General features: G+C 50.1%; 3 protein-coding genes and 1 pseudogene across 7 annotated transcripts in view; 1 reads left to right on the forward strand and 3 right to left on the reverse strand.

Annotated features, from left to right (window-relative positions):
- Window positions 1-15,426: 15,426 nt before the first annotated feature.
- LOC142360472 (lysophosphatidic acid receptor 5-like) lies at window positions 15,427-23,435 on the reverse strand. The gene is made up of 2 exons (XM_075412944.1): window positions 23,066-23,435; window positions 15,427-17,010 (listed from the first exon to the last, which is right to left on the reverse strand). The coding sequence occupies exon 2, from the start codon at window positions 16,679-16,681 to the stop codon at window positions 15,569-15,571; it is 1,113 nt and encodes a 370-aa protein (XP_075269059.1). The 5' UTR covers window positions 16,682-17,010; window positions 23,066-23,435; the 3' UTR covers window positions 15,427-15,568.
- A 2,687-nt stretch (window positions 23,436-26,122) lies between these two features.
- Window positions 26,123-29,643, forward strand: LOC142360473 (protein Wnt-4-like; annotated as a pseudogene).
- A 568-nt stretch (window positions 29,644-30,211) lies between these two features.
- On the reverse strand, window positions 30,212-43,517 carry LOC104339120 (acrosin-binding protein). The gene is given in 11 exon segments (XM_075415505.1): window positions 30,212-30,325; window positions 30,886-30,972; window positions 31,045-31,212; window positions 31,308-31,496; window positions 31,719-31,851; window positions 39,463-39,880; window positions 40,015-40,123; window positions 40,227-40,321; window positions 41,937-42,333; window positions 42,720-42,909; window positions 43,354-43,517. Coding segments are annotated over 11 exon segments (2,064 nt in total).
- Window positions 43,518-60,124: 16,607 nt separating this feature from the next.
- The window catches only part of ING4 (inhibitor of growth family member 4), a 15,851-nt gene continuing 5,614 nt past the window's right edge, over window positions 60,125-70,361 (reverse strand). For 4 of the 5 annotated variants that reach the window (XM_075438155.1, XM_075438146.1, XM_075438180.1 and 1 more), the window contains 7 exons: window positions 63,232-63,303; window positions 62,864-63,030; window positions 62,555-62,669; window positions 62,131-62,239; window positions 61,681-61,828; window positions 61,216-61,277; window positions 60,125-60,995 (listed from right to left, as the gene is read on the reverse strand). In XM_075438155.1, coding sequence (XP_075294270.1) covers window positions 60,956-60,995; window positions 61,216-61,277; window positions 61,681-61,828; window positions 62,131-62,239; window positions 62,555-62,669; window positions 62,864-63,030; window positions 63,232-63,303 — 713 coding nt within the window. In that variant the 3' untranslated portion in view covers window positions 60,125-60,955. Of the gene's footprint in view, window positions 60,996-61,215; window positions 61,278-61,680; window positions 61,829-62,130; window positions 62,240-62,554; window positions 62,670-62,863; window positions 63,031-63,231; window positions 63,304-64,014 lie in introns of all 5 variants that reach the window. The other variant, XM_075438163.1, reaches the window with a different exon arrangement.

Raw genomic sequence — 70,361 nt, forward strand, 5'->3', positions numbered from 1 at the left:
CTCTCTAAGAGAGGAATAGACGCAATGGCAAACCAACTCATGAAGTTGATTAAACTGGGGCAATGATGGGGTCACTTTGCAGATACCCCGCTACTGTTTTCCATCTCGGAATGGCAAGAGTTAGGAGAGACGATGTGGGAAAGGACAATAACGGGGGAGGACAAGGAGGAAAAGGACATAAAAGCCGTCCGTGAGCTCTGGCGAACAGTATTACACACCTTAAAAGCCATGAAAGCTGAACGAGAGGTGGCGTGTGCTGCAGCTCAGATGCTAGCTCCGGAGCCCGGGAAAGATCACGCACCTAAGCCTGGGACATTATCACAGGTTTTCGGGCTACCTGCTGTTAGAGGGATGACTGGGATCACTTGTAACACAATTGCCGAGATTTGAGCCAGTGCAGTGTGCGGTTCCAGTCTGGGCGCAGAGTGGGGTGGCCCACCGGAAGTTGCTGCCAGAGACATCAACTCAAAATGCGAGCCGGACGCGGTAGTACGACCGCCCCCGGGGAACGGGGAGGAGTCGGGCGCGGAAGTGCGACTGTCTTTCGGAAGAGGGGAGGAGCGGCTGCCTTTCGGAAGAGGGGAGGAGCGGCTAGTACCACCCCCAGAGGGGGAGGGAGAAGGGGTGCGGCTTACGACATCGGCCCCTCCTGGGGCGCGGCCTGCAACATCGGCCCCTCCTCTCTGTCCACCCCTACCACATTCCAGCGAGGCGTCTCCACTCCCGAGGCCCTCTGATGGCGGCCAGAACGAATTGCCAAAAAAAAAAAAAAAACAAAAAACACCACAAGTGTGCGATCTTTTGCAGGCAGTTTTGCAGAGTCTTCAAGACATGAGCTTGCAGTTCCAGCATATTCCAGCATATGTCAATCGTTACCAACCCCCCCACCGGGAAAATGAGGCTTCCTCTCCAAGATATTTAGCTGGGCCTCTGGCACGGATCACACCTACCCGCTGGAGCGGTGTTATAAGAGATGCCATCCTAGATGGACAGTGGAACGTTGCCACCATTATTAGAGGTACACTAGCCTTAGCCTGTCCTGTGGAACAGGTTAATGGATGACAATCGTAAGTACAGGTGTTTGGCCGGAGGAGTGGCCACTAAGTTACCACCTCAAGAAAGCCGTGAGCAGGGGCTGGGTCCAACAGACCCTGAGCAGGAATCAGGTCTGTTTTTCTGCCCCCCCCCGGCTCGCTGGAGAATAGGACAGTCACTGAGAAAAGGAGCGATGGCTCCATTAAAGAATTTTTTACAGTGAAGTTTGAAAGAACAAAGTCTTCCAGTTTAAAATCCCTGAGGAAATCATTACTTGGAAATCAGTGCATACAGCTTTAAATGCTCTAAAACTTACAGAGACTATCTCAGAAGCAGCTGCTACTCCTCCACTGTTATCTCAAAAGCAAGGACAGAGTAGCAGTCTGTTGAAATTTAACCCTACATACGACGAAATTCCTACCGAACATGAGAAATGCAGGAAGTAAATCTGCCAAAACCTGACGATCCTTTGAATCCAGAGAAATGCGAAGTGGGGTGTAAAAATCCGGCATCCTGAAAGTGCACGACAGGGTCTCTTGACAGCAATTGGCATACCCGACCTGAGATCAAAACGAGGTGAATTCCAACATAAAACTGCACAGTCCCTCAGACGCTGTACAGCCGCCGCACCAGCAGTCACCGCATCGAACGGGTCAGCAAAGCTTACACCTGGTGGGGCACATGGCTCCCCCCGGGCAACCAGGGGCACAGTTCCCCACCCACCCACCCCCCTTTCCCCCCCCCCCCCCCTTCCCTCGATCCCAGTGCGCCGGCCCGTTCCGGCCAGCCCAGAAGCGGCGCGGCAAAGAACCATCTTTCTGACATTCAAGGACTTGGTTACAAAAAAAATGTATACAATTCAATTACTGCAGTAGAATTCCTTGTGAACAAACAGCTGGACTTTATTATCTTTCCAAGGTTCAGATGGTCTATCTAGATTATGTTATTCACTCTGTTGAAAGGTGAAAATATTGACATTATGACTGAAGATTTGTCCTGTCTATTTACTTTGTCAAAAAGGACTCAGATTTATTATTTTCCTGAAGATCAATGACAAAAGCAAAAACTGTTTTATAAAAGATTTCAGATAGAATTGCAATTGCCTTTACCTTCAGAATTAATGTCAAATTGCCAACAAATTTGTATATCATTTATGAAGGTTTTGTTTTACAGCCTTACCCTCTTTTCGATCAGTGGTGTGTTAACACGCAGAAGTTGAAGACTCTGGAATGAATCTTTTTGTCTCATACGCCCATGAAAACATTGACTTCAAAGGTACACATCATAGTGTCCTTAATAGCACAAGGTTGGAATCACTGTCAGCAAGTTGATACTATTTGCCTGCTGCTGGCTAAAGATGACTTTGTGGCATTAAACAGTGAATCCTTATCACTGCAAGCCGCTCTAGCTGATTATTTAAATAACATACGTTATACCCTTCCACAACATAAGCTGTTACATTCCCTCTCTCAAATTTCATTGCAGCCAAAAAACCGATGTGTTTCTGTTCCTATTAAAGGAGCACGAACAGCGTTTTGGAAACAAACAAATTCATCAGATTAGCAATCATCTATTTTAGTCATTGAAGGATCCACACAAATTTTTAAGCTATCAGCGGCCTTGCACGTCTTTGAATTGTTTTCGACTGAACCACTCAATATTATCACAGATTCTGCATATGTTGTGAATATTGTTCAACGCATTGCAGATGCAATGATAAGAGAAGTCAATAACAAACAATTTTTTTTCTTGCTATTGAAATTAGAAAATCATGTACGTGTATATTTTATAATGCATATATAGTTACATACTACTCTACTAAAACCAATAACTGAAGAAAAAGTTGTAGCAGATCAATTGACAATGGCAGCAGTACTGCCACACAGTTTCAAGCAAGCCCGATTATCTCCTGACTTCTTTCATCAAAATGCCTCTTCCTTGCATAAACAATTTGCTTTGCCCCAGGGGCAAGCCACAAAAAATGTTCATGCATGCCCTGACTGTCAATGTATTACAGCCGTACCATCGTGTGCAGGAGTGAACCCTCGTGGTTTACGAGCTGATGAGTTGTGGCAAAGTGATGTTACACATATATCAACATTTGGTCGACTGCATTGTGTACATGTTAATGTGGATACTTTCTCAGGATTTCTGGTAGCCACGGCACATACGGGAGAAAAGGAACGTTTCACGGACAATTTCTGTTTTCCTACAGGACTGGAGTATACAACATGTTACAGGTATACAACATTCTTCTACTGCACAAGCCATTGTCGAAAGTGTCCACGGGACCCTCAAAGCTATGCTAAATAAACAAAAAAGGGGGAATCCTATGGGCAGTGTTACCCCACAGGAACAGTTAATGTACTTAATTTTTAAAATCGTTCTGATGATCAATTATTTACAACAGCAGCTGACCGTCAATTCGGGATGGTCCCTCCATTTGTGGTTCGACCAAAAGTATGGTATAAAGAATTTGGGGAATCACAATGGACACGTCCTGTAGAACTAATAATGTGGGGAAGAGGGTATGTGTGTGTTCTTCTTTCAACAGGCCCTCGATGGTTACCGGCAAAATATGTGAAGCTATATCATGAGCTGAAAGAACGTAACGCAGAATCCGATGCCAGAGGTGACCACGCTCACTCTCAGGGAGCAACCTCTGACGTGGAAGCAGAAGAGATCCACTCTGGATGATCCTATTACACAGGGAACACTGAAAAAATTACAGCAAACGCAAGTACTCTGATGACTGCAGTGGGTGCATCACCCACACCAATTAATACATTCCTTGCATATTTGGCAATTATCTTCCACAACAGCTTTTGTATAACAAAGCAATCTTGGAGAACACGGTATACATGATTTTAGAACTGCGTCTGCACAAGAGCAAAGGTCAACTAGCAGACACCGTGAGGAAAAGTATAAACCTTCACCTGAGGGCTCCCGACGACTGCCCAGAGGTGCCAATATGCATGTACAAAAGACATTAATATATATATATATATATAAAAAAAAAAGGGGGGGGAGAAATGGAGAATGAGAAGTACTTTGCAGAAATGTAATGATTATGTATGTTAACATGGCATAAATATCTAGTAAGAGTGTCTTTTCGGTACACACATTTGAGTAGAACTGTTCCCTGTGCGTTCAGTACTGCAGTAAAGAATGCCTGCTTTCTAGAACTCCAACATTAAGTTTTAGGAAGTTAATTATTTTGCTGCTTTCTAGTAATAGATTTTGGGTACCCAGGTAGGATGCTGCTCTTGAACTTCAATGGTCCGAGGGACTGCAGGACCTCCAGCCGGCACCGAGGGATTCTCGGGGAGAACCTCTGATCACTGGACCAAAAAATTCTGAGCATGAATCATTAATAAGGCAAAGGCATTCTTCCAGTATTGTTCCTGTTGCCTATTTGTTAGTCATAGTAAAAGCTTCACAGCATTGAGCTATGTCCCTGACGAGAAGGGAAAGCGTCCTTTCTAATCCAGAATTGGAAAGAGAGTACTCTTCCTGAAACTGAAGCTTGGGAATTTGTCTGTTAAATGTTGCATATTATTGTAAGTCCTGTCTTTGCAATATTTGGATTTATGCTAGAAACTTGGTGTGCCTGTGTGTGTGTGTGTGTGGTAGCGACCATGAATGTGTGGTTTTATGTTACAGTGTTTGTATTTCTGTGGTCTGATGGATTTATTTGGTTTCTGTGATGTAACGGATTTGTCTGGACTAAGTAACTGTTTTGTTTCTCTGGTTTGGTAAGTTCTGCAGGTATTGACTATTTCTGGTTTTTGACTTTAGATTGTTGTATTTGGACTCTGATTTTTCAAAACTTCGGAAGTATTTGATACAGCAGGGAATAGATGTGGTGATGTTTGCAGCTTTATGCTTTTATGTACATTAATTTTAGCCCATATAGTTAATGAGTCATAGTTCTAGATACATTGATTTTAACCTAGGTGATTAATATGGATAGCCAATACTAAATGTTATGGATGTTTGTATATGTGATAAGTATACCTATAACTCAAGTGCAAATTTACTGAGCTCATATTATTGATACACTGCTATTTCGACGCCTAACATGGTGAGATGCATCCCCTCCCATTGACAATAATGATATGTTGTGGTCAAGCGGTACTTTAGTCCCACCATCCACATAGGAAGAAAATTGGATACAAGTAAATCCAGCAAGAAAATAGAATACAAGTAAATCAATCTACACCCATATGCTAGGTAACAGATTTACCATCAGTATGTATCATTCTCAAGTTAATTTAATCTTTCTTTATATCTAGCAGGTTATGGTATGCACTTCGCATCTCTATGTCTTCAATTAGCATTTGTGTTCTTATATCTGCTGGTATTGTAGTTTGTGTGGGCCTCTGAAAAAGTGGTAGCAAGCTGAAGACCAAAATTATGTCAGCTCTCATCATCATCAACAACCTCATCAACTATATCTGGCTTGCTCAAAAAACAAAAAGGGGGAATTGTGGAGTCCTGGCTGGACGAGAGGGGACATAGTTTGGTGCTGTTGAGCAACCCAGGCTTGGTAATGGAGATAGACCTTGAAAGTAGCAAACACGGAACACTGCTACAGAAGTAGAGTGGCGAACACGGAATGCTGGGCAGAGAAGCAAGCCAGCATTACCACAAAAGTCTTGCAATCCCTGCTAGAAGATCAGAGTAGTCTACGACATGCAGTATTGCAAAATAGAGCCGCAATTGATTTTTTACTGCTGGCCCAGGGACATGGTTGTGAAGATTTTGAAGGCATGTGCTGTATGAACTTGTCCGATCATAGTAAGTCCATCCACAAGCAATTACAATGGCTGGAACAGCATGCCAATCAAATACAACAAATCCAGGGATTTTTTGATGGATTGCTCACCTCACTCTTTGGTAATGTGCCCGCTTGGCTTAATAGTTTAATTGTAGAAATTTTGCGCATATGTATCGTGTTACTTGCTGTTGGAATTATAATATGTATTTGCTTTAGCTGTCTTAAAAGGGCTCTCTCCAAGACGACGAAGCAAACCTGGCTTGCTCAAAAACAAGAAGGGGGAATTGTGGAGTCCTGGCTGGACGAGAGGGGACATAGTTTGGTGCGTTGAGCAACCCAGGTTCTGATCCGGAGGTGAGCCTTGGGAGCGGCTAACATGGAACCCTGCTGGGAAGGCAGAGCGACAAGCTCGGGACACTGGAGCAGGGGGAACGTCACCGTTTCCTGCCACACTGTCACTTCCTTCCTGCCACGTTGTTGTTTCCTGCCACAGTACTGTTTTCACTTCGAGATGCAGCTCTGCACCAATCACAACGAGCTGCAGTAGTTTTGCCTATATATGGGTTGGGGTTTTAACCATTCAGATGCTGTAATAGTTTTGCTATATAAATCTTGTTTTGCTGACTAATAAACGTTGAACGATCATACTCATATTGGGGTCACATCGTTGCAACGGATCCGTAACCCACGCCAACAGTGAACTCTGCCCCCTGTAGAGGGCTATGGAAGTCAACCCAAGGACAGAAGCAGCAGCAGTGAAAAAGGCAGGCGTAATCAGCTTCATCCCATGTTTTGGCATCCCTGGGAAATTGCTCTCCAGCTGAATTATGGTTTTGGTGCAAAGTGCCTCAGGTTTCTGGAAGAGAAGAGATTCTCTCAGTACTTTCAGACTGCACGTCTAGAAAATGACACGAGGAAGGACAGCACGGAGGGAACAGAGCAGCAGAGGGTCAGGTCTGAAGACAGCAAAATGGAGAATTGTATGTATGACAGGGTCCTCCCAGGCTTCAAAAATAGCTCGAGTGATAAGCCCGACCGTTGCCCTTTGAAGCATAGATGTCACCCTGCCTGTGGCAATGATCTGCTTATCAGATCGGCGATATATTGCTGCTGGCAGTTACTCTGAAACAGCTAAAGTCAATAAATACCATTTCCAAATGAAGTAGCCAGAGAATTTTCCTATTGCTTCTCCTAGATTTAATTCTTCCTTCTCCAGTAAGCCACGGCGTCTTGTCGGGCAGCTTTCCTCTCCCTCACCATTAGGAGGTACAAAGTGCAGAATGACAGAGTGTCTCATGTCACCTTTTTGGCTGCCTTACCCTTTTACTTTCTAAATTTCCCATCCGTGTTACCCCTGAACTAAGACGGCATTTTCCCACTGACTGTACCTGTGGGCTCTTTGGCTACGTGATGAACTTCGTGCAAGCAGCCACGAAGTTTCCCTGTATTTTTTTCTGTATTTTTCTGTCACTGTGTTTCTCCCTGACTGATTCCCCACATCGCTTCCCCCCTCCGGAGGCAGGTCCTTTTGGAGCACCACACGTGCCGCGTGGTGGTTCAGCTCACACTCCAGACGCGCAGATGAGGCAACCACATCACGAAGACGACGTTGGATTCCCGGGCCAACACGCAAAGCCTCGCCACCCATCGCAACACACCCCAAAACCAAGCCAGCTTTTGGCAGTGCCGACCCTTTCCCTGCTTGTCTCCATTAATTTCAGCAAGAGCTAACAAGGTATCCTTACTATGGCTGCGGGCATTTCCCGCACGTCTCCCAGATTCGGGTCTCCCATGGCACCCAGATTCATGCTCCCCCCGCCCCTACTGCCCCCCAGCTCCGCAGCCTGCCGGGCTCAGGCGGCAGCGGCTGCTGTCCCTAAGCCGCAGCGGCATGTTTCCCCAACATTTTTTTTTGCTTTTTGGCCTCCCTGTCCCCTCTGAACAGGCCATCACCTGGGACTCCAGCACCGCAATCATGCAAATCATCCCACCAGGTTTTTTGTAATGTTAATTATATCAAACACATGCTCATCAATGAGAAGGTCTAATTCCCCTTGCTTGTTATCTAGATGTCACACACTGATGCAGAAGCATCTGAAAAAATTAATCTCCTTGAAACACTGCGTTTGCGGACCCCTCGCCGCCACCTTTGCAGCCCCTGCCTCTGCCCCAGAGCCCCCGGGCGACGCTGGGCATCAGCATGTACACCGCACTGTCCCCAGAAGCCACCAAGTCCTTTGCCCCCTCTCGCAAAGGCTGTCGGCGTGAGACTTCTGTGTTTGATTCGCAGAATTGCTTAGGCCTTGTGTTTGCAGCTAAAATCAGTAGGCGCAGGACAGGGGAGTTTCGCAGGCACGGTGGTGTTGGGTTGACAGTAGGACTTGATGATCTTAGAGGTCTTCTCCAACCTTAACAATTCTATGATTCTATGAATGTATACGTGCTGTATAGCACTCTGAAAAGTGACGTCCGAAGTAACTCAGAACATACATTTTAGCTAATAAGTTTCCTGCCTATAAAATAGTGATAATACCGTGTCGGCTTACAGGCTGCTGGTGAAAGAAGTTAATTCAGATTTACGAAGCTGTTAGATGCGGTAATGATAAACACGGAAAACGGAAAAGCAGGAGAAGGTCAGCAGCCCTGTTTGCAGGACGGAGTTTGGATATGCGCCGTAAATAGCCGATGGATTTGTATAGTGCCTGTGGAAGGGGGGAAAAAAAGAAAAATAGCAAATAGCTACTTTTTTTCCCTCTTTCTGTGAGCAGTGTTCTTCCTATGCAGGGAACAAAGAACGGACTTCATGGAGAAAACAATGTGTCATTGCGTAACCAGGCACAGCCGTGACACCTCTGCGTGAGGAGCCCACAGGGACAAAACCAAACCTGGCATTTCTGGACCCAAAGCACAGGGCTTCGAGTCTGGTGGTTTTTTTTTTTTTTTTTTGGGGGGGGGGGTGCGTTTTCACTTCTTGCTGCGTTCCCTCAACATGCGAGCTCGACGATCACCGGGCTCCCGTTGGGCGAAACCCTCGCAGAAGGCGCAGCCCTGCGTGACACACCGGGTTGCTTTCTGAAGCTTCCCTGTTCTTCACCTCGTACTGGGGCGTCGCAGTCCCCACAACACAACTAACCCCCCTTCACCCCCGGGGAGGGGCACTCGCACCTCCGCTTCCTGCTGTTTCACAGCTGCCTTCCTTTATTAGCTTTTTATTTCTTTTTTTTTTTTTTTAATTGCTTTCTCCCAAGGGCCGAGAGGAGCAAGGACAAGAAACAGCCGTGCCCCGCTGCATGGTAACAGCAGGGCCACAGGCCTTGGCGGCTGCGGTCCCAGGAACAGCGCAGGCGGCGGCCACCCCGGCACAGTCCCGCCCCGGGAGGCCCGGTGCCCGCTGCCCCGCCCCACACAGCCGGGTCCCGGCCGGTGGGTGAGCTCGGCCCGGCCCCGGCGCTGCGGGGAGCCGAGCCCCCTCCCCCGGGGGCGCGCCGCTGCGGCCCCGCGCGGCAGCAGAGCCGCCGCCGCCGCCAGGGGCCGCTGTTGGCCGCGGAGAGCGCGAGGCAGGCGGGGCGGGGCAGAGGGCGGGGCGAGGCCCCCCCGCCGGGCTGAGCCCTGCCCTCCCGCCGGCGGCCGCTCCGGGGCGGGGGCAGCGGCCTGCTACCCGCCGGCGCGCCCTGACTGCGGGTGGCCCTGGGTGCGGCCGGGGCGGTGGGTGCCGGGCAGGGCGGAGGACGAGGGGCAGAGCCCGCCGGTGTCCCTCCGAAACTGGGACGGTCTCCCGAGCCCGTTCCTGCTGCAGCGACAGGCTGCTTGGGGCCTCGGTGCTGCCGGCACTGCCTGCCTGGTGCCTCGGTGATGCCAGTGCGGGCCGTCACCTTTCTTTTTTTCCTTCTCTCTCCTTGCTTTTTTGTTTTCTTTCTTCTCTTTTTACCCCCAAAGTCAGAAAAAGGTGTTTCATCACCCCTCGGTGGTGAAAGGTTTGATCCTTTCCCCTCCACTCCTTCACAGAATCACAGAATGTTCGGGGTTGGAAGGGACCTCTGTGGGTCATCTGGTCCAACCCCCCTGCCAAAGCAGGGTCACCCAGAGCAGGCTGCACAGGACTTTGTCCAGGCGGGTCTTGAATATCTCCAGAGAAGAAGACTCCACAACCTCCCTGGGCACCCTGTTCCAGTGTTCCATCACCCTCAGAGTGAAGTTCTTCCTCATCTTCAGCTGGAATTTCCTCTGCTTCAGTTTGTGCCCGTTGCCCCTTGTCCTGTCACTGGGCACCACTGAAAAGAGTCTGGCTCTGTCCTCCTGACATCCACCCTAAAGATATTTATAAGGTCCCCTCTCAGCCTTCTCTTCTCCAGGCTGAATAAGCCCAGCTCCCTCAGCCTTTCCTCGTAGGAGAGATGCTCCAGCCCTCCCAGAGAACTAAGCGCTTGCTTGTTCCCATGTGCTTCAGGGACTGCAGGGGAGCACGGCTGTCTGCGCCTCAGGGGTGGCGTTTGCAGGGCAGCGAGGTTTTACAACTACGTCTCCCTTGCCGCTGCTGCTACCTGAGGGAAGCAGGTTAAAGTGGGGATAGCCGTGTCTGGCTTTAGCACATCTGGACTCTCAAACATCCTCAAAGAAAATTAGCAGCCTAGCAAGTTCTTTGGCGATATTGTGCTGTTTCTTCTCTTTTTGCCTGGGAGCCCTTAGAGATCATCACCCCACTGTGCAGGGCACTATCCAAGCCACACAGAAAGCCATCCGCACCCAAAGATCTCTTCCAGTGTAAGAGCAGAGGCAGCGGATGACACGGAAACGTAGGAAACTGCAAGGATACCCCAAGACGAGTTTGGTCAGCAGGACGTATAGTGCAGCAGCAGCCGAGCCTCTGCCGAGATGCTGTTCGCACTGCAGAACCCAGGAGTTCGACAGAAAGGCTGCGGAAGGAGCTTATGGCACGCGAAGCTCAGGCTGACTGCTCGCAGTCGTGGGATCAAGGACTCCGGCTGCAGGGTACGAAGTCCAGGTGATGACAGCTCCGAGAAGGAATGATAATGAAGAAGCTGAAAAGTGCTTGAGGCACCAGATCAGCGTCTAAACCACAAGATCAGAGAATCACACGATTATTTAGGTTGGAAGGACCTCTGGAGGACGTCGGTTTCAACTCCCAGCGACGGGGGAGGGGAGAGCGGAGGCGGGGGAGAGGAGAGCGGAGGCGGGGGAGAGACCCTCCCAAGCTCAAAGCAGGTGCAGCTTAAGTGGCTCAGGGCATTTGTAATACAAACTACATGTTTCACTGGGGGGATACAGCACGCAGTTGGGGGGCGCACAGCCAGTACGTGGTGGGTGGAAGGAATGCAAGCAGTAGTAAAAACTTTTCGGAGATGAAGGCTGGCTTGCTCTGGGACTTCTGAAACATCTTTTCAAGCTGACTTACAGAACCCAGAGCGTTGGCGGGTTTCTAGAAAGTACAAGATACATTTAAGATCACGTTTAATAGTCATAACAATATGTTTCTGTATCATCCAAATAAGGAACCGTTTCCAGAAGTGACTGGCATGTCTCTTCTGGAAATCAAAAGATGTGAAATGCTAATGTATTTATATGATTTTGAAGATATCCTCTCTGATCCGTACAGAATAAGTGGTCTGTGCTCCTTTGCCATCTCTCTGACCTTTCACTTGTTTAGTCTTACTTGATAAGATGACATTTGTTTTATGTTCACGCCTGCAAATGACACAAAGGGCAGGGGAGCAATGAAAGGCATTTTTTAGCCCTGGCGTACTTAGCAAGAATACTAATTCAAGAATTATCACAGTAGGACTTAGAGGGTCATTTATACAGGTTGGAAAGGCTCTGGTGAGCTTATGTTCCCAGCTAACCTTCCTTTCTTGAATACCATTGCTTCATGTAGTTTGTTCCTGTTGTTTTAAACACATACATTGAAGTGATTCCATTCTGTAGCAATCAGTATTGTGCCACAACCTCTTTTTAAATAGGTGACATGCACACCATCATACCCTAGGAATTTCAGATTTGTTTGTTTGTCTGTTTTGTACGGACTCATTAAATAGAAGTTATAAAGCAAGATAGCGTGAGTGACTCATTTCAGTGAGAGACAGTACAGGCCTGTTCACTGCTTTATCACCACGTGACGGAATAAAAAGATCAGGCCAACAAAGGCAAAAACGCGGAAGGAGAAGACCTGGCTAATACTGATTCTCCCTCCCAGACATGAAAAATATTTCAAATCATCCGCAGAATCCAAAGTGATTAAATTTGACTAGAATCCTCAAAAATGAAACAAATGCAAGGCAAGCTGAAAATTATTTAAAACCTAAAGGACAAAACCCAACAGCCCACTGGACACAACATTGCCTCTGTATAACAGTTAAGGAAAGCCTTCAGAAACCCGAAGTCAGAACTTTTCTGCTGTGTGTCACGTGACCAGCAGCCCCCTTTATTGTTAAACCTGTTGATGAGATCCATTAAGAGATCAGCTTTTCAGTTATTTATAATTTTGTCGAAGTGTTTGAGCTAAAGTTTCCTCTGCTGGAGGTGGAATATTTATAAAATGTTCCAGGTAAAAATAGTTCTGCTATTTTCAGGAATGAAACTATAAGAAAAGATGATGTTTTCTGATGTTCTTTTCGAGAAGTTCTGTGTTGTGTTAACTTTGGCAGAGGAGCAGCCTGTTCCAAAGGAGTGGTGTCTGCCACCTGACATTTCATTCATACTTGGCATGCTTGCAGGCCTTTGAAAAATCTCTATTCACCCCAACTTGGAGGAGTCCGACACCTCTGTGAGGACACGAACTGCAGAACGTGGAGCTGGACCATGTGGCCTTTGAGGATAATCTGAGGAAGCCAAGTCTGTTGGGCTTGGGGAAGAAGAAGTCGAGGGGCACCTAGCTGCTGTCTGCTACTACCTAAAGGGAGGGTATACAGAAGATGGAGCCAGAGTCTGCTTGCAGTGGCCTGGACTTGCAAGAAGGGAGCTTCCTGCTGAGCATTAGGAAAAGCCTCTCCCCAGGACGAGTTTCAGCGCTGTCATGGGTGCCTCGAGAGGCTGAGGAACCTCCATCCTTGGAGGTGCTCAGAAGACGCTTGGACAGGGCCCCGAGCAACCTGAACTAGCTCAGAGTCCTGAGTGCATCCTCCTCCCTGCTCCTGGGGCTTTGGCTTGCTGAGCCTGGGGCCAGGTCAGAGGCTGTGTGGCTGAGGGCTGCCCCTTCCCTTTGGTGACTTTGGGGAGAGTTCCAGAAAGCTCTGCGGGAGCCTCAGCCAGGGCTGACCCTTTGCCCCAGGAGCTGTTTTTAAGCTGGTGCTCTCACCTTTGGCTTCTGAGCAGGCTTGCCTGTGCCTGCCCATGCACTGTGTAGATCTAGACCTCTGGATAGGCTTCTTGGCTTGACTCAAGATCTGCCTTGTTAAAATGGACTTGTCTGGCAATTGATGGGCTGTGGCTCACCCTGATTACTGCCTCCAGACCTGATCCTGATGCTGGCTTGGCTTCTTAGTTTGACCTTGGACCTGCTTCATCACCACAGGCTTGTCTGACAACTGGAATTCTCAGCTGCACCCCACTGTCCTCACTGTACCTGCCTCGCTCATCTTGCTCAGGTGCTGTGGGATGGGGCCCTTGCTGGAGAAGCCCTTCCTTTACCTGCCTTGCTGCCATGCCTGGCTCTCAGCTGCCCTTCCTCTGGGGACCAGCCCCCACTGCCCTCAACAACCTGCTGCAAGCAGGGAGCTGGGGTAGAGACCTCCGGAGGTCCCTTCCCACCCAAATCTTTCTGTGACTCTATGTCAGTGCTCTAGTCAAGTTAAAGGAAAGAAAAAATCAACTTCTCTGGGCAGGGAAGAAAACATAGCAGTGAAGACACTGTGTTGATGCTCAGGTGCATGGTGTGTTAGATCTGGAGAAGGCAGAAAGAACCATAGGAAGAGGAACAAGGAAAGGGGTCTAGGACGGAGAAAGGTGGAGGAAGGCGTGGAAATGGACAGCAGTGCAGCTGCTGTGATATCACTCCACTACCCCGTAAATCCCAGAACGAAAGAGTAACATCAGACCCTAGCAGAAGGTGTGCGAGCAGCTTTGCTCCCTCTCCAGCTGCACTGTGTCACAAACGATTCACGTTCACATGGCAGACCTGGATTTTCAGAGCAGAAATACCTACTGCCCTGCAAGACCTCCTCCACCACCTCACCTCATCTCTCAGGCACTGTTAAATGTTCTTCATCTGCAGTCATATTTCAAGGCTGGTCTGCTGGTGGTGCACGGGCTGAGAAAGGGGACGGAGCTGGCCGACGTAGGGCATACGTCTCTTAAGGCAGCCTGTGACACAGGCATCTCTCTGTGAAGAGGCTCAGCATCTAAACCTGCTTCTACTGTCACCTGTAATAAAAGGGCAGGTCTTCAAGGGAGACTGGAAAGATGGATTTAAACCCTGTGTCTCCTAAACTCTATTGTAAAACAAAGCCACGATGGATTCCATTTATTCCTTCAGCAGTCATGAGGTAGGGGCTTGAAATAAGATTCGTTGCTAATTTGGAAGTCTAAGAACCAGGACTTTACTCTGCACAGCATTGCCTGACATTTTCCTTTACCATTCCTTTAACATTTTCCAAAAAAATTCAAATATACCGTAACGTACCTGTGCCTGGGTCCTGCTGGATGCCACAGAGAGGCTGTTTCGCAATGCAAGAGGAAAGGCGAGCCTTGGTCACTAGCAGGGCTGAATCACTGGGGTTCCTGGCACTGCCTGTGTACAGCTGGATCTCTCGCTTCTCGGGAGATTTACAGGGCTTTCGCATAGAGTGCAAGCTGAAAAAGCACGTACAAACAGTGCAAGCAAATGTATTTCACCGCAGCCTCATTCTGCGACATCATTCCCTTTCAACAGTGAAAGTGACTCAGACCTGAAATCAACCACCCTATGGCCGAGCGACAAGAAAGTGCAAAGCACCACTGTCAATGTGATCTGCAGAAACGATGACAATAACATTGGTACCCTCTCTGTTTCTTGGGGCCATTATGAATGCTGGGTGTACTTTTAAGTACGCTAGTGTTTCCCAGGCCATTTCGCTTTAGGTAAATTTATAGCCATTGTGCTGCGTGTGTGTGTCTACACAGCTGCACAAGCACATTTGTCGTACCTCCCAAAGACTGTTTTGCTAAGGCCTGTGACTTACTATGCAATTAGGAACCTATTTTCTGCAAGAGTACTAAACACTCAGCTATTCTCCTCAACGCCAACAAGCGTTGTGAAATGCTTCAACTCATTTGGAAAATTAAGGCACTTATTTAGGTGCCCCAAGCTGGACCTGAGACCCAGATTGAAGCATCTAGTTAAAAAAACAATGAAGTTTCCCTCAGTCGTTGCTACTAAATTCACTCTGTCAGCAGTGAGTACCACATCTGTGCTCTGATCATCCGCAGAATGGCTTCACCTTACAGTGCAGCCAGGAGGTGCTCAGGCAGGATGGGCTTGCAACAGGAATCTGTGCTGACCAGACCTAGCCACACTAGGTTGGTTTGAAGCCCTTGTTCCCCACTGTGTTTCCTGCACCAAAAGAGTCAGGTGGGACCATGTCATGGAGACAACTCTGTTTATTTGAAACAACCTTTCACTCTTCAGCTTTGTATCATCACGTTCACCCACATACAGTCTGCTGCGCTCCCTCAAACAGCTTGCTACGTTACCCTGAGCCGTTTCCCACAGTGTTGCTGTAACTATTGAATGGGTGACTCTGCCACGGTATGACCTTCTTGTGGTTATATTTCTGAGTCCTCAATAGGGCTGTTCAAAAATACTGCCATAGGAAGTGATGGCAAAGATCCATTGGGACAGATGAAGTTTTCAGCTGGGAGCTGTTTTAGTTTTGAGAAGGCATGGTCTCGGGTTGACTTGTTCTCCACAACCTGATTCTTGAGTATCCCTGTATCTGAGTCCCAGGCTTTTCCCTGCCGCAGTTTCTTAAAGGTGTTACGGAAACCCTCAGTACTGAAGTAGTAGATCAAGGGGTCCAGCGTGCAGTTCATGCTGGCCAACAGCATTGTCATAATTAAGACTTGGCGCACGGAGGCCTGTGTTTCTTGCTCAACCTTAATGACTCGGGCCTTTATCATCCCATAAACTGCAAGGGTAGTGTTGTAGGGTACAAAGCAGATGATGAAGATGACCAGATTGACCAAGAGGAGACGGATAGTCTTCTGCTGTCGCAGGGTCTTCGTCTGGCTGCTCTGGCAGAGCTCCTGAAAGATCCGGATTGAGCAGTATGTCACAGAGCTGAGAGGCAGGAGAAACCCCAAGATTTCAGCCAGGATGACTAACGGGAAGAGGTTTTTCTGCCACATGTTGTCACTAAAGCTTTCAAAGCACAGGTACATAGTCTGGTTCTGTACCTCACAGTGGTTTTGCTTGTGGACTATGGCTGTGGGGATGGAGCCCGTGAAGATCACAACCCAGACCATCAGGCAAAGGAGCTTGGCCACCTTGGGGCGTCGCAGATGCCGCCAGCGAAGTGGATGGACAATGGCAACATAGCGATCCAGGTTGATGCACATGAGGAAGAGGCAGCTGCCATACATATTGATCTGGAAGACAGAGCCAGAGACCTGGCACAGGGTGTTACCAAAGGGCCAGTGGTGGTTGGAATAGTAGTAGAGTCGGAGCGGCAGAGAGAGCGTGAAGGTGAGGTCACTCACGGCCAGATTGAACATGTAGATCATCACCACAGACTTCAGGCGCAGGTAGCGGATGAATATCCATAGGGCCATGACATTCAGCAACAGACTTGTGACGAATATCAGGGTGTAGATAGGCAGGAGGGGGTGGTGGTTGAAGCTGTAATCCTTGCATGTCTGAGACGCATTGGAAGCTGACATGCCCAGCGGGGATCAGGGCAGAGTCTCGCTGAGGTGGCTGAGCCTGCTGGTGCACTAAGGAGGCACAAATAAAAGCGCTGAGAGAAGTCATTCCCCCCTAGCAAGCCACAGGCAGGTCAGTCCCCTCATCTGCAGCTAAGAGGTAGACAGGCACACCTCTCTCTTGGCTGGTGCTGCTTTGGATTGCTGGGCAGTGGTCATCTGACAGGGGTGGTAATGTAGTCACCGAGAGTCAGCTTCTGCCTCTAGTTCAGCAATTATTTCCAGTGGTTATGTGAATGCTGACACGATGGAGGGTCATTGCCATGTGTTGAATGTCAGCGCAATTCCTGGTCAGAGTGGAAGACCAAGACAGGAGAATTTAAGTTAGAGGGGGAAATCTCTTGAAAGGTCAAAATACAAACATGATGGCTTCTGCTGCAAGAGCACACAAAGAAACCACAAGACTAAGAAAAATGGACGGTAGAAAAATGAGTAATTGCATGAAGTCAGAGCACAGAGAAGGTAATTGTTGTACAGAATCATTTATCGCTCAACCCCAGAAAATGCGTGTTGCTTTGATCACTGTGGAGAGCACACATATACAAGAAAGGGACAGCACAAAAGCACCCAGGGGAAGTAGTCAAGGCAGTTCCAGAAACAGAGAGAGAGAGAGAGAAAGAGAAAGAAAAAGAGGAGAGCAAGCATTTTGAGAGAAAAATGCTGACTGGAAGAAACTTAAAATAAAAACTGCATAGTATTGGTTTATATCAGAGAAAGAGGACTTTGAACATCCGTTACAGATAAAAAGAATTATACTACAGTTAAATTTGACTCCATCCTATCTCCTTTTCCTAGGTGAAACACCCCACAAAAACGTGGGTCCCAGCTGGTTGGAGCTCCTTGCGTTGCTTACATTCATACAGTTCCTTTGGATTGGATGTCCTCAGATCATTTTCCTGATTACAACACTGTAAAGCACGAAGTAGCCCATGTCCCACAAACACAGAGCAGCACAGCCAGGTAAGGGAGAACACAGTAAAGCAGGAAGGGCCGTTGGATTCATGTGGACAAACGTACCCGTGACTCCCAAATGGTGTGAGACTAGTAAGCACTCTAGATTCTAACGGTAGCACTGCCTTGCCAAACATTGATCAACCAGAGTGGGTCCAGTGGAAGGCCACCAGAAAGGTCTGGGGGCTGGAGGACTTGCCCCATGATGAGATGCTGAGGGAACTGGGCTTGTTCAGCTGGAGAACAGAAGGCTTCAGGAGACATAATAGCAGCCTTCCAATACCTACAATGTGGTTACTGGAAGAGGGCAGAGTTACAGTGGGGCATGGCAGGGGGCTAAGAGACGTAAATTGAAGCAATAGATATTCGGACTGGATATAGTGAAAAATGTTTTCACTGTGAGGACAGTCAGGCATTGCAACAGGTATCCCAGAGAAGTTGTGGAGTTTCCATGCCTGCAGGTTTTCAAGACCAGACTCTAGAAAGTCCAGGGTGACCTCATCTGATCTGATAGCTGACCCTGCTTTGAGCAGGAAGTTGGGCTAGAGACAGTCTTAATTATTCTATGAACCTAAAACTAGACATCCACTCTCAGAGCTGTCACGGTGGAGCAAGGTTTGGTAGGCATGACAGAATTCCCCGTAGCTGTTTGCAAGTGTTAGATAGGGACTCCCTCACAGAGCCCACGTAGAGTGGGATTTACCTCAAAAGGAAGGTAGAATTTTCCATCTAGAGGAGGAAATCCTTACATAAGGTTGATATTACTGTAAGATGAAGCTACTCAGCAACTTGACAGGCATGACTAACATGTCAGACCTTCTGGATGGAACTGTGGGGCAATGCACAGATCTAGAGGGAGAATCAATTAAAGATGGAAGAAGCGTGTGCTGACCGCATAGGTAGGAAGAGATTGATTCTGGCAACAATATGTTAAATGATGAAAGTGGAAGTCTAGTACAAGAGAGCAGAGAGCTATCAATTTGCCCATCCTTTGGTGTTGTTGGGCAGGCCCACCACCAAGGCAGGCTTCTTAGAGGAAATTCTACTGGTTTGTCAAGCTGTATCTGAGTGGCTTTCACCCTTCTTGGTGGATGAAAACTTTGTGTGAAGACTTGCATAAATTTAAAGCATAAAATAATCCAGCAAGATGAGGCAAATGTGCAAGAATGTTCTTGGTTTCAAGTGAAATTATTAAATGCCTCAAAAAGTCTCAAGGAGGAAGGATATGCCAGCTTTTGCTAAAGCCAAAACCTGCGATGACTGCAGACTGAACAGACTGCTGAGACCTTCGTCTTGAGTGAGACAAAGTTTCTGAGACTGAGACTCTGTGAGGGACCATGACCTGCTCTAACACGTGTACCCAGACCAGTCAGGTGTCAGGTGAAGTTAACTAGTCTCCACAGACAAGCTATTCTTATCAAGACGCATTCAATAAATGGCTCTAGAGAATGTAATAGGTAAGCACAATCCATCCTGTGTGAGATCAGTGGTCTATCTACAACTAGCATTCTATCTCAGATTGTGGATGGTAACGGGATAATGTAAGAACCGTGCAATCACGTAGTTATGCTCCCTCAAGTTTGTTTCCTGCTTCCAGCATATCGTATCCCAGGGATTTCCTGAGCCAGAGGTGACCTACTGGTATTCAGTAGTCCTCAGGGAAGTTTCTTTCATGGTTTTTTCTAGTTGGTTTTTGAGTTGATGCAAAATTTGCCACCTGCAACATCCAGTGCCAGGAGTGCAAATTTGTTCCACAACTTAATCGCATCTCAGGTGAAGAACCACTTCCTTATACTAATTTTTTAATTACCACCTGCTAGATTCAGTTCCCAGTTTTAATGCTGCAAGAGACAGTGGAAAAACCATCCCTACTCACCTTCACCTTATCACTAATGATTTTATAAATGTCTACCATATTCCCCCTCAGAACTCACTTTTTTTTTGAGGCTAAAGGATTCTTGTCTTCATAGCTGTTCCTCACAAAGGAGCTATTCTGTACTTTTAAACGTCCTTGTTGCCCTTCTCAGCACCTTTCCAATTCTGCTGCAGCCTTTGTGAGCCCCGTGGTGGGGTGCTTGAAACGTACACAGCGCTGATGAAGTGGATGCACATCATCATGTGCATGATGAGAGCTGAGTAGGCATAGATCTCATTTGCAAGGGGTAATGGTCAATTCAAATTGTTTTTTCTCATCACTTGGCAAGATGAAATTTCAGCTGCTATTTTAAGGCCAGTCACTCACACTTCCTTTAATCTCTGCAGTTCTTTGCAGCCAACCCTCATCTTTTCTAACCTGAATAATTTTATGTCTCCAACAGATTTGTTATTTCATTATTCATCCCGCATGAATAAGTCAAACGGCCCAGGCTCCAGCACTGGTGTCGTATAACTCTGCTGAGAAAACCAGCCATCTACCCACATTCTGTGTCCTATCTTTCAGGCACTTTTTATCCAGGTAGGAACTTTTCCTCTAAATTTCTTTAAGCACCATTGGTGAGAATCCTTTTGAAAGCCTTTTGGAAATCCACACGGGTCACTGCTCATGTGCTTGTTGACTCCTTCAAAGAAGGACTGTGAGGCACAGCATCCCTTTATAAAAGCCATGATGACTCTTCCCCAGTAATTAGATGTGACTGCATGCCAGTTGATTTTTTTCCTTTATTATAGCTTCTACTAGTTTGTTCAGCACAGACATCAAGCTCCCTTGTCTGAAATCCCTCAAGAGCCTTTTCTGAAATTGCATCTGCTAGTAAGCCTTTGAAAGCAGTTTTAAGCAAATGTTTGTACACCACAGTTAGTCAGGTCTTTCACCCTTCAGTTGTTTTTGGACCTCTGGGGTAGGAGCTGTGTGGTTCCAGACACCGTTTAGCTCATCTTGCTGCTCCATAGCCGTTCCTATCACCCTTTAGATCAGAGACAGTATTTTGATGAATTTCCCTGAAAAGAGAGTTTCTGCTGTGGACATCTCCAAGGTTTTCCTGCCATGAACACCAGTGCAAGAAAGCCAAGCCATTTAGTTTTTAAACCACCATCACCTTTTCTTTTTTTCCTGAGTGGTCTTTCCTTACATACTAGCCCTTCAAACCTTCGAGACACCAGGCAGCAGAGTTCTAAACTGGCAGCAAAGATGACTAAGAGTGTAAAACAGATTTGGTTTTTTTGATGAGATTTGTTTTATTTTCTTTTATTCTATGTTATTTTATGGTATTTTTTGTGGGTGGGTGGAAACACAGAAGCAAGAATCCACTAGCGGTGGTGTTATTGAAGCTAAGCTGGTAGTCTCAAATTTGACAGAACAGACACTGTAATCAAGATTTCAGAGGCCTGAAATGACATGTGTACACGCATGGTCTTTGGAAGCTGTGGGAACGGAGCGTTCTCTGCAGAGCTCTGAAGGTACTGTTGTGACCATCCCTCACTGAAGAGGAAAGCTACGAGTAGAGCAAGCTCGTAGCAGGGAGGCAGAAGAGCTGAAACTGGTTGGATTATCTGTGTTGGTTAATGTCTGAGAGCCACAGGCCATGTTGTTTGTGGCTGCCTCTACAAAACCTCAAGTAGTGATTGCTCTACATGAAAGTTGCTGAGAGGTCTCAAGTGATCAGCTGTGTAAAGAAGCAATGGTACCACAGCTAAATCATTCTCCTCCTCACGATGAGATGCTGTCTTGAAATCTTGAATGAACTTTCTGTTTGGTGACTGACCTTAAGTGGCCCAGGAGGTGAAGGACGCATCTTTTTGCCTCTCAGTGAAGATCAATATGAGCCCCTGAAGGCCATCTGCCGAGACCACGGCCTTTTTCCCAGGGAAGACAAGAGCAATTCCAACTAAGGATGCTACCTAGGAGGATACTTCTGCCCATTTTCAGGTGGAAAATGAATTTGTTGCTAGTATTCTTGCTGCCCTGGGAAGGGGAGACAGGGTAAATGACATAAACATGACACGTGCACATGTGTACATGCACACACACACAATGAGCAACTGCTACAGGGGAGGAGGAGCTGCAGAAACTAGAAGGAAGGGAAAACACCGATGAGGGAGGAAGAGGCGCTGGTGTAGGTGTGAGATGGGGGCAAAGTCGACTGCTGTTGCTGTGTGAGGGGAAAGCAGAGCGTGACTCTGGTGAATGGGCAGACAATACCCAAAAAAACAGCTGAAAAGAATTCGCTGCCCTCCCCTCTCACACCGCCTGTTCTGTGACCACCCCACTGAGGCGAGAGCCACGTGCCTCCCCGAAGCGCTCGGGAGATGCCCAGGGCCCTGGCTGGCGCAGGGTGCTGGGCTGGGATGAGCCAGAGTTTGGGCCCGGGGTGGGCACCTCTCGCCAGAGACAGCAAACCAGCTGCTAGGCAGGGAGTCCCCACGGGACATGCAAAACTCACAGGGATTTTGAGTTTTTTCTTCTGTGGGGTGGGAAACCCTAGCTGTACTTCCATACAGGGGCCGGAACGGGCAGGAGTGCCCTGAGATGAGACGTACACCTGGCATCTTGCTGCCTGGTCTGGGGGTGTCTTCTCTCCCGACACTATCTCACCAATAGCCACTGTCTCCTAGCCCTGCAAAAAGTGGTGAAAGAGCACAGCGTGGGGCAACACAGGGTTATGCATGGGCTGAGAAACGAGGTGGAAGAAGATATCTAGAAAAGTCTCGCCGAGTGTGCCACAGGGTCAATGTTTCTGAGACTGACTCATCATTTAAGTGGTTTGGGGCTGCCCTGGGGATGCAGAGAACACGGCATTGGGGTGCAGAGTGGTGCAGCGGCAAACACAGACTGCACAAGCTCACTTAGTAAACCTGAAACCAACAGGAAACAACAAAGAACACACCAAGCCTCAAGAAAACCACCCAACTTTGCTTTAGAAGTTGAAGGTATATTTTTTCATAAATGTGTATGCTTTTTACCTGCTGTAGTTGATGTTTAAGCCCCACTTTTCACCTTTTTTGTAACCAAGAAATTAGATTATTCTGATGATTAGAACCATGAAGACATTCAGGACTTAGGATGGCTTGTTTATAATGAGATACATGACATCAAAGCTGAGACCTCCATCTTTAACTCACGAGTTCTGATTGCACTGCTACTGCCTGCTCTCTAGGCATATCTCTCCCCTTCATCTCCTGAGGGCCCCGTGGAAGAGGTTGTGGACACCTTGGCAAGTAAGCTCTGCAGGCTGCCTGTGCTTTTAGTATCACAGGATCCCAAAGAAAGCTTCTGTTTAAATAAATCCCGAGGTTTGCCTTGCAGCTCTTGGTTCGCTAGGGAACCGAAGAGGCGTAGAGTGTCCCCCAGTGCCCCGCCGTCAGGTCCAGCAGCACATGTGCAGCAGCTCGCAGGGACAGGTTGCCCAGCGTGCCCAGACCATCCAGCTCTCTAGATGTTTCCGTCTCGCTTACCTCTCTGCTGGTGAAGAGCCAAGGGTGCAAGCAGGCTTGCTGGCTAGCGATCGCTGTCACTGCAGAAGTCTCGGGCCAGGCACCAAAGCTGCAAACAGCTTGAATCAAAACAGAGCCAGGCAGGCTCTTGGCTGCTTGCTCATCCAAATCACAGCCATCCCCACCGAGCAAAGGCTGAGTCTATGTCTGTCGTGCTGCAGTTCATCACCTCTCCTTTTTCACTTCCTGATGCACTTCTGGCTCACCACAAAGCATGAACTTTGCTATCCCAAGCTGATAAGCTAAGACATCCTATCAAAGCAAACGCAATTGTGAAAGAAGCAACACGCAGGTGTTCTTGCAACTGAGGAGACCTGCCCTGGGCCATAGTGCCAAGTACTTGCTCGTCTTTGCTGCCGTGCTAACTCAGCCACCCCCAGGACTGACAGGGGAAAATCAAAACATCCACTTCCCAAAATATTGTTAAACAGGAGGAAGAAGTGAAATACGTGACGTGAGAGCAAAGTTGATTTAATCCACCGCCAGCACAATGACTGAGAGTCCTGTCAGTCCCAGGGACTTGGGCACTTTGGGGCCAAGGCCCTTCCCGGGAGCCCAGCTGCACGCTGCTGGCATGTGGCAGGGACCCAGAAAGAGCTGAGCTCTGGAAAGACGTCAGTGCCCATGGCAGGCAAAGGCATGTTTGCCACAAACAGTCAGTCCCTGTCATTCAAGGCTGCAGGAGGCACGGCGCTAAGAAAGTGCAAGGGCTGATTTAGCAGGACATCTGCAACCTGGCACAGCCAAGCGTAGCCGGGAAGGGATCTGCCCTTCTGCAGAGCCCGTGTGGCACTCTGTTTCTTCAAGTCCTATATCTGCTTTGCCAGTCCCAGCACACCTGGAAGAAGACGCGGCTCGTGGGGACACTCCTAATCGTACTGCGGTCCTTCCCCAGGAGCAGCCGCCCTAAGAAGGTGCTGTGCCTGTGGGTTCCCTCGTTCCCTGCCTGGCTCCTTCACCCGCTGGCTGTTACTGCTGGTGTTTGACTTTCTCTCTCCTTTCCTCCCTTGTTCTGCCGTCACTGTCTCCTCATTCGGGGAGTGACACACCGAGGGATATGTTACTGTTGGCCATAAATCTTTGGGGGGTACAATAGCACCCAAACCACTGATCTCACCCTGCTCTTTTTTAGTGCTTCTCTGTTTTTTAACCAGATCCCCTTTCTCACTTCCTAGTTACTGGGATCTTTGTTCTCGCAGCTTTTTGTGTCTCTTCAGTTCCTGTCACGGCTCTGGTACCGATAAAGGCTTGCAGATATACCTGGGAGGGGGGTTTCCTTCTCGCTTTGCACCCTCTCTGACACTCTCTGTAGGAACTTTCCCCTCCCCTGCAGCCCTCGCCTCCCGCACAGATGTGGACACACCTGGCTGCGCCTGGTAGTCATGCCTTCGCCGTGTGTGTCGTAAGAGGGGGACACAGTGGCACTTAGCCTAGCCTGCGAGCCCACGGTGCCCCGCAGCATCCCTTACCCAGCCGGGCTCACTCACCTCACTCACCCTCGGTGCATCAGCTGGCGAGCTCCATCTCCTCCTGCCCGGGCGGGCTCCCACCTCTGCCCCTCGCTCTCTCTTGGAGGCTCAGCTCATGAGGAAGAGCAGCACAACCCCCAACGTTTCCTCACCCCAGTCTGAGTCGACAGCAGGTAAGACCAGATCACCAGGGTGTGTGTCGGAGGCTACACCCTGACACTGCAGATCCCAACACGCCTGCCGCCCCGGCATGCTGACTCCAGAACGCAGGAGCAAGGACCCAACGGGACAAGGAACGTGGGGAGCCGGGAAGGCAAGGAAAGAGGTGGAAAGCGTGCTACAACGGAGAGGCTGCTCAGGTTCCAAAGGGTGGCTGATACAGCCCAGTACTCTTCAGACCTCTTTGTGCAGGGAAATGTGGAGGAGCACAGCAAAGGGGTTAACCTATGTGTGGGGCCGTGGTGGAAGAACCAAAGCAGGGCCAGAGCAGCAGCGTTTCACTTTCTGAATGATTCAGACAGGAAAAGCAGAAACCTCTGGGCTGCATGAGGAGTTTCACCTTCCAGGGTGGTGGGGACAGCTAGCACTTCCCAGGTCTGCTCAGCGAACGTCAGGCTTTGCTCCCAGGACATTTCACCTCCCAGTCACACATTTTCCTGGATTCCCAGGGGCTCGTAGGAAAGGGCTGCCCACCGGCAAGAGGGGCAGCCACCCCATTATGCCTGCTTAGGAGAAGGGCAAAGACTGTCCCTCTTGCCGTGGGGAAGAAAATGAGGGGGGTAAAGGGAGATGTGCCAGAGAAAGAGTTAAGAGAGCCAGAGAGCAGCCGGGCTGCGTCTGTTTGCAGTAGCTATGTGGGCTGCAGGGTAGAAAAGAAGAATCTCCAGTCTGGAGGAGGCAGATGACGGAGGGTCCTCAAGAACAGCAGCTGGGGATTAGGAAGGCAGCAGGTTCCGGTCTTGGCTCCCACGAGCTGTCACTGCAGGGAAACTCTCCGGATCCCCAAAAGGCTTGGTGGCAAAGAGATGATGAGCTGGTGGGTCTAGTAACAGCTGCTTGGTGCTGCCAGGTTTTTCTTGCATGGAAGGCTCTGTCTGCTGCTGGCTGGGTCTCAGGCTGCTTCCTGCTGGTGAAGTGACTTGACTGTGGAAGGAGACGACCAGATTGCTGACAGGACAGCAGAGACCGGAGGTCCAACACTGATACTGTCCCCAGCCATGTGAGCTCCCTCCAACAGATGCCCACCCCAGAGTCCTAGCTCAGAGCTCTCCCACAATGCTGCCTGAGCTGTAGGTAGGGAGCAGCACCGGCGTGGACGCCCTCACAGGGCCAACCTGCCAGGTTTCTGCAGGCCACTGGCTCTCCGCTGCTGGCAGGCACACCGCGGCAGCCCATGGTCATTGCCCGGGGCGCAGGCTACCCACGCTTTGCAGCACTGGGCCGGAGCTGCTGTGAAAGCGACTGTCGGGCAGAGGTGGCGGGAGGTCTGAGGAGGGGATCCAGGCAGCTGCTGCGCCGTGGCTGAAGGTGGAGTTTTGTCGAGGACGGGATGGAGATGGTGTGTCTGTACGTGGTGTTGATCCCCGTGCAGCATGTCCTTGCTGTGACCTGGCTGTAAGTATGCTTTTCACTTGTATTATCTGGGCTGCAAAGTCACCTGGGGAGGTGCTGTCTCCTAAGAAAATGGGCAGATCTGTGAGAAAAGCGCGGAAGAAAGAACCCGGGCAACCCAAAGGCAGCACAGTCAGAGGCACATCTCGGAGCATGAAGGGAGAGGGATGGTGAAGCTGAAGAGGTGCAGACCAGGATGGGGAGCAGGAATGTCCAATTTGGCACAGACAGGAGACTGCATATCCCCTTCCTTGTCCCGTTTCTGCTCTAAAATCAGGCTATGGAGGGCTAAGCCCTACAGAAATGGCCCTGGCTCTAGTCCATCTGCGACTGAATCTCTCCCCTGCCCCACAGGTACCTGGCCAAGCAGCCTTCCCTGCGGGCGGTCCTCCGGGACCCCGGGGGCTGCGAGGGTCTGACGGGGCTGGTAGAAGAGCAGGTCCGCATTTGCCGGCGGCAGGTGGAAGCCATGGATGCAGTGAAGCGAGGCACGGAGCTGGCTGTCGAGGAGTGCCAGCACCAGTTTCACTCTCGCCGGTGGAACTGCTCCACCCTGCAAGGGCTGCAGGTCTTCAGCAAGGTCACCATCCAAGGTCAGCAAGGGGGAGGCAGGGCAGGCAGAGCTGGCACGGGGTCCCTTCAATATGGCTGCGGGGTCCCCTCGACACTTGAGCCTTTCCTGGGCTTGTGTGCAAGTGTCGCATGGGGACCAGCCCCAGAGTGGCCAGTGCCTTCCTCCACAAGCTAACAAAGCTGTCAGTGCAGAGCAAACTGAACCAAAGGCACAGGGTGTTACAAATATTAATATTCTGACTAAACTTCTTCCTCTTTTGGCCAGGCTTGGCTTTTTGGTCTCATCTGGACCATTCTGGGTACCAGTTCTGCAGACTGATAGATCATCTCCCCCAGCCTGCCACCAGCCCAAACTTTTGGAGTAGCAGCTCAAATCAAGACTTTTTCTCTGAAGCTGCAGTCCCTTTTTGTTGCAGGCCAGGGAAGAATGATCTGCCTATGCTCCCGAAAAGATTTTGCATGTGTTTGCATAGAAGGAGCCATACAGGGAGCTCTGAGCAGGTCCCCTCTGGCTCCTAGAGACAGGGCAGCAGGGTCCTCCCTGGCAAACCTCTCTGCGTGGGAGGCTCAGGTGCTGATGTCCCCAACCACGGCTCCCCTTTCTCTTCCCTTGGGGGCTGCTGACTTCTCTCCTGCAACAGGGCACCTGTCCCGGGAACTGAGGGTGCCACAGGCGAGGGCGCTGAGCCAGAAGCCCCCTGCGGAGCTGTCTCCCTTGCTGGCTCCAGGCAGCATCCTGGCAGTGTCCGCCTGAATACATCCTTCCTGCAGGCAGTCACAGCCTCTTTTGCCCCTGCTGTGTCCCATCGTCGCCTTCCCCCTCCACAGACTGGTGCCATTTCTCGCCCCGCCGCAGGCACATGGGAGTCTGCTTTCATCCATGCCATCTCCGCTGCCAGTGTTGCCTTTGCTGTGACTCGTGCCTGCAGCCGCGGGGAGCTGGAGAAGTGTGGCTGCGACTGCAAGATCCGAGGGCTGAGCCCCGAAGGTGAAGGAGGAGGCCGGTGGCAGGGAGGGGGTGGCAGAGGAGAAGATCCATGGAGGAGACCCTCACCAGGGGAGGAGACACCTCCCTTCTCCACAGCGCTCAGCCCTTTGGGAGCTCCTCCCAGGGCTTATTCTTCTTCATCTCATGCCTGCTTTCCCTCTGCAGGCTTTCAATGGTCCGGCTGCTCTGATAACCTGTCTTACGGAATTGCCTTTTCTCAAGCCTTCGTAGACAACCCCGAGAGGAGCTGCAGCGTCTTCTCCAGCTGAGCGCTGATGAACCTGCACAACAATGAGGCTGGGAGGAAGGTAAGGGCAGGAACAAGGGCTGGGAAGCAAGCCTGGTTTCAGGGGCTTCTCCCTGGCTAGGCAGAGCTCGGTCCAGCCCCCTTACGCCAAGGAGCAGTTTGGGGCAGCCATGACCTCCCAGAGGGGTTCTGCATCCTGCTGCCTTTCCTCAGCTCACACCGAGCTGGCTCCTGCCCCTGCGCAGAGAGGGGAACTGGCCTCCACCACCTGCCTGTGTGCAGGCTCCTTTTCCTCACAGAGCCCAGCTGTGATTTACATTCCTTGGCCTTTTCTGCAGAGGAAATTCGCTTCTCCATTCTGCTCCAAATGACTCCGCTGTCCCTCCAGCCCCTCCTGAGCAAAGACACCATCTTCTGGAGGGGCCGTTGTCAGATCTGGTCCCTTGAACATCCTCTGGCTCTGGGCAGATCTGTTCCCCTCCCCACAGTCCTGTGGGTCAGAGCAGGTCCCCATCTCTTCCCCTGCCTCAGGGATTTCACTTACAGACCCAAGCCAGCCTGTTTCCTGCGGAGTATATCCCATTCTGTTTCATATCGGCCTGGTTTAATAAGACTTTTTTGCCACTCCCCTCCCCTTCCCTCCCCTCCCCTCCCCTCCCCTCCCCTCCCCTTCCCTTCCCTTCCCTTCCCTCCCCTCCCCTCCCCTCCCTTCCCTTCCCTTCCCTTCCCTTCCCTTCCCTTCCCTTCCCTTCCCTTCCCTTCCCTTCCCTTCCCTTCCCTTCCCTTCCCTTCCCTTCCCTTCCCTTCCCTTCCCTTCCCTTCCCTTCCCTTCCCTTCCCTTCCCTTCCCTTCCCTCCCCTCCCCTCCCCTCCCCTCCCCTCCCCTCCCTTCCCTTCCCTTCCCTCCCCTCCCCTCCCCTCCCCTCCCCTCCCTTCCCTTCCCTTCCCTTCCCTTCCCTTCCCTTCCCTTCCCTTCCCTTCCCTTCCCTTCCCTTCCCTTCCCTTCCCCTCCCCTCCCCTCCCTTCCCTTCCCTTCCCTTCCCTTCCCTTCCCTTCCCTTCCCTTCCCTTCCCTTCCCTTCCCTTCCCTTCCCTTCCCTTCCCTTCCCTTCCCTTCCCTTCCCTTCCCTTCCCTTCCCTTCCCTTCCCTTCCCTTCCCTTCCCTTCCCTTCCCTTCCCTTCCCTTCCCTTCCCTTCCCTTCCCTTCCCTTCCCTTCCCTTCCCCTGTTCCTGCCCTCCAGGCCCATGGGAGTTATGTCGGGGGACTGCAGCTGCTGGGGGGTCCGCAGGCTCAGGAGGCATAGGGCAGGGTGTCCTGGGTCTGGCTGGCAGCTTTCTCCTGCTCCCCAGGCTCTCCTGGCCCGCATGAAGGTGGAGTGCAAGTGCCACAGTGTGTTGGGCTCCTGCGAGGTGTGCATGTGCTGGAAGGTCATGCCTCCCTTCCGCAAGGTGGGCAACGTCCTCAAGGAAAAGTTCGAGGGGGCGATGGAGGTTCACCCCACGTGGGTCGGTTCCCACAAGTTCCTGGTCCCCAAGAGCTCTCACTTCAAGCCCTACACAGCTCATGACCTGGTCTACTTGTTGGCCAGCCCAGACTTCTGCAACCGGGACCCCCGGCACCGGGTCTTCGGCATGTCCGGCCGCCAGTGCTGATTCGAAGATCTGGCTCTGCTCCCTCCCATGGGCTGGGAGAGGACAAGTCCACAGTGGAGTGCAGGGTGTCACTGAGGGGTGTAATAAAGCGGCGGCGGCAGAGAGAAGGGAGCAAATTAGATTTATGGGGTGAACGGGCTCTTTATACAAGAAGACTCATCCTTGGGAGAACCACTGGCTGTTATAGGCCTGTGGGGGGGAGGGAGGCAAGAGATGGCTGGGGACTTCAGACAAGGACAGTGGGGCCAGTGGCTCTAAATCCAGGTTCCCAGAGCTGACGCCTTCTCCAACGCTCAGCTGCTCCTTTGGCTGGAGAAGATGTTTTCAGGAGGAGTTCCAGCAGGGGCCACAGTGAAGTGCTGTTGGGCAAGGCACCCATCCTGGTGTGCCACTGCCAATGGTGCAGAGCAGGTGCTTGGAGGGGGAGATCTGGCCGTGATGATCTGGGTGGCCAGCAAGGGGTCTGGGAAGAGCTGTCCAGGTCTGTCCAGGCTCTCTGGCCCACCACAACTCCAGAGAGCCGGCGCTGGAGCCCTATGCTTCCCATGCATCCCCCTGCTACCGTGCATCACCCTTTGGTGAGGCTGAGGAACCTCTGCTCCCACAGCCTCACCTCCTCCTCTCCCTCCTTCTCACTCAGCACCCGGTAGGTCTCATTTCTCTGGCAGCCACAGTGAGACACCTGCAAGGAGAGTCTGAGTTCATAGGACTGATACCACTGCCCCTCTTTCCTCCAGGGAAAGAGCACACCCGTGGTGGACAGCATCTGAAGGCTGGGATGATGGGGGCACCAGAAGGAAGAAGGAAGAAACAGCTGGGAAGCAGGAGGGAGAGGATGATTGCTGAACTATGTCTTTGCTAAGATATGGGCTAGTCGTCTGTCCTGCTCTGGTGTTTCTGGCTTTTGTTACCACCGTGGAAGCACCCAGTACCTGGAGACCCTCCTCTGCAGGGATATACAGGGATACTCTGTCGGGTGGGAGGCTCCCCACAGCTCCTCTGTCTCAACATCAGTGGCTGTCTCCTCTGCCATCTCTTACTTTATCTGTGCAATCCCACCACCTCCATTACATGCGAGCTGTGCTCAGATCACGATTTGTCACCCCCCAAACACACCCAAGTGTGCCCTACCAGAGGGGCAAGCAGTGGTCCAGTGAATCCTGCAGGGATTTGGGGCTGGTTGTGGAGGGACCAGCCATGGAGAAGACGGCTGTGTAAAGGGCAGTGCGGGCTGCTTCTCACCTTCTGGTTGTAGAGGCTGTGGTGCAGACACTGGTGGCTCTTGAACGTGCAGTAGCTGGGGTGCTGAACTCCACCCGAGTCGCAGATCTGGGGAGATGGGAATGAAGGCCAGAGAACAAAGCGGAGAAGGAGGGATGGCAGCACTCCCTGGGCACCCACCTGGCTTGGGCGATCTCTGTCTTTGAAGGCGGCGTACTCTGCCTTCAGCCAGAGGGTCACACGAGGGTCCCCACAGCCATGGGTGGCCATGCGGCTGCACCAGTACTCCGCCCGCAGCCCTCTGAAAATCTCCATGCCATAGTACTCCAAGGTCTCTGGAGAGCTGGTCTGCAAAGGGGTGGGATACAGATGTGCTTGTTCCTCCCCTTCCCCATCACCCAGTCCAAGCTCATCTCCTCAGAGGCCAGCAGGAGATGCAGCACATTCGGTATCTTGTTGCTTGCAGCCTGGTGCTGGGCTGAGACCTGAGGGTTGATGTAGCTGGTGAAGCCGCTTGTCTCACAGTGAACACGGTTCAGGTTTTGGATGTTTTGACACTGCTCCCTCTTCAGTGAGCAGAAAGCACAGTCAGGGCATAGGTCCATGTGACACCGCCCGAGGTTGTCACACACCTAGGATGGATGCAGCAGGGAGGTCAGAGGGTAAAAGAAGGCTGAGGAGCTCCCACATCTCTGGTTTGCAGCTTGCCTCCCTGGTCACCCAGGTCAGCTTTTCCCAGGAGGTGGCACCTGAAAGGACAGTGCTGACAAGCTCTGGCTGCCAGAGCATTGTGACCAGCACTGCCGGGAGCCCTGTGCACAGTGGGGGTCAAAGGCGGACATCAGTGTCTTTACCGAATCTCCAAACCCAAGGACTCTTTCTTCCATCTCCTTCCAGGCCTGGGTGACCACAGATGAGAGACAGTTTCCCTCCAGCATTGCATAGCACAGTATCATCACTGCCTCGTCATTCTTCAGGGCTAACAGGCTGACAAAGAAAGGGATGGGAGAAGTCAAGTGTTGTCTCTTGTCACAAGCTGAAAAGATAAACCTTTAGTTAAAAATAGGAAGTGGGGACAACAACCCCAAAGCAAAGCAAAAAACCCTTCCCAAAGAAACCTTGGACTCTTGGCCAAACTGCATGGAGGAACAGGGCTATCTGCACAGTCTGTACGTGCCTGTGTAACACGGAGGCTACGGGGGTGGTGTGTGTGTATGAGCACGTGAGAGGGACTAGACGAGGAGCACAGCTTGAGGAACTGTCCCAGGGGCCCTCAGCAGCTACTGCCTAGTTTTGACCATCCAAAGTGCACAGCAAGGAGATGTCTGTTAGAGGTCGGCTGAGAGCTGACCGTGAGGCAGCCCCATTTGGGTCTAGAGTACGTAACTCATCAAGCCTCCCTCCTGCTTGAGCCAATGTGTTTGACAGAAAGGGGAAAAAATTGGTGACAATGAATTAACTGTTCATCCAAACTGACATGGGAAGCTAAAGGTGGAAGATTTAACGGCAGTGGGATTAGGACAATAAAAATATTTTGCATCTCTTAGGACCAGTAGAAATTGTAGATGTGGTATAGAAATGTTATTAGACAGGGATGGTGTGAAGTATCAGCAATAATGCAGAAGAGGTAAAAATGCTCATTAAATATTTGTCTTCTGTGTCTGGAAACAAAATCAATGGTAAATAAACAAACTCTGATCTGGCAGAAGGTAAGGAAAGAGAAGAGCAGCAATTGCTTATGTTAAAATGCTGTTAAAAGCCATGCGTGGGCTAACCTGCATGGAGATATTTTCCTAAGAATGGCTGACCTTCAGATCAGCCTTAAAAAGTAAAAAAGGAGGTGGAGAAACTGGAGAAAGGTCATGAAGAAAAGATTTCCTAAGGTCTGGAAAACTTTCATCTGGAGCAAGAAGCTGAAGAAGCTTTACTTAGCTGAGCAAAGATACTGGCGGGTGGCCACTCAGTCAGTCTGTGCTTTTCCCAAGATGGGGGTCAGCTGGAAGGCTGTCTTCGTTTCCAGATGGAAGAGTAACAACTTTTGGTGATTGCAGTTTGGGATGAGATCCACCCAAAGCAGAATTAGCTCCATGTTCCTGACACAAAATGTATTTAGCATGGGTGCAGCTGATGAGGTGGTTACTCCACAGCTTGGAGACATCAAGATATCCCAAACTTCTCTTAGGAGAAGGCTCTGTAGCTCAGCCACGCCACATTTTTCCTGCAGGGCTCACTAAGCATGACTCCACATGCTGTGCTGAGCAGGAAGGCCAGGGTGGGAGATCAGAGCAATTGCTGGGCCTGCAGGCTAAAAGAGATCAGTCTCCCTGGCGTTAAGCTCTTGAGATTAAGTGGTGTGTGAAGAAATCAGGCTGTGACTGGTGTTCACAGATCCATGCACAAGTGAGTGGCATAGACTGCATGCACGGGAACATGCAGATACTTGGCATTTGCACTGTGTTTGGGTGTGCAGTCACGCAGGAGAACATGGATGAGCATTAGGGCTACTAATAGGAGGAAGTTTGTGCACCTCCTGAATAGATCCCTGGGCCCTGCCACACACTGTGAAGGAGCCCACAGCATGTCAGGATCTCTGAAGGCATCTCTCTCACTTAGATACTACAAGGCAACCTGGGAAATCTTAGTCACAAAAAATATAATAGGTGCTAGATTGTTTTTTTAAAGACATTACAGTCAAACTTGTTTTATCACAGTGCAGCAGATGTTGCTTTAGCCTGCATTGAGGTTAGCTAAGATGTTTCTTCAACACGCTATCCTGTACTGTGGACAGGCTGCAAATGGTATTCCGTAGATACAGATATGTGAACAAACTACCGTGGAGTCAACCCACAGCACATCAACCACATCCACTGAAAAACCGAGGACAGCTGAAAACCTGGAAATCTACGTATTGCAAGCTGGTGCATCTCTTACTGTGATGCACCACAGCGTGACCACCTTGTTCAGAGGTCTGTGGGGGGAAGGTCTAGGTTCAGAGTGGGCAAAGGAATGCAAAGGGAGGACAGCACTGACAGACACCAACTCTTTTTGGCAAAGCTGGAAAGAATTAAAATGTGCCAGAAAAAAGAGAAACAAAGACCACCTACGCTGCAGAGAGCACTTTTAGAACCTGCAAGATCCTTTATGTCCACTCCTCCACCCCATGGCTCCACATTATCCTTTTTGTTTTTCCTTTTTTATTTCCTCTGTAATCATTCAGACCATTTAGGATATGAAGAAGAACAGGAAATCTTAAATTTAGAGCAAAAATCTGCGCTCATCCCACTTGAAAATCGTGTCAAATTTGTCCAATTCAAGCCTCTCAGCATTTTTCTCTGACTGGGAGCTGGACATTGCTGAGAGAGGAACCAGTGACAGCCCCCAAGGCACACCTAGCATTTCTCTTCCCTAAAGGATTGCTGTTTGTGTGGAGATTACCGAACACTGACAATGTCTCTCTTAATCAGTTGTAGCCCAGGAGAAGAAGTGTTCAGTCCACTTTGCTGATAAATCTGTGACAGCCGAAGGGAGTCCCTGCCACTACTCACGTGCTTGACTGCTTAGGCACAGATGGATCTTCGCCTTCAAGATTTGGTAAACTGGCTGGGTCATCTTGATGGGACTCACAAATTTCAATTACTGACCCTGATATTATTCTCCAAACTTCTCTGAAAGAATTTATCCACAAATATGTGATTATTGGCTATTGTGCCACTACTTGCTTGTTATTCCAGTAGCACATTGTGGTTTGATTGCTTCTTCATTACACCAGGATGCTCAAGCCAGTAAAGTGAGAGGCACATTAACAGTCATTAAAAATGATATGAATAGCTCTGGTGTTTTCATCACTGAAGTAGAAAAAAGAAAACTGCCCAGCTTGCTGTACTTTTTTAAAAATAGCAAATAAATAACAACCTGAGGCTTAGGAAGCAACTGCTAATCAATGGGTTTAACAGCCTTTGCTTTCTCCAACACACGTATTGGTCCAACAAGTGCAGCCTGAACGAGATGCAAATAGAGGATTACAGGGAAAAGGGGCAGTAAAAGCGAACTTGGCTCCAGCCTTTTCTAAAAAAAGTGCTTCCATAAGTAGCTCATAAGTAGCAATAAAACATCTGCTGAGTATTGACGACCTACTTGTTCAGAGCAGATGCAAAGTCAGACGTGGGTAGGAGCCTCTGCTGCACGGTAAACTTTAGACTTATAGACTGTATTGGATACGATCGGCTGACGCCCATCGGAAAGCCTCGGATCCCTGCGCACCACCTACCAACACTTTGCTGTTGACCATGTATGTAGAGGCACGTGAACTGCATCCATAACATCTGCTCACCCACGCAGGAAACTGAGTAGTAGTGCCATCAGGCTGAGGTTCCCAAGAAATTCGGTTTCTCTCTCTGTCACGTTCTTTTCCCCCTCTACCTCTGTTCTCCATCTCTGCTGCAAGGCTTTCTGGCCTCACGGTTGCAAATTTATGACTTCGTTTATCACCTGTGGGTGAGTGAGATCTATCTACATCATCCCCAAATGACAGCTAGTTCCTGACAGTAGCTGAGAGGTGTCAGGGGAACACGTCCCATCCCACTCCACCAGACTCAGGGACGGGTCCTGGGCTTCTCCCTTGCTTGTGGGCACCTGCAGCCACTGTCCCTGGTTCCTCTCCCAGCGATGCCCGGTGTCCTGGCACTGGATTTTGGTGTACCCAGCCATGCTGCCACTGCTGCTGCCTTGTGGCAGTGCTGGGGCTTTGTGTCCCATCACAGAGGCAAATGGTGCAGACCCAGGACAGCACTGCTGCTGGTCCCCTGCACTCGTTGACATGCTGCTGAGCTGTTTGTGGATGTGTAGAACATCTGTAGATTGGGGAAACCGATAGGTCTGTCTAAAGCTTCATACCTCTGCACGTTGATGTCCTAACTGCTGCCCTGGAAAAAGCCTACCGCGTACTGGGAGTCAATGTTTCAGCGGGAATGTGAAAAAAATACGATGAAGAAGAATCTGTGGGCCAAGATCAGTAACTGCTCAAAGGCAAAAAGAGACACCTTGGGATAAAAGCCTATCTTGCTTTAGCATCTCAAGACGCAGAGTGACACAGGTAGAGCCTACTTCAGCGGTATCTCTGAAGAATGCTGCTGAACAACATCCACCTCTCCCTCGACGAAATGACAAGGATTTGGGCCATTAACTTTCAGCTGCTGAACCTCGCTGATATTGGCTGGCTGTGTGAGGTGGAATGAATACCTGAGGCAAGCAGAAAAGAAGATAAGGAGCAAACAGCAGCTTACTAGCAGTTTTGTAACTTCTGATTTAGGGGGGATGCTTCAGGAAACTAAAACCACTAAGGAAAAAGCCGTTCTTAACAGCTTCAGAAAGAAAAAGAGATCTCAGCCTGCATGCCAAGAAAGCAGGCAAGCTGGCTAGGTACCTGATAGATCAAACCCAGCAGGTAGCCCAAAGCAGGAGCCATTGGGAGAACAGGAATGTAACACCTGCCCTGGGGTCGGGGGGCACAAAGCGTGGGAAAACTTGTATTTTGTAAATACATCTCTCCCGCTGACCCACACGATATTGCAGCCTTTTACCTCTGCCTTCCTGGGACACTGAGAGACCCCCTGCTCTGAGACTCCCAAAAGCCTGGGAGCCCCTGAACTTCTCTTGGCCTGGTGGCAAGAAGACAACCTGCCTTGTCAAGACTCCCCTTTCACAGCAACCATGCACAGTAGCAATACGGATAAACCAAATTGCGACCTGGCCTTACTGAGCGGCCAAAAGATACCTCTACATCATCCTCAAGTGACAGCTAGTTCCTGAAAGCAGCTGAGAAGAGTCAGGCGAACGGGTCCCATCCTCCACCAGCAGACCCAGGGCAGAAAAGAAAAATCATTGCTACCGGCTGATGATGATTCAAGAAGAGTGTTTTTCTGGGGACAGTATTCTTAACGAAGGGTCTGGTCTTAAAATTAAAGCCATTGGGGATGAAGTACTTAAGCACAACAAGGATTATTTGGAGGGGTAAAGCAGGAGTAGGAGGGTGCAGCCGCTGGGAGGGCTCGGCTCGGCCTCGCTGGGGAGGCTGGGCTCACGCGAACTGCAAGCACCCCCGCATGAATACCAACAGGACAGCGTCTGTATCCAGGACAGCTGTGACGCTGAGAGGGATGCAGGGGTCATAGCGGACAAACAACGCAAGAGCAGGAAGCCCTTGGAAAAAAGGCAAACACAATTCTTGTGTGCAAACAGAAGAGCCTCGAAGGGAACAGAAGGGAGGTTGACCTCCTTCTGCATAGCCAGGTCCTGAAACCCATCGCTGAATGGTGCATGTGGAGCTGGAGCGAGTGGATTTTTAAAGTGATACTGAAAATTGCCACAGAAAATGAGCTGCACAGGCTTTGTAACATGAGAGCTATGGAGCTCCGTTCGGCTTACTTGAAGACTGAATTATGGCATACGGGTATCTTTGAGGAGAGGAAATACTGGGAAATAAATAGCTGTTTACTCAAGGGGGCAGAAAGCACAATGAGGACTCAGAATTGAAAACAAATGCAAGAAGAGACAGTTTTTTCCCACTATAATGATTCACTGCCAGCAGAAAGACCACAGAAGTGTGCTGCCAATTTTTCTTCTTGTTATTTTGCTACCATTGCCATGTCTCTCTCTGAAGGTCACAGCTTTCAGGTACCATGAAAGCTGGCAGAGCTATCAGAGCAGCTGCCACAAGCAGGGGTGAGCCAGAAGGGATGGATGTCCTGCTGGACATAAGACCCTAGGGAAGATACTCAGCCCTGAGTTTGGTGCCCGTCACAACTGTGCGCACCTTTTGTTAAACCAGACACTGAACGGCACCTGCACGCACCGACCAGTCCCACCCAGCACTGCTCTTCTTGCTGGAACTAAAATGCCTCAAAGCATTTTGCCCCTTTTTTAGGCCATGTTTTGAAGACCGTTTGAGAGGAGGCAGGATATGGAGAGCAGAAAAGCTGACAGGCGCAGTCTATCTCACCTTTTTATCCTCACTGGAGTTTAAGCTTTGCTTAGCGTGACTGACGGGGCTCGGCTGCCAGGCTACAGGTACAGTCAGCGTTAGTGTCGGTGAGAAACTGCAGCAGACTAGCAAGTGTCATCTGCAGTCACAGCAGTCCCTCAATAACGCCAATATAACTAAGTCAGAGTAAGGCCTAATTTCAGAGGCCGGGAAAATGAACATATCCTCAAGGAAACAGAATTTTTCCTTAGAGTACATAATGCCGGGAAAATTTGCCGGCCAGTAAAAGCCTGCTACAATATTAGGAAGGAGGATGACATAAGTTACCGACTTGCAAGAGAACAGTTATAGCTTTAACAACATGATGCAATTTGTTTTTTCATGCAGAAGTGGGATCTCTGGCTCTAGTGTAGTAGTATGCACTGTTTTTTAACAGAAACCACAGATGTGCAATCATGCACAAAGATCTGTGTGCTTACAGAAACATCACCGGCCAGCAACAGAGCGAAACCAGAATGACTTCTCTATGAAAACCACATCTAGGCAGCATTTTTTTTTCTCTTGGTGAGCAAAATAATATTTGCATCTCAGCCAAAGCAAGTGGTCCTCAGCCGCAAAGTACTAAAGATTCAAAAAGTAAATTAGAGTGAAAATGTAACAATTATTTTGCAGGTCTTTTCTGTTTGGGCTCACCAGCCCCTGCTGCCCGAGCATGGAGGCGAATGGATCCTGGCAGATGAGCTGAGAAGAGCTCAAGATGCTCGACAAGCTCCTAAAGCAGCCCTAGGCCAGAGGAACTAAGAAGGGCGTGTAAATGGATTGCAGCAAGCTGGACTGTCGCAGGGCCCTGTGCTGAGCTGGCATGTAGCTGTTTTGAAAACCAGAACGGGGAACCCGAAACCTCCTAGGAAGAGCAACGCACAGATCCAGAGCACAGGGAGGTGCATGTGCTCAAGGAGAAGTAGTAGCTCTACACAGCCAGGAGCAAGGCTCTGTGCTCCCGGTTCTGTTTCCTACCCCGGGGCTGATTTTGCTGTACTTGGGTAGGGAATGGAGCACTCCTTGGAGCGCTCCTCAGGTCAGACTGTTTAAAGAAACATCTGCTTCATGTTGCATGCAGAGAGGAGAGGAGCACAGCGAGACACACATTTACTCCAGCATCTCAAGGACCTGTGTTTGCAAGGAAGCTCTTTTTGCAGGTCATCCAGACTCGTGGGAGATGTGAGCTGGGAGGAGGATGAGTGCAGAGGTGACTGCACGCTGCAGATGGTCACAGTGTGGGGATACACATGCATTGGATAAAGGCCTGCCTGCAGCTAAGGCCCAGCCTAAATGCACTTTGCTCAGGGCGCAAGGACAGTAACACTGCCGGGCTCTAGCAGTGCCGGGTCACCTTCTCCCTCCTCACTCTGTGCTGGAGCAGGGGGTGTATGAGGGGCTCCACAGATACATTCCTGCTTTGTATGGGATGGCTTGCTCCAGAAAGCCTGCCTGTGCTCCCCAGCTGCTCAGGACAGTGGCCTGAGTGCCATGGGGCTACCAGCCAGCGTGCGTGAGGACAGCCCTGCACAGGGAGCATGTGGCATCCCATCGGGCAGGGACACGGGTCTTCTCCTCACCTGCCATGGGGGGCTGTTCCCTGCACCCCGTCCTCAGCGCTGCCTGGTGTGCTCCCTGGGTCTGACTTGGTGCTGGGACCTGGAGAAGAGCCCTCGGTGCTCAGGGATGTCTCCAAGGAGAGGGCCAAGCGGATCAGCCGCGACACCTTGTTGTGCAGGTGCTGGTTCTAGGCTTGCTCTGTCGAGACAGGGGATCCCAGCCTGGCAGGCGAGGGGATAGGGGCAGCTGGGACCGGCAGGTTCGGTGGAAGCACAGGTAGCCCCCCGTCCTGCGGGGGTCTTGGCATCTCTGGCGCGGCCGAGGGGAGCTTCCTCGGCAGCGGTTTCTGATTTGACAGAGCGTAGGAGTACTTCAGGAGAGTGTCCACATTGGCATTCAGCAGGGCATCAGCAGGAGAGAGAGAAGTCTGTCCTGCAGCTGGAGAGAGAGAGGGACAGGAGAGCTGAAGGCACCTTTCTGAGGCGAGCCAGAAAGCTGCTGGGGGGGTGAGAGCAGTTACAAAAGGTCACCAGGTGAGCAGGGGCGCCCAGCGCAGCTCAGTGCTGCCATACCATCTTCCATAGGGAATCTTTCTCCCGTTGCCCAGGAGGCCACAGCATGAGGTTGCTTCATCGGGAGGAGAAGGTTTTTTGGAGGAGACAACCTCAGACATGGGATTCACTGAGAGAGGGAGAAACACAAGTCCCACTGTGTTATCTTCCCTTCTTCCTCACGCCTCCCAGGAGATACCGCCTCCCACCCTGTCCCAAATCCCGCTCCCCACCTTGACGTAGAACTGGCGTTTGAAGCAGCGATACTGGGCAAACTGGCAGAAGGTCTGAAACCACGGTGCCTCCGGGAAGTCAGAGCAGACCGGCCCTGGAGAGGGGTGAGAGAGACATGCTGGATGGGGGCAGGCCACAATTTTAGGCATCTGCCCCCTTGACCTGGGCGCAACAAGAGCTGGGGACTGCTGGGATGGCTGCTCACACAGCGGCATGTGGTTGAAGGGAAAGTCAAAGCTGTCTGCCCCCAAGCGGACAACACAGCCTTGTGCTCTTGTAGCTCCAGATACCAGGTGCTACATGCCCTTCCCCTCCAAACCACTGGGGTTTTCAGTTTGTCCTTCTGCCCTTTTTCACATGGTGATCTTCCCTCTTAGAGACCCAAAGCTCGGGTTTCCAGGATCTGGCAAGGACTCTGTTATTAGTCACTGAAGGGTTTAAAAAAAAGAAAAAAAAAGTACTGATTAGATGGGTTAAAAAGATGACCAGACCAAGCCTGGAAGCACCAGAGAACACAACCGCTTTGGGGCAAAATAGTTTGACAGTGGTTCCAGCCATGGAGGGGATGGAGGCAAGTCCACAGGCACTGTGGATTGCAGGGGCCCGCAAGCGAGTGAGGAGCCCAGGATCCATCCCTGGGTCTGGTGATGTGGGGTGGGGCCCGTTCCCCTGAAACAGCTGCAGAAATAAGCAAGAAATAGTTGCCCTCAAGCTGCAGTCCAAATAAGCACAGTTGGCTGATCATTCACTTCATTGACGTTTATAGCTAAATATAAAGACATATTTTTTAATGAGAAAATTGTTCCTATTTTTTTTCTCTGAAGAAAAATCCAACAGAAGTAGTCCCAAGTTTTTCAGCTGCACAGATATAATTATGCCACTTAAATTCTCTGATGCAGGGGTGCAGGGAAAGTATGACTGCAGAGATTTAAAGGGTGCTGTTGCTATGGAGCTTTCTGAACTGGGATGTTTCTTGGCTCCTGAAATGTTCAGCACTTAAAAAAGCAGCTTATCAGGTCAAGCTTTCTTAAAGGCCCATGAGAGCCCATGAGCCAAGCTTCTGCATGAAACCTCAGATCAAGTTGGAAGGAGCTGGTCAGGTTGTAAGAGGAACTGTTGGGAAGAGACGATGAGCTTCAGCGAGCTTCAGAAAACAGCGGCCATTTGTTTTCCCCTGCCACTCCACTAATGGAGATGGGGAGAAACTGAAGAGCTCAGCAAAAGGCCACTGAAGTGGCCACGGCTTTCAGCCTGTGACTCATGAAGAGAGGCTGGGGCAGATGTGCTTGTTCATCTGGGTGAAGAGGAGATGGGGCGGTGAGTTAATGGTAGTCAACAAGGACCTGAAGGACAGCTACAAGATGACAAAGTCAAACTCTTCTTGGTGGTGCCAGACAACACAATAGGGAAAAAAGAAGTGCGAATTTCTGTTTGGGAGGTTAGGACTGGTCATTAGGAAATGCTTCTTTGTCTAGGAAAGAGGTGCAGCACTGGAAGGGGTGCCCAAGAGAGGCCACGAAACCAAACTCCCTTGCACAAAGCCAGGGTGTTCTAGTTCTGGGAGTGTTCTGCTGCAAGCTGGACTTTGGCTAGAGACCCCAGAATGACCCATTCCACCACCATTCCCACAATCTCTGTGGCATTCTGGGTCAGAGAAACAGCCACCTCTGCTCCGGCTGCGGCGATACCTGTGGGTGGGATGGCCCTACCTTCCGGGACACGGCCGTGGTTCTCCTCCTGGTCCAGCTGCGTGATGGCGGGGCTGAAGCAGCCGTGTGCCTGGCGCAGCTGGCAGGACATGTCCGCCTTCCAGGGCAGATACAGGCTGGCGAAGAAGACCTGGTACTCGATGTCTGATAGGGGGCTTCCCAGAGCACGAGGCACCGGTGGAGCGGCAGTGGACATCAGCAAGGTCAGCAGCCCTGGGGAAGAAGGCAGGCTGGGCTTAACCCTCCTGAACGGGGACAAGTGCTGGGTGGAAACAAAGGAGCGGCTGGCAGGGTGGCCTGCTCCCGTCTGCTGGTGCTGAGCAAGGCGCGGGGACCAGCCAGCCTGAGGTCTCGCTCCATCAACCATCTTTGCAGGGCGCCAGGGGAACCGGGAGCTCTGGGGCAAAAGGGGGAAAAAGAATGAAAAAGAAGGAAAAAAAAGGAGAAAAAAAAAGAGAAGAAGAGAAAGCAGAAAAAAGAAATTAAGAAGAAAAGAAGACAGAATGATGAAAAAGAAGAGAAAAAACCAAACAATAAAAAAGAAAAATAAGAAAGGAAAAAACTTAAAAAGACAAAAGAAAAATAAGAAAAAAATGTGGGGGTTTTTTTGGTGAATTTGGTTTGGACTGGGGGGAGGTGTTTTGGTTTTCGGTTTTGTTTGGGGTTTTTTTGGGGTGTTTTTCCCCACAAAAGCCCCAGCCCCACTTGCCTGGTGCCTCTGGAGGCAGCCGCAATGGCACAGACTCTGCTGCCCACCTCTGCCAGCTACCCCCTCCACCGCACCAGGGCCTGTGCCCCTCCAAGGGGACATTCCTCCCTCCCTCCCTTCCCTCCTCCGCCCTCAGCTGGGCCCCCTCCTCTCCTGGCCCCGGCAGTCCCTGCCTCTGCCCCCGCATCCCCTCGCAGGGCCTCAGCCGCCCCTGGGCCAGCGGAGCAGAGAGCTGTCATGGCCGGTGGGCCCAGCGGGGTGGCCCTGTGGGAGATGTGGGGCAGGAGCGGGGGCTTCAGGCTGCGGTGGTCCCGGGAGGGTGGGTAGGGGCCGGACAGGGGTCACTCACTCACGAGGGAGAGCAGCCTCGGCATGTCTGCCCTGGGTCCTCTACAGCCTGCTGTAGGTGACCCTGCTTCGGCGGGAGGGTTGGACTAGATGACCCACAGAGGTCCCTTCCAACCCCTACTGTTCTGTGATTCTGCGATTCTATCCCGGTCACACTTGGTGGCCCCGGCAACAGCGGAATGAGAAGGGGACTGTGTAACAGTGCGGGGTGTGAGAGGAGACGGGCACCCCGCAAGGAAGGGAGAGGCTGGGGCCGCGGGGACGGGGCAAGCAGCAGGAGCGGGAGCCAGCCTGGGAGCTTCCCCCTGCGCCCAGGGACGCAGTGGTGGCTGCCCATAGCCCGGCCAGGCTGCCCCTGGCCTGAGGGCACCCCACAAGCATTTTGTGCTCTTCTGCAGCAGAAAGGCCTGTTCCAGCTCCACCTGCAGGGATGGAGACGCAGCCCGTGCCTCCCCAGGGAGCATCCCAGCACCAGCTTGCTTCAGGGCACGGTGGGAATAGGTCTGATGTCTCTGGGCAGCCATGCCGCTTCCTGAAGCCCTAGCAAGTCAGGGCAGCGCCAGCTGGTCTTCCTCTGCCTCCGGCACGGGTGCCGCAAGTGCCGCTCTCTGCACCTTAAAACCTTCCTAGGAACAGCGCTGGTGAAAGAGGCTTTGGGGCCACTAGTGCTGGGGTGCCCAGAGGCCCCGCAGGGCTGATTTCGAGGGAGACCCGCACCCACGGACCCGTGCCCGGCTCTTACGACGGAGACCGAAGAGTGTGGCCCAGGTGCAGCAACCCACGTGTGCACCCCGCAGATCGCGGCTGACAGAGCGCTTCCCACGGCTGGGCACTCTGCTGACATGAGAGGGAACGACACAACCGTCACCACCGCGGGCGAGCAGCTGTCAGGGTGGCTGGAGAGAAAGCGCTTGGCACAGCAGCTCCAAGGACTGCATCCGTAAGCGAAACGCAGGGTGGCACAGCGGCTTTCCGTGCCCGCCGCATCACCCCACAGCCTCAGCTTGGCTGCGAAATGGCCCCCTTGCAGAACTGAAGGGGAGCTGCAGGCAGAGCCGACAAAATTCCGACAGCATAGCAGGACACTGCTGAAGTAGCTTCTGTTGCAGACCCTGAGAGATGCAAGCAGCTCTGCTGTACGCAGCGGCTGCAGAGAGCGCTGCGGATGTGCCGGCTGCGATTGCCGGGCTGACACATCGCTTGCCAGTACCCTGAGTGGCCATGCGGGCTGCCAGGGTGAAAGCTCAAATCACCACAGCCATGCAGCTCATCAGAAAGGTGTCTGGAGACAGCACGTAGCTCTGTGGGTCCTCGCAGGAGACACGCTGTGGTTTGCTCTAAGGTGTCTTGTTGGAAGGTAATGTTTCGGAGAGGTTTAAAGCCTGACCATTTAACAGCAGCACTGAATTTTAGGATGTATTTGCAGTTTCTTAGAAACACAGTCAGCAGGGGACATTTTCCAGCTAGCTCCAATAAAATGGGCAACACTGCTCTGGCTTGCCAATTTTAGCCATTTCCTAGTCTCCCATTGCTTAGCTTGAGACATATTGCTTATTAGCTGATTTTAGACAACTCCAGAGCCTTCAGCTCCCCAGCTCTGTTAAGTCCCTCTGCTCCCCAGTGACAACAGCGTCGTCCTGATGCAAGCAGCTTCCCAGTCGAACTCAGCGCTGACCTCAGTGGCTGGTGGAAATGCATGACCCAGGAAAGCACACTGACTTGCCATGTCACACAGTGTTATTGATGACTGGCAGGTGCTGGCTACACGGCCTGTGTCTACATGTGCCAGCAAGAGATTTACAGCGTATGAAAACAGCAAACAAGAATGAATGGACCAGAATCCCCAGACATACACAGAGAACTGAGACACAAGGCAGATGACGAAGGAGCTGTCAAAGACGTCGTCCTTGGTTGATGTTCTAGTAGCAATGCCTATGGGGAGCTACTGCACGTTTGGAAAGAAGGCGGTTAGTGATGTGAGGACAGCTTGGCTACTTCCCACTTCTCATGCACTGCAGCATACCCTGGACTTGGTTCAGGTCATCAGAATCCTTCAGGGAACTCATATGTTCCACAAGCATGTTGAGAAGCCAGCTAGTCTGCAGCATGCACTCAGCAGGGTCAGGAGACTGTGAGTGCAGGAGACACTGCTGTGCTCTTCGGCTAGGTTTGTGCCAGCTGGCTATGGGGCACTAGTGTTTTAAGTTTCCGCAAAAAAGAACTCGTCTTTGAGGGAGGGATCAGGAGAGGAGGAACAGTAGTTTGGACAGGACACATCAGTGTGGCAAGCTTGGGGTGAGTCTACTCCCTGCTGTGGCATCAAGCAATTATAGTGGTCAGTAATGCGCAGCACAGGCTGATGTTAATTCCAATATTTTCTGATTTCTGTGGGTTAACTTGGCACCTGTAAGGCTGTACCACCGATGACGCATTACAAGCTGTGTTATTCACGCACTGAAGCAGATTTGCAACCTTGTTTTCAGAGCCACCACAAAACGGAGTTTCCTGCAGATGGTGTTCCTGCGCCAGCCTCTGCTCGGAGGGCTGATGTAAACAGCTGTGTTTTGGTTTCGGCTGCCGCCGGCAACAAAAGCGCCACGCGGCCGCCCCTCCCCCCGCCGCGGTGCGGAGGAGAATGGAAAGAAACAGGCAGAAACTGGTGGGTCGGGATAAGGGCAGTTTAACGGAACAGCAAACAAAGGGAACAGCAACAACAACGATACAGATAAGGGGAATACACAGAACAGACCGCACGACCCCACAGACCCGCTCTCCCGGACAGGACCGGCGCCGCACGCTGCCGAGCCGCAAGTGAGTCCCTGCCTCGCCGCGCCGCCCCCCCACCAGAACCCAGCGTGACATCACATGGTACGGAATACCGGGCTCTGTTTGGCCAGGTGGAGTCAGCCCCCACCCCCCTGGCTGTGCCCCTTCCTGGAGTCTGGTGAAAATTAACCCTGTCCTGGCCAAATCCAGGATAAGCTGTAACCCCCAGGCCGACAGTGTGCCTCACGCCGGCAGCAGGGACTTGTAACCGCAAGATAACAACTCAGTGCTGTTACAAGGAAAAGAGCTGTATTTTCCATGTCGCTACCCGATTGCCATGTCGATTCCCAGCTTCGGAAGAGCCTGTCTGGTTTGTGAGGGACCGCCCTTTGGCAGACAAGCTCCTCATCCGAGTTAATCTTTTTGTTGTCTTCAACACCTCAGCTATTTCTCAGTGTTTTCAGCTCTGCATGTTCCACCACAAACACCACCACCAAGCAGCAACGTCTGAAAACCACTTGAAAACCCCAGGACGGTGGCTCACAGACCCTTCTTCCTCTGCTGCAGGGGTTATATTGCCCCTTCCTCCATCAGGCTGATAGAAAACATCACAGTGTAACCAAGGGGATGAAATCTGCTAACTATAAACATAAACCATGTTGCTAGTTATGTCCCTTGTATAGCCCCTGCCCATCTGGACATTAGGTCCGGCAACAGAGAGTTTGGTTTCCAGATAATTATCAATGTTAAACAATAACGGTAAAGGGGGATTTTTAATAGGAATAGCATTACTATGGTTGCAGGTGTGTTTGTGGGTTTTATCTATTGTCTAAATTAACTGAAACAAAAAGTCCCATGTTTCCCACCTGAAATGTTAGCGGTCGCCTAGAGCCAGTCAAGGCGACCTAGCTACAGCGACAGAGTTACAGTGACCTAGCTACGGGACAAGAGCCAGAAGAGGACTGTGCATGTGCAGAAGCTGGGGTCAACCAGCGGACACTGTGATGAAGAGGATGAGCCTTCATCCTGAGACCCCCGACGACCACCACTAGGAGGCACTGCGCAAGTGCGGGTGGGAGGAGTGTATGAAAATAAACTAATTTTATTATGAAAGGGATAAGTTATGTAACCTAATAAATATGTATATTTTGATCTATATAAACTATACGAAAAAGGTATGAGGTATGCACGTTTGGTGGAATTATCCCCCGTGCATCCGGCGCTGCAATAAAGAATGCCTGCCTTTTAACACTACAGTGGTGTTACGAGGTTTTATTCCCGGATTTTCGGTGACACCCCCTCTCTGCTTTCCCCAGCCAGGCTCGCTTTCTTGCTAGATCCCAGTTCCCAGCTGTGCTGGTTTTGGCTGGGATGATAGAGTTCATTTTCTTTGTAGCAGCTGGTAGAAGGCTGTGTTCTAGATTTGTCCTGAAAACAGTGTTGGTAACACAGGGATGTTTTGGTTGCTGCTGCACGGTGCTTACACAGACCCAAGGCCTGTTCTGCTTCTCACCCTGCCCCACCAGGGAGCGGGCTGGGGGTGCACAAGAAGCTGGGAGGGGGGCACAGCCGGGACAGCTGACCCCAGCTGACCGAAGGTATAGTCCATACCTTACGGCATCATACTCAGTATATAAAGTTGGGGGGAAGAGGAAAGAAGGAGGGGATGTTCGGAGTGATGGCGTTTGTCTTCCCAAGTAACCGTTACACGTGATGGAGCCCTGCTTCCCTGGAGATGGCTGAGCACCCGCCTGCTGACGAGAAGTGGTGAATGAATTCCTTGTTTTGCTTTGCTTGTGCACACGGCTTTTGCTTTACTTATTAAACCGTCTTTCTCTCAACCCACCAGTTTGCTCACTTTTACTCTTCCGATTCTGTCCCCCATCCCAAGCAGGGAGGGTGAGTGAGTGGCTGCCTGGGGCTTAGTCGACGGCTGGGGCTAAACCACAACACCAGGGCATTTGGTTTCGCTCCGGTCTCAGCAACCAGCAATCATTTGGCAGCTCCCAGGAATTTGGGCTTGCACAGGTGCCCTTGCTCCGCGCCGGCTGTGGCTGTGCTGGTGCTGCTGCTGGGTCTCGCTTGAGGCTGCAGCAGCTTCGAGGAACAGCACGTTTGCTCCGTTCACATGCGGAGTCGGACAGTACGGAGCAGCCTCCCTGCTGGAACAGCGCTGGCACCTACAACCCTCTGCCCATTGTACGCCTCTGCTAGAGAAAATACTAGTCAAAATGTAAGAGGAGTTGCTGGTTTGTGTTCTAGTATACTATTCTGTCCTGGGTTTGGCCAGGACAGGGTTAATTTTCACCAGACTCCAGGAAGGGGCACAGCCGGGGGGTGGGGGCTGACCCCACCTGGCCAAACAGAGCCCGGTATTCCATACCATGTGACGTCACGCTGGGTTCCGGTGGGGGGGAAGCGGCGCGGCGGGAACGCACTCGCGGCTTGGGGCGGGCGCAGCGCCGGTCCGGTTTCGGGAGAGCGGCTGTTGTACGGTTCGTGGTTGTGTTTTCTCCTTATTTGTATCGTTGTTGTTCCTGTTTTCCCTCTGTCTGCTGTTCTGTTAAACTGCCCTTATCCCGACCCACCAGTTTCTGCCTCTTTCTTTCCATTCTCCTCCGCACGCCGGCGGGGGGGAGGGGCGGCCGCGTGGCGCTTTTGTTGCCGGCGGCAGCCGAAACCAAAACATTAAATTGGCGCCCAGACGTGGAGCGGGGATAACGGCAGGGCTGAGCAGCTGGTGTTAAAACTGCTTTCATAGATTTTGTTAAAATTTATCATACGCATTTTCTGTGTTAAATAGTCGCCGGTAAAAATGTTTCTGTCTTTGATCAGATGGCTGTGGTTTCTGAATCCTTATTTGCAGTATGTATTCAATGCCGTGCTGTTCATCATCGCTGGGAAAAAGATCAGGATGATAATTTTGCTCTACCTTACGATATCGACTTATGATATGATAACATCACTGTGCATGAAATTAGTCTTGTATTTGCATGCGGCACTGCGGTCATTTCCGTACCTCGGATCCTATGTCTTAGATTTTGTTAATAATCAAACCCAGTCTGTGGGGAAAGCCGAAGGGGATACCTTCCCCCACTCTTTCGCCCCCCCTCTCTCCCTCAGGCTGGTCCTAACTGCTTTTGAGAATTTCGAGTACCCGTGGGATGCTCAGGGCAGCACTCTCCTTTTGTTATGCCTCCTGAATGGGTTGCAGGTTTTGTTTAGGGTTAAGCAAGTCGTTAAGAACATCGTGCAGAGACCTGCCCCGGGGCTGGATAGCTGTGAGTGGCTGGGTGTGTGGGACAGCATGGGCAGATGTCTAGAGCAGTGGGCACCTGCGGTGTGTTTTAAACTCACCCCTGAACAAATACAGAATCCGGACAATCTGGTAAAATATCTGAAGAAAGTGTGCTGCCACCCTGGGAATTCCAGAGAGACACAGATCACCACAATGTGCTGGGGTCTGGCCCATGCCTACCGAGCCCTGTTCAACACTGTTCAGTGCCTTAAAGGGGAAAGGGGGGGAAGCGAAGCGGCAGGCGCTGCAACTGGCGCTGCACCCCCAGCCGGCCCTGCAGCCCCTCCAGCCCAGCAGGCAGTCACAGCCCGCCAGACTAGCACCGCCGCTGCCACAGCTGCAGGGTCTGCCTCGGTTTCCCTGGCAGGCACAGCAGCTGCTCCAGCCCCAGCTCCAGCTGCAGGCAGCGTGGCTGAGCCCAGTGACCAACCTGTGCCCGTAGCAGTCGCCCCTGTAAAACTAAAGAAAGACGCAAAGAGAGCAGATCGCTCCGGGAGGGATGACGATGAGCCAGGGTCATCACGGGAGATAGAGACAGAGATCATCACCCGGTCCCTGTCCCTGGGCGAGCTGCGAGACATGCGGAAAGATTTCAGCCGCCACCCAGGCGAGCACATTGCCACCTGGCTGCTGCGGTGCTGGGATAATGGGGCCAGCAGCTTGGAATTAGAGGGCAAGGAAGCCAAGCAGCTGGGATCCCTGGCCAGGGATGGGGGCATTGACAAGGCCATTGGGAAAAAGGAACAAGTCCTCAGCCTCTGAAGGAGACTTCTGTCGGGCGTGAGGGAGAGGTACCCCTTCAGTGACGATTTTGTATGCTATCCTGGCAAGTGGACCAATATGGAAAGGGGTATTCAGTACGTGAGGGAATTAGCTGTGCGGGAGCTGGTTTACTGTGACACAGACGATGAGCAGGTACCCACAGACCCAGATGAACTCCAGTGCTCACAATCCATGTGGAGGAAGTTTGTGCGGAGCGCACCCTCCTCGCATGCCAACTCACTGGCAGCGCAGAGGCAAACCTATCTGGGCTGCCCCATTGTGGCAAGATATTGCTGCCCGGCTAGAGCAGTTGGCTGTAAAAGTCCGTCACGTGGACGCCCACGTCCCTAAGAGTCGGGCCACTGAAGAACATCAAAACAACCACCAGGTAGATCAGGCTGCTAAGATTGAAGTGGCTCAGGTGGATCTGGACTGGCAACATAAGGGTGAACTCTTTATAGCTCGGTGGGCCCATGACACCTCGGGCCACCAAGGAAGAGACGCGACATACAGATGGGCTCGTGACCGAGGGGTGGACTTGACCATGGACACTATCGCACAGGTTATCCATGAATGTGAGACATGCGCTGCAATCAAGCAAGCCAAGCGGGTAAAGCCTCAGTGGTATGGAGGACGATGGCTAAAATATAAATACGGGGAGGCTTGGCAGATTGACTACATCACACTGCCACAAACCCGCCAAGGCAAGCGCTATGTGCTCACAATGGTGGAGGCCACCACCGGATGGCTGGAAACCTACCCTGTGCCCCATGCCACCGCCCGGAATACCATCCTGGGCCTGGAAAAACAAGTCTTGTGGCGACATGGCACTCCCGAAAGAATCGAGTCAGACAACGGGACTCACTTTCGCAACAGCCTCATAGACACCTGGGCCAAAGAACACGGTATTGAGTGGGTGTATCACATCCCCTACCATGCACCAGCCTCTGGAAAGATTGAACGTTACAATGGGCTGCTAAAAACCACTTTGAGGGCAATGGGGGGTGGGACTTTCAAAAATTGGGATACCCATTTAGCAAAGGCCACCTGGTTGGTCAACACCAGAGGGTCCACCAACAGGGCTGGTCCTGCCCAGTCAAAACCTCAGCGCCCAGTAGAAGGGGATAAAGTCCCTGTAGTGCACATGCGGAACATGTTAGGGAAGACAGTTTGGGTTAGTCCTGCCTCGGGCAAAGGCAAGCCCGTCCGGGGGATTGCTTTTGCTCAAGGACCTGGGTGTACCTGGTGGGTAATGCTGAAGGATGGGGAAGTCCGATGGGTACCTCATGGGGATTTAATTTTGGGCGAGAATAGTCCATAAATAAATTGTATAAAGTTAGTTGTTAAATAACCCTGTCACTGTCTGTTATCACTGTTATAATTGTTATATGTTGTACCAGTAGTAGCATAGTAAGAATCGTCCAGATTAAAGAAGGATGGACTTTTTCAATGAAAACCTAGCAGAGCACGGTGATGATGGAACTGGACCTGGTTTTCAACAACTGGCATCCAGCGACTTCATCAAGATCAACATCTCCTGCAGACTGTGGGCACGGGCTGCACCAGATACATCAGCCGTGAGCTCCGGATGCAGCAAGTGACCGCCCATCACCACACATCACCTCTCCCGCCATGGAAGACCATTACGACAGATGGAGCCTGAAGTCATGGATTAAATGAACTCAACGGACACTTTAGAGTGATGATCCATAGATTAAAGGAATGATATCTGGAGACAGGAGAAGTGGTGGTGATCAACTGGACAATGGGGGACCTGGGCACGACGTAGATGGTATGGAATAAGGGGTGGATAATGTCCTGGGTTTGGCCAGGACAGGGTTAATTTTCACCAGACTCCAGGAAGGGGCACAGCCGGGGGGTGGGGGCTGACCCCACCTGGCCAAACAGAGCCCGGTATTCCATACCATGTGACGTCACGCTGGGTTCCGGTGGGGGGGAAGCGGCGCGGCGGGAACGCACTCGCGGCTTGGGGCGGGCGCAGCACCGGTCCGGTTTCGGGAGAGCGGCTGTTGTACGGTTCGTGGTTGTGTTTTCTCCTTATTTGTATCGTTGTTGTTCCTGTTTTCCCTCTGTCTGCTGTTCTGTTAAACTGCCCTTATCCCGACCCACCAGTTTCTGCCTCTTTCTTTCCATTCTCCTCCGCACGCCGGCGGGGGGAGGGGCGGCCGCGTGGCGCTTTTGTTGCCGGCGGCAGCCGAAACCAAAACATATTCATATATATATATATATATATATATATATATATATATGTTCGTATAACTAACTTGCTTGGCATTAGTGGCTGACTTCACTGAAGCCTTAGGCTGCACGCTGTGAATCTGCCACCTGAATGCCGTGAACTTTCACAGAACCTTTGCCAAGCTCAGCGAAGGAGGGCCCCAAGGACTCCGTTGCAGCTAGAAGATAAGGAAGTTCCGTCATCCACTGACAGCAGCAGGGCCTCTTTGAAGATAAGGGAAGAATCTTCATCCCGGCCACAGATAACGAAGGGCCCCAATGAGGGACAGAAGTCCCCAGACCCAAATAACACCATTGGATCAGCTGCTGCTTGGACACCACGTGGAGAAGCCGTGTGGGGCAGGAACTTAGACTGTAAGGGTATAATTGCCCAGGGATTTCTTTGTTGGGGGCCCCTCTCCAGAGGCACCCAGCTTGAGCTGTTTTACACTGCTGTACCACTCAATAAATTCGTTTGGCATACATCGTGTCAGGGACTCTGCTTCAGGAAACTTCAGGTTGAGCCTGCGAGTTGAGAAAGGACCCAAGAGTGAGTGTGCATGTGGGGAAGTCAAAAAGTGGCTCCTGTCAGCTCCCTGGGGTTGCCCGCTGCGAAGAGACTCCGGTCCCAGCAGTTGAAGTCCCAGGTTGCGTGTGTGCAACTCCTGGAATGGTGTGGGAATGCTTGGGCAGCAGCTTCTCCCCAGACCTCCCCTCCCCAAGCGCCATGGGGACAGACAGACAGCCCCACCAGCCCTGTCTCTGTGCACGACACAGAGCCTGCCTGTGACCATGAAGTCACAAGTGAAACCGGCCTCAGAGCCAGAGATCAGCCGCCTGCCCACAAATCAAACTTCCGGGGGGGCGAATCTCAAGGAGAGGCAGAAGATGGGAACAGCGTTAGTCTGAGATGTGGGATGACGAAGCTGCTGGCGGAGACAGCAGTCCTGGTCCCAGTACCCGCAGGACACGGATCTAGATGTCCTCCAGTGCTGCATCTGGAGGGTGTGGAACTGCATCTCAGGAGCGTGCCTGGGCTGCCGAGACCTTCTGCCACCTGGTACTAACGGAAGAGCGGACAGCCCAGCCGAGAAGCCCTCAGAGCCATTGCACAGCAAGGTCCCCCTCCAGTTCAGCTCTAGGTCTTCCATGAAGCAGAAACTACTTCCAGAGCCCAGCACTGAACACCTTCATCCTGGTAGCTATGGCCGTGTGGGAAGGGATGTGGGTGTCGGCCCACGCGGAGCAGGGCTGAGGGCTCCATCTCCACAGACAAAAGCATTAGAGAGTGTGCTGATTTGAACTAGAGTGATATGAATTGCTGATTTTAATCACAGGTCCAATAACCTTCATTCTGCAGTTGTGCTTTGTTTTCATAGGTTTACTGTCACTGGCTTAGATCTATGTGAGTATGCTGACAAATATAGACTTTATATTAAAATCAGCACTCATTTTAACTTGCTGGATATGTTAATCTATTCACATTTATACAAGCATTGTACAGTTATAACAGGCATTAATTCAGACAATTTACATTTTATTTTGTTAGGAAGCAGTGAATGAAGCAGTTTTGTACTTCTCGTTTAGAAAATGGAATATCTAATTGATTGCAAAACAGCATTTAAAAGTGGATTCTTGAATTAATAATACAACCTAAAATGGAGTAGATTCATAAAAGCACACTTGAATGAATGGCTCTAGTCTTTTTACGCAGGCTGTTTTAGTGCAACAACAATCTGATGCAACCACAAAGGTAGTCCTAGTGCAAGCGGGGCCTTGGACTGCGGAGCTCCAGAGAGATCTCTTCCCACCTAAATCCTTCCGTGGTCACTAAATGGGTTCTTCCAACGATACTCCAGGCTTTCGGAACAAGGAAATCTCACGGTCTCACACTTTTCTTTCCACCTTGTTGTTGATGTGTAAAAGATAATTCCAGCCATTTGTCCTCCCAGCCTGGATTTCAGCTTCGAATGAATTATTCCTTCAATGGCAGCAACCCAAACCATGGAAATTAAATTGTACATCTGCAGAAACAGACCGAAGTGGGCAACTTGCCGAACATTTTTTTCACACTAGGCTTTAGGAGCTTAGGTTTGGCTCTTCTTAAGACTCGGGCAAAAACGTCTTTTTTAAACTAAGACTTAAATTTCTTCTGCCTATTCAGAAGAATAAACATAAATCAGTGTAAATTAGTGAAGATGACAATTTTTATAAATGAAATGCATTTTATTTGATAAAACTGCTATGTTTCTTCTCATACTGTAACTACTAGGCATTGGAGTTGGAGAAACTTCCTTCGGTTGCCTTTGGAAAGAAAAATAGGACATTTTATTCCCTTCTATTAGTCTTTAAATTTTTAAATGCTGCAGTCTTCCTTGTTTACTGGCACTGCTTTAGAGCAGCCAGGGATCGCATGCTGCCCAGGTGTTGCCACTCAGCCTGTCAACATCTCCACAGTTTGTCCTCCTGGTTCACGTGGCAGGGAAAAAGTAAAACCGTGGTTCATCATACAAAGGACAACAGCTCAGAAAGTGTGAAACCAGCCCAGTCTGCTTCGTGCAAGACCCACAGCCTAAACTCGCTCAGAAGTTTGGATAATCACAACATGCGACGAGCGCTTGGCATGTGATCGCTGTGCCTTGCCCTGTGCCGGGAGAAATGAAACGCCAGCACTCCTGTTACCAGCTCGCACAAGATTGTTCACCGGGGTTGCGTCGTGCTCTGGGCTCAGACACCTCAACGTCCTGCTCTGCTTTGGCTGAAGCTTCACTGAGCCAAATGAACGACTAGATACCCCTCGTGTCCCTCCTTTCTGGGGCTTGGAGGAAGCGCCATCCATTTCTCTGCGGATGTTGGAGCAGAGCAATCCTGCCGTCATCTGTAATTACCAATTCCCAACAACGTATATCTGTGTATCTGCAATCAGAAATGTTCTGGGAGGACCTGGTCTTCTTTTCAGCCAGTATAAGTGAATTATCTCTTGGGAACATTTTTCTTCTCCGCTGCCACCTTGAGTCTCTAGACTGATTTGGCCAGCATTTGAATGAAGCCTTAAGATCTTCAGCAACACCACCTTTCACCTGGAGCCATGCAACTGGTGCTTCTTATCCTAGCTTCCTCTGCTACAGAGCCTCTTGCTACTCAGCATATATGGGTAGGTTTAGGATTTAGAATGGACAGCAGCCCTGCTCTGAAAGGGGGAGCTGGACCAGATGACCTCATAGGGTCATAGAATAGTGTGGGTTGGAAGGGACCTCCAAAGATCACCTAGTCCAAACCCCCTGCAATGAGCAGGGACATCTTCAACTAAAGCAGGTTGCTCAGAGCCCTGTCCAACCTGACCTAAATGTTTCCAGGGATGCTGCATCTAGCACCTCTGTTTCACCACCCTCATTGTAAAAAAATTCTGCCTCACACCTAGTCTAAATCTACCCTCCCTTAGTTTAAAACAATTATCCCTTGTCCTATTGCAACAGGCCCCACTGAAAACTTTGTCCCCGTCTCTCTTACAAACCCCCTCTGAGTACTGAAAGGCGGCAATAAGGTCTCCCTGGAGCCTTCTCCCATCCAAGCTGAACAGCCCCAACTTTCTCAGCCTTTCCTCACAGGAGAGCTGTTCCAGCCCTCTGACCACCTTTGTGGCCTCCTCTGGACCCACTCCCACAGGTCCATGCCTTCCCTGTGCTGAGGGCTCCAGAGCTGGACACAGGACTCCAGGTGGGGCCTCACCAGAACAGAGCAGAGTGGCAGAATCCCCTCCCTCAACCTGCTGGCCACGCTGCTTTTGATGCAGACCAGGACACAGTTGGCCTTCTGGGCAGCAAGTGCACATTGCTGGGTCACGTCCCATTTTTTTGTCCACCAGTACCCCCAAGTCCTTCTTGGCAGGGCTGCTCTCAAGCCCTTCATCCCCAGCCTGTACTGATCCTGCAGATTACCCCAACCCAAATGCAACCTGTGCTTGGCCTTGTTGAACTTCATGAGCTTCATACGGGCCCACTCCTCAAGCCTGTCCAGGTCCCTCTGGGTGGCATCCCGTCCCTCAGGCGTGTTCACTGCACCACTCAGCTTGGTGTTGTCTGCAAACTTGCTGAGGGTGCACTCGATCTTGCTGTCTTTGTCACTGATGAAGATACTAAACAGTGCTGGTCCCAATACAGACCCTTGAGGGACACCACTTGTCACCGATCTCCATCTGGACACTGACCCCTTGACCACTACCCTCTGGACGTGACCATCCAACCAATTCCTCATCCACCGAACAGTTCACCCATCAAATCCGTATCTCTCCAATTTAGAGTGAAGGATGTTGTGGGGGACCGTGTCAAAGGCCTTACAGAAATCCAGACAGATGACATCCGTAGCTCTTCCCTTGTCCACCAGTGCAGTCACTCCATCATAGAAGTCCACTAGGCTGGTCAGGGAGGACTTGCCCTAGGTGAAGCCATGCTGGCTGTCTTGAATTGTACCTCCAGGGGTGCCTTCCAAACAGTGTTTCCAATTCTAAGATATATCTATTTATATGCAGTAATTGTCTGATAAGAATTCAACCCCAATATGCTAAGTGAATACCACTGAAACACACTCTGCAGTGGAGCCTCAAATAGTCTGCTTAAGCACAGAAGCCTTGCACAACTTTTGCAACAGACAGTAACAGACTGCACACCGCACGGCTCTGAGCGCATAGTTAGGTAAATAGCACCTTAAGAGCACTTCATTAAAGGCTGAATGTTGCTGAGCTACGGCGCTACTTTAATCGCTGGCTACGTTTGTAAAATATGAAGCAGGTGGTCCCACTGGTAGAAGGCGACAGTTGTGGCTGGGAAGGTTTCTGCGCACACCACGCAGTGGACACGGCGGCAGCAGAGCCCAGGAGCTTGCTGAGAGGGAAACACGTCGCTGAACAGTCTCATCAACTGCGCTCACCCAGCTGCCTAGGAATGATGTCCACAGCTGGGGCGATCACACCCGGACAAGATAAATCAGTCACTTGTGGGCAGGATCAATTGTTATTTATAAACAGGCTTAAAGAGGCTGGCAAATGTCTTCCCTCACGTCGTGCTGTATGGCTCCAGCTTCCTGAAAGTCAGGCTTGACTTTACTGATCAAACGGGTTATTTCCAACCCCTCTAAAAGGGCAATTTCTCCAGCTCCACTTTAGAAAGTGTTTATGTTGCACTGACAGCTGTTCCAGGAAATCTGCAGCCTAGCCAGTTCTTGAAAGGAGTTCAGCATTACTCTAATTTAGTGTATCTCCTTTTTAAGCTCTTCAGCTCTGGATGAAGTAAACTTTTTGGATTCCACCACCACTACAGCAATACAGGTAACTTAACGATGATCTTTTTTTTTAAAAAAAAAAAAAAGGTAATTTTTGACTGACCTTTTTTGTTACTTCGAGTCAAACTGATTTTATTTTGTTGACCTGGGTTTCTTGCTTGTTCTAAAGAGAAGCAATTTACTTATCTGCTGTTTCAGTATTTCACATCTGGACTGCTATGGCAGCCTTCTTGACATCGTTAAGGACCAGCACAGAGCTGGCTCTTTTCCAGCTTCTCAGGCTTTCCCTAGCAGCCCAGAGACTGACAGCAAGCCGACCACAGACGCCTTCGGGTGGCTTTCACAGGACGGCAAAACTCCATTTACTGAAGGCTGCGGATCAAAAAAGCGTTCGCCCCAATAGATGCTATTTAAAACCCTCATTACTGTTTGCCTAGGCAGTACATCATCCCCATCTGACACCAGCACCAACACAGAATAAATATTTACAGAACACTTCCTCCTCCTCTCATTACAAACAATTCTGCTGTCTGCAGTTGCTAATGGACATGTGCCATCTTCAGTTACATCAAAAACAAAAGGCACTCCAAAAAAAGCTGCTTCTGTTTCTAGCCTTGTCGCTTATGGGCTTTGTTTCCACTGGTTTCATTTGTGTACTTTGTAATTTCTAGCTTCAACTGACTCTCTTATTTCCCCCCTTCGGTGATTAAATCTTGCAGAGTTACTGCCCTTTATCCTTCTCTTCCAAGGCCATTTGTTAATTTCCTTTCAGTTGCATTTACACTCATAAGCCATTTAAAAATTTTCAGTTTTCATCCATATTTTTGTCTAAATTCCCTCTCCCTGTAAGTCAGAGTGTTCCCTCAGCTGCAGCAATGCCCCCGGAATACTCCACATTGCCAGCTGAAGCGCCCCTTCGCTGCCCAGCAGCAGGACCCACCGGCCGGATGGTGGGCAAGCGGACCTTCCCACCCAGCATCCCTGCTGTTTGCTTGCACCGAATCACAACCCGGCCTCGGTGTTCCTCATGTGTTCTGCCTTAAAAGTCATCAGAATGTTTGAATTCTCAGTGTCCCAAGAAGCAACCCCGTGCCCAAGCTTCAGCCTGAAAATAGGAGTATTCTGGTCTGCGCACCTCTCAGCTTCCTGCAGAAGACTCGAGACTTGCATTCCCCAAACCGGAGCTACCCCAAACAGAGCTACCCCTGCGCACCAAGCAGCCCCTAAGCTACAGGCCACCGTCTTCCCTGGCTTGGTGTCCAACACAGCCCTGCCCGCTCACACTGCTTTCACATGACACCACAGGCGTTCACAAACTACTCATTACCCTCCATCAGCAGCGGTTTCATTACAGGGCCACCACTTCACACGCCTCTCTAGCCCACAGTTCCTCAAAAGCTCGCCGCTAATGGTGGCCATTACCACCCAGTGTCCTACCCCGCCAAACCCAAACCACTCAAAGGGGTGTTTGCGTCCTTTGTCACCCTCGCACCTTGCCCAAAAGCCATTTTCAAGTTCTGACCACATCCTCCCCTCGCTCTGTCAGCTGAGCACCCAGCTGATCTCCGGATAGACCCCAGCAGAACACGTGTTCGCTTCCTGCCACAGCCTTCTCGCCCACTGGATGATGGCATCGCGTCTCCTGTTACCACAGCTGTACCACACAGGCAACCGACACCTTCCAGGGTTTACTTCCTCTCTGTTTAAGGCAGGAAGCGCCAGGAAAATGGTTTAAGACAACCTGGAGACTGAGATCCAGGCTGCGGCAGGGGTACCACAAGCCATACGAGCCACCGTCTGGATCAGAACTCGCCTCTATTTTTTTCTGTGCGAAACGGGAACCCCTTCTCGAAGCTAAAGCAAAGGCCGACTCAATGCTAACTCACTTGCACAGAAGACTTGACAGCAGCTTCTGAGCTCATGGCTTTGACAGGGTGAGAGTAGCACTGCTCTCCACCTATGCAGTCCTCTGAATGGCTTTAATAACGAACCCCTGGAGGAGGTCTGGCTTCATGACTACAAGAACAAAACTGCTCCATTGACCCTCACACACGTAACCTATGTGAGGAAAATATTTCATGTTTCAGGTGAAAAGCTTCAACCCTCCTGAATAGCAGAGAACAAGCAGGAAGAACAGACTCGAGCTCATCAATATCCAGGCCGTGCCAATGGAATTGATAAAGGGGAGCTTCAGTACGGATCATCATCTCCCAGTTACCTGCAGACACTACAAAGAGAGACACGTCTTCAGTCACTGTTTCGGAGCCTAACATTACCTTAGTAACAGCAGCTGGAGCTTCTGGCAAGAAGGTGATCCAAGGTGAAAGCGACCCACTGGGGAGCAAGTTATCAGGGTGTCTGGGAAACCCATCCACATTCTCGGATGCAGGCGGCTCGTCCTGATGGCCTGTTTTCTCAGCTGTGCTGCCCAACAGCCACAGTGAGGGTTGGCCTTCTGTAACCTCCACCTCTCCTCATCTGAGAGAAGAGAACTGATGAAGTAAACAATCCAACAAAAATGTGAACAAATGCCCACCTTCTTGTGGCAGCACAACTGAAGGGGCCGGTATTTTTCACAGCCACTAGAAAGCTTGGTAACCTTTTGCAAGTATGTCCGGTCCATTTTCATGCCCGACTCAGGCAGAATGCCACACACTAACACCGTTTGGGATTGCTACATGAAAAAGCCATACCACATTCAGCCTTTAGAATAACAGTAGAGCTGAGAGTGAAAGAGTAACTACAGAGACCAACTGCCGCAGTTTACTTTGGAGGTGACAGCAAGGCATATTTGTTTCCATGAACTTTATTTAATTCCATATTATACAAGTGGGATCTGAATCCCCAAACTTCCCACCATCCACATCATGGGGAAGCCCCACTGCACAAAAGGAAGGGAGAATTTTGGAGCCGGAAGACAGGCTAGATCAAGCCATTGCTCCCCATGTGGTCAGAAATTCTTCCTCCTTCACACAAAGTGCTTCCCACACCAGCAGGTTTACCCCAGGAATAAGAGAGACAAAGCTAGCTCTACACACTCCTCCCTCCTCCTCCTCCTCTCCCCAGCAAAAGAGACTGCTCAACGACAGTAGTGGAATGGTTAAAGACAGGGAGTACATTAGGTTTTCAGTCTCTCAACCAACCCACTAGATTAAGAAGTGGCCTGGTTACTCCCCCTCTCCTGAAAAAGATCCAGGAACATCAAAGACCTAAAATGCTGAAAACTTACCTCCTTTCCTTCCCCCATCCCATAGCCCTGTTCTCTAAGCAGAGAGCGGGCAATGAACTCTGAGGAGGCTGAAGGAAAGCCAAGGAAAATCAGGGGCTACCTGAATCCCTGGGAATCTGGTGGCTACCCTGGTGCCCTCATTCATTCCCTTTGAGGTTCAGAGACCTGTTTGGAATAGTACACAGAGAGGGCCTCCCTTAGGGATTCGGAAGCAACCAGGGATACAGAAGACACAGGAACCGCTGTGAGGGTACACACCATTCCAGGGACAGCCCAAACCACAAACAGGGCAAGACTCCTCCCAGCCAAGGCCCCAAGGGTTGGGGGAGCTGGGACGAGGCCCTGGCAGGGGGAAGAGAGTTCCTGCAGCAGTACTGAGGGCTCATGGGATTTTACTTCTTCTTCCTCTCCTGGGAACAGCGAGGGCAGAACCTGGTAGAAAGGGAAGTAAAAAGTCAGCACTTATGGCATGATACGAAACCTCGAACATACAGTCCCAAAGGACCTTTTCCAAGGTCTCAGACAAAGCATAATTCAAATTTTCCCTTTTAAGAAGTCTTCTAAGTGTGTATATACAGTACTCTCCCTTCTGCCACCAAAGACCTCCCCTTCCCAATGACCAATGGGCCCTCCACGTTGCTTGTTCACTCACCATTTTCCTCTTGGTTTTGTTGTCAGACCCACACAAGCAAAGTGAAACCATTCAATGGAACACTGTTGGGATGGAGCACTCAGTTAAAGAGCAGTTTTCTTATGAAATCGTTGCTTCTGGACTACCAAAGTTTCCCAACATCTGGTCACAAACTCCTAAATACCTAGCAGCAATCAGGGAATGAAGACTCACACCCAGCCTACATGCTGTTAGCAAGCAGAACTCCCCTCCTCCCTTGCTAAGTTCGGGGGCAAGAAAACAACCTGTCATTTTAAGGAAAACCCCGAAGAAAGCTGCACTTAACAGGCCCTAGAAAGCCACCCCTCCGCCCTTCCAAACTATTCAAGGTAAGCCCTCTTCTTGTCACTGCTTGCTGTATCGGCACCACCCAAGCAGGACGAGACCTTTTGCGCAAGGCTCCCCCCACTCCCTTCTCCCCCATTTCCATCAAGCGCCGGTTCTTACATCTGGGTTGTCGCAGCCAATCATCTCCCCATAGGAGACCTGGTGGCAGAGGCAGTAAGTAGGCTCATTGGGGTCCACAGGCATATCCAATACATCCGAAGGGTGGACATTTCCAAAGGTGACCGAAGGCATCCCATACTCCGTGCTACTGCAGGACAGGAACAAAGCAGGTCAGCAAAATAACCGGCTTCGAGTCCCTTCGCGTCTCCCAAGACAACGCCCTTGTTTGCCAGAGAAGTGACATCGCCACTGAAGTGACCTGCCTTCCCCTGCCACGCTCCACTGAAAGAATTAAAAGCTCTCCTTCCTCCTGCTTCCCAAGAAGCGACAAGGGACACACCATCTGGTCTGTGTGGGGGTCAGATCCTTTGCAGGGAAGTTTGGCTAGGCCTCCCTTGGTCTGATTTTCAGTGATGCTCCTCATTTCCGCAAACCTCTTAAAACACTTACGTGCGGACAAGTTTCAATTTCTTTTGGGCCGTTTTTGGTGCCTCCTCATCAGAGTTCTTCCCTTTAGAGCGAGCACGGGCAGCTTTCTTCTCTTTTTGGGCTCGGCCCTCTGGCAAGAAGAGGAAAAAGGTGTTGCATCTGCCACCCCATCAGAACAGACACCTGACAGTAACAACCTCTCCAGCACTACAATACTTTGGAGTGTATATTGGCTTTGGGCCATGCACCCCATCTTAATTTTATCTAGCAGCCTTGAATATGCTCACACAAGAAGAGCCCAGGTCACCATCTTTTTACCTGTCCTTCAGATTCCAGCGTAACAGTCTTTGATCTGTACCACTCCAGTGCCTGCCTTCATCCCCACCACTTCCATAGTCACTTGGCTGCCTCCTGTATCAATCTGCAGCCCAGTGGTGGTACTCACTCTTCTTGCCCTTGCTGGAAGAACTGTCATAGTCACTCGACTCTATCTGCTTCTCCTTCAGGTCTGCTTCAAAGCGAGCGAGATCTGTGTCCAGCCGCCGGATGTGCTTATCAACCTGCAAAGACGACAGTGATCAGGAGTTACCACAGAACAGAGCCCAAGAGGGCAAAGAGGAGAGGGCACGGGGTTTGCACGAAGAGCTGAGAAGCAAGAGTGGGTAGGGCCTAAAAAGAGAGCTCAGGGCCTTCCAGGATTCAGGGCTTTACTACAGCTTTTCATATGATAAGCACTAGACACTTCCCTTCATACCATCTCGTAGGTCTGCATAGCCAGCTGAACCTTGTCGTCCCCAAACTCCTTGCATTTCCCATAAGCCTCCTGGATTTGCTTGAGAAGCCCCAGTTTTTCCTCCGAAGACAAAGTCCGTGCATTGCTGATATACTCCGTGGCCAACTTATCGATCTCCAACTTGAGGTCTGAAACAAGTTTACCATTAAATACAGAAATATGCACACACACACACACTACAGTGCCCTCCCTTAAGAGAGACTGAAGGATCAGAGCAGCTGTCGGCTTCCTCCCCTGCCCCGAGATCCCCGTGATAAAGGCAGAGGAAAGAAAAGCTGGTCAAGCTGCTTACTTGCTGCCTCGTCAACAAAACCATCTCTAACCCTCACCTTCCGTCCTCTGATCCAGATCTCGCATGAGCTGGAAGTTTCTCTGCAACTCAAAGGGCAGGTTCTCAATACCTGTGGGGAAAGGAGGACACACGGAGAAGTCAGGTTCCTGTCCACAGTGCCAAGGCAGGGACAAAGCTAACTGATCACAGCACACACACCACCCCAGTGATTCCCAGCGCCCTGTCCTGCGGCACATTAGCGTGCTTCCATTTCTTATCAACTCCAAAGGAGACAGATTCTAAAACTGTGATAGATTTAATCCAGAAGCACAGTTCTATAATACTTCTTAGTCAACAGAAACCTGCTGCCATGCAGAAAGGCCTACATTAAGAAACCAGAAAACCAAAACTTGGAATGAAGTCAGTCATTATAATACAACATTTCCATCCAAGAACTCCATTCAGTAATGAAAAAAAAATAGTACAACAGCTGGTAAATAATGCCATTCAGCTACTTCTACACAAGGATGTCAAAACTGAAGTCGATCAAATGATGATTCACTGAAAAGTGAGTCCATTTTAGTGCATCCATTTTACATATATGGGACAGGAGACACTGTGCAGAGCCAAAAAGCAAATCTGACAGTGGCTGGTGAGCAGTGAACAGCAGTCTTAGCCCCCTGTCACGTGTTCCTTGTTCTGCTTCTGCACCATCATCTCAGAGTGGTCTGTCCAACACCTGGAAGGATGGTATACACTGTGAATAACAAATGTTTGCAGGGCTCTGATGAGCAATGTGAAGCTGATAGTCAATTAATTTTCAATGTGCTATCCTACTCACCCCCTAGGCATCACCAGATGCTCAACTGACAAAGCTGATAAAAACATTTCTCATTTTTCCATGCATTTCTAATCAAACTGAGATCTAGTGTCACTCCATTAACCTGAAGTCCAAGCTTGATTGTTGTGCCTTTTATACCTAATGAAAAAAAAAAATAATTAAAAAAATACCTCTTGTGGGTTTAAAAAAAACAAGGTGGGGGGAAAAGCTCTTCAGAAACACCACATAAGCACGTCTGCTTCCTGAACCCACTCTCCAACATGTTGAGAGTGTAAATGAAGGTGTGTCTACCCATCATCAAAACTGTCTAATACACCAGTCCCGGCAGCTGTCTCTGTTTTCACTGCCACAAGTTTCTACAGCAGAGACACTTCCCTGAAAAGCAATCAGCCAGCAGGGAAGGTCCGTATGCAAGAGGCAGGTATTAACAAGTACTACACAAGGACCATGAAATTAAGTGCTCTAAGAGGTGAAAATGACTGTGGGCCTCCCTGTGCTCAGATACTGTTCCTTTAACTTATTTTTTTGCACAAACAGCACACAGTTACATACAGAACCCGTACGAGTTAGCAAGCTATTGCTTCAATAGATTTCTGTTGTCATTTCTAATTTAAATACCCAGAAATGCTCAGATGGTAGGTGTCCTTAAGTACCAGACACATAATCACACAGCACATACACACCGCCCCCCCGCATTCAAGGACAGCTACCAGTGCAAAATCAAATTCCCCCAAAATTCGTAAGCAGCAAAACTAAGGGTGTCCGCACATTCCTAAATCTGACACTTCCACACTTGTCCAGCACGACAGACTTCACACCAGGCTCAAGCAGCCGACTACCAGACTACATCCCTATGGCTCAGAAAAGCATCTCGGAAGACAACGGGGATACAATGCTGAAAATTATCATTTCTCACAGAGGGAACTTCTGGCAGGGATGAAATCCAGCTCGGGAATATCAAGACCATGCCTTTTTCCTTCCTGCCATCCCCATCCTCGCCAACTCCAAACCTTTCAATTTGTACAGCAAATGAAACACGGGTCACGCTGCAGCACGCCGCTTTTCACTCCCCTCCAAAGCATCCCCTGCAGAAGACAAGGCAGGTGTCCTCTAGAGGAAAACAGTAGCTGTTCTTGCACTGCATGCAATATCTCAAATTCACACTGAGTTTATTAATCCTGGAAGATCACGACTTCTCAATTCTTGACTTTGCAGTTTTAAAAAAAGATTAATGTCATTTCTTTTTCTCGTCTAAAAATGAAAGCAAATAAAAGCACAAATTCCACTGGGTACAGTCAGTTTCCCCTCAGCAGGGCTAGAGACCTTCTCTTAGACAGAACGAGCACCTGAGCTAAGCACAAAACCCAGCAGGACGCTGTTATCCGGGCAGCACAACCCCACCCCAGGTCACGGCCGCGTTTCGCAGCGATGCTCCAGCAGCAGGAGCAGCTCGGGCAGGAGTCTGCTTCTGCTACACAACCTCAAAGGGACCATGCTCCAGTTTTTACACCCATTACCGTAAAAATCTGCCACCAGCCGCCAGTGACGCCAGGGCATGCCCTGGTCTGGAAAGCCACCGTCCTCCTTTGGCCTCTACGCGCCCCATCTCACCTCTCCAGAGCCCCTCTCAGCCCCAGGCCAGGGTCTCCCCCGCCTCGTCGCTGGCCCCCGGGTGTGCAGAGGGCCCTGCTCCCACGGATGGAGGCCTTCTCTGGCTCCAGCGCTGGCCCCGCACACGCTCGGCACTGGCACGGCCTGCAGATCCTTTACCAGTCGAGCGCGTACGAGCAGTGATGTTCCAGAGGCTCCTTAGCCAGGCAGGTTTTCACGGGGACTCACGAGACAAACCCCTGGCATTTGAATTCCTTCCCTGCTAAAACCGGCAAAATAATTTCCTAAAACCCCCAGCAAGATCTTTCACTTGGCAGATCTATTATTGGAACAGCGTTCTGCGATTGCTGCGTCAATAAATGGGGAGAAAATGAAACAACTGACCGTACAGCGACTTTATAATCAGAACCGTTATAACGATGCTTTATCTAGCCAACTGCAAGTGGAAAGAAGCCGAGTACACCACTAGAAATTACCACCCAGAGACAGTCTGGCAAGAACAAAAAGTGTAACAAGATAAAGCTGCAGCTAAGTAAGTTTTAACTGAGCTACAAGCTATTTGTATGGTATATAGTTTAACTACGGGGAAGTTTTCTACTATCTGCAGTTTAACTCAAAAGCTCTTGTCTACCTTTTTTTTTAAAAAAAGGATGCTCTGCATCACAGAATTTATCACAGTGATCAGAACACTTGCTGAAATTGCTTGGCCTGTGCTGGCTATCAGACATCACCTCCCTAGCAGCCCCATTAAAATAAAAAGAAATAAAAAAGCCCCTAAGATTTGTTTTTGTTTCCTCATTCCTACTAACACAACACACTTTCCCTCAGACTTTCTAAAGATTCATGTTATTTGTGTAATCTCATTTCCCCCTGAATTTCTCCATTTTCCTTTACAATTCATTTGCTCTTTCTTCTTATTGTAAGATGCACCAAAATTTTTCATGAGGAAATACTACATATTGTAAAATACCCAAATAATTCTCAGATTCTGAAATGGATCGTAGTAAAGAAAAAAACCATCCTACAGGCACCCTTGATCACTAGAGAAGACAGTGAAGGGCAGTCAATCTATCAGGGTGGTGAAGATGTACAGCGAAGAAAGCGCGAGCCAGGCCAGCAGCTTGGCCCAAAGCATGGGCTGGCGTTAATGCAGCTGTGTCCATGGGCACAGAGCCACGCGCAGCCCCACTGTGCCCCACTCCTGTCGCAGTGCGATTACCCTGTACAGCATCGGCACACGTCTCAGGGTGTTTTTCCCACTCCTTCCTTTCCTTACCTTGTTTTCATTTCTTACCACAAGGCTCTCTACCTGCCTTCGTCTTTCCTCAATTCTTTTCCCTTCACTACCCCCATTCTTCTTTCACCTCTTTTATTCTCCTCTTTCCTTGTCATTTCTTCCCCCACTCATTCTTTTGCAGACATCCATAACCATGCTGCCTTGTCCCTTAAGAATCATGCCCTCTCTCTCAAAAAGTCAGAATCTACCACCACCCTCCTTCCCCTCCAGTTTTTCTTTTTAGAAACCTGTGGGGTGCCAAGTGTAGGCAACTGATATTTAAACTCCAGCTACTTAACTCTGATATTAACTCTGACATACACACACAGAGCAAGCCTACACAACCTGGTAGCTTTCACCACAGTCCATTCTCCCGTATCGTGTCTTCTAACTGTGCCAGACAATGGGTTCGTATCGTGACAATGTCCAAATTCCTAAAAAGAAATCCATTGCACCAAGCACTGAACAAACACATGGTGCCTTTCTCGAGACATCTGTCCACCTACCATGTCCAGATACACGCTTAAATTTATTAAAAAATGTGAAAATACATTTTGAAACATAACCACGGTTGCTTTATTGAACAGTACAGATTTCAGCAAACACTTCAAACACCACACTGCTGAAGGTAATTAAAGTCCTGCTTGCGCCAGGGATTGCCACAATGAGAGGGTAAGTTCTTTGCCCCCTGATGAAGGAAAGTGGCTGGGATCTTGCGGGGGAAGCACATGGGATTTTTTGGTACTCCGTGATTCTCATAATTTTGTAGCATTTGAAGGACACTGCAGGACAACTGGCTTACAGAAATCTTCAGGAGCTTCCTTGCTTCCTCATTAGGGGGAGGGATGTGTTGTATATCCCTCCATCCCACCTTTGAGAGGACATAACCCTTTTAAAGCACTGCTTCTACTCTGTCCTGTGTTCTAAGTGAATTGTTTATCTTCCTACATAAATTATTGAAATTGGAGCATGAGCATAATACATACCTTTCTCTCTACTCATACATGGCTCGACCCTATTGCAATATACACAGCCTAAACTGTAACTTTATCCTCACAATACCTCTGTGAGGGATAGTACTACCCACATTTTTACAAATGAGGTACTCGGGTGCACAGTAGACTGACTTGCCCAGGAGCACCCAGGAATTCTGGGCCCATGTCACATATCTGGAGCTCTGGGCCCGTGCATGGCACACTGGTCCACGCAGGCGCATGTACTCCAGGCACTGTCCAAAGAAACAGGTATCAGTCAGCGACGACAGCCAACGTAACAGCCACAGAAACCTAGCACTCCCCCAAAGAGGGGACCCTTTCCTTGGGGAGGGAGGGCTCTTTGTCTTTTTCTTATTCCATTAGTTCACTACTGCAGCATCCACAGCCAAGATAGCAGGCAATGGTGTTAAGTCTCAGAATAGGGATCTTTATTGCTGTGTTAAAAATCAACCTTGATTTCAGAAGCTTGGAGGACTCAGAAGACTGACATGTCAAATGAGACTTCAACCACTCCAGGCATTTCCAGCCTGTCACAGATCTCCACAGGCAGGAACCACCACCAAAGAGATCACAGGGCTGTTTGCCAAAATGGTCACATCAGATTTGCAGTTGGTCAAGTGAAGAAACGCAGAGAAAATGCAGTATGCTTTGTTTTATAAAGCCATCTTGCATCAGCTCTGATAAAAATAGCAGTCAACAATAAAATCAATTCTAAATAAACTGGTCATTAACAATAATAAATGTATTAGCTTAGTGTGGGCTGCGCCAGTAGCTTTCACACAGAAACAAACGATGCCTATGAATCACCAAATCCTCTCCCCTGCATGAGATCTTTTGTAATTTTCCACAGATCATGCGTGCTGCTTCACAGATGCAACTAATCCAACGTCTCAGTAAAGTGAAAAGCATTTTTCACGACACTAAAACGGTGTCGAATACAGAAACAATTTATTAAGAGATTCACATATCTGAAGTATGAGGTGAGAAACTTTAGAGGTAAGAACAGGAAGGTATGGCTACATGCTACACTGGGGAGGGGATAAGAGTGACGACAGTAGGTAAAGTGAGAGATAACTGCTGGGGAATCTGGAATGCAGCCAGGTAGTACCAGGACCGGGAAGGAATCAAGGGCTAGCCTACAGCAAGTTCTGACATCACACCCATGCCCTCTAAGAGTATTAAGATAACAATACACATCATATCCTCATTCGATGAAGCTATACAGAGAAAAATCCAGAAAAATGTAGCTATTTTCAAAGATAACTGGGTCAGCTAACGTTATCAAGGAATGAAAGGATGCTCCAGTGTCAGTTGTAGGAGAAAGACGATGACCTTCAACAGGGTGTATACTACTCCTGTTGCCTTGTGCTTATGCTGGCATAGGTTTTCTAGTATTGACAAGCCCTATAGTGGTGCAACTCTATGTACCTACTGACACATGTAAATAGAAGGAGCAAAGGAAAGTTGATGCCTGCCTAATCAGTATAAGAAAGGGGAAAAACCCAAAAGAAAATGACTATACAGTACCATGTTAACTTACCAGCTGAGGACTCATCTAAGTCTGCCGTCTCTATCATCCTCTTCACTGAGGCAGATATGTCCTAGTGTCTGCTCCTGGAACAGGTCCTGACTGGTGGGCTCCAAGACAACGGAATGAGTATCAAGCAGCCATCCAAGTAGACCAGCCAGCGACATCCTTCTACCTCTCAAGCTCACCAAGGTTACTAGCCCTCTGCTGACAACTCTCCCAAGAATTTATATCTAGTTTAGACCAAGAGTTAGCAGAATCTAATTCCTCAGAAGTTTGGGGTGGGGGAAGATGGAAACATTTTTTATTGTTTTGTTACTGTTCCTTACCAATATTTTATGCTGACATTTATTCAGTAACAGACCAGTTCAACTCTATGGAAATTTGAACTTCCTTCCAGTCCGGCACACTCTTCCCAACTGGAACAACGCATGCTCCCCGTTCAGCAAGGCAAACAAAGCAACAGCCTCATCAGTCCAGGCAGGAACATATGTGGTGGATAGCGATGGCTGGAACCAGCATGGAAGGTGCTGTTCGATTTCTTCAGAAAGCACACCCACAAACACAACTTTTCTACTCACCTCAGCTATCTGAGCAACCGAGCAGACAAGACCTCAGCAGCAGAGCATAGGCAGGTGAGCAGAGAGGTCATTTCATCATAAATTCAGGCATTGGGCAGTTGAGGAGAGGTGAATGCCTTGGTTCTGCTGCCATAAAAGATAAACTTGCGTGTTGTCGCTAAGTATACTTACTTTACCCTGACACCCACTAGGTAGGTAAACAGGGAAGCACTGACGGTAGAAAATACATGTGGCTGCACAGCAGTTCCCTCTACTGTAAAGATAATCCCTACACTCACAGCACACTCACATATAAACAGAGACTTGCAGAAAACTATTTGGGACTGTTTTCTGAACATACGTACTCCGGCAATGCC

The sequence above is a fragment of the Opisthocomus hoazin genome, chromosome 1 (assembly GCF_030867145.1).
Source record: "Opisthocomus hoazin isolate bOpiHoa1 chromosome 1, bOpiHoa1.hap1, whole genome shotgun sequence".
In the NCBI taxonomy this organism is placed as follows: Eukaryota; Metazoa; Chordata; class Aves; order Opisthocomiformes; family Opisthocomidae; genus Opisthocomus; species Opisthocomus hoazin.

Coding starts and splice junctions, on each gene's coding strand:
- LOC142360472 (XM_075412944.1), bottom strand. CDS start 16,681: ATGTCAGCTTCCAATGCGTCTCAGACATGCAAGGATTACAGCTTCAAC.